Source organism: Bos indicus x Bos taurus, chromosome X (assembly GCF_003369695.1).
Source record: "Bos indicus x Bos taurus breed Angus x Brahman F1 hybrid chromosome X, Bos_hybrid_MaternalHap_v2.0, whole genome shotgun sequence".
In the NCBI taxonomy this organism is placed as follows: domain Eukaryota; kingdom Metazoa; phylum Chordata; class Mammalia; order Artiodactyla; family Bovidae; genus Bos; species Bos indicus x Bos taurus.
This window is the reverse complement of record NC_040105.1, coordinates 34,545,565-34,617,653: the sequence shown is the minus strand read 5'-3', so window position 1 is coordinate 34,617,653 and position 72,089 is coordinate 34,545,565.

The following is a 72,089-nucleotide window of genomic DNA, read 5'->3' as shown; positions in this document are numbered from 1 at the left end:
TGTATTAGGGCCCACTCTAATGACCTTATTTTACCCTAAGGGCCAAGCTCAAAATACAATCACATGCTGAGGTTCTGGGGGTTAAGGTTTCAACATATGAATTCTGAAGGAGGTAGGCAAAATTCAGCCCATAAAAGTTACGCTCATTGAAAATAATTCAAAATAGAGTTATATTCATCCCTGACCCACTTACCAGAGGTAAGGTAGTTAATATATTTCTGTTGACAAATATTTGTAGAAGATATTAACTAGCTGTTCACTAAGCCTGTTCTTTCTTTTTCCTGGGCAAAAAGCTAGACTATATTTCCCAGTCTTCCTTACAGTTAGATGTGGCTGTATAACTAACTACATGCTGATGAATGAAATGTGATCCTAAGTGCTGTGCTACACTTTTAGGTCAGACCCATAATAAAAATTCCCGTGTGTGCGCTTCAATGTCATTCCCCTTACTGTCAGATAAAAAGCATGCTGAAGATGACAGTGTCATATTTTAAAAGATCCCCAAATCATTCTTCAGAAGACCAACACTTATTTTGTATACAAAACACAAATTTTGAATTCCACATGAGCAACAGACTGACTTCAATTGCCTTTAAGCCAATGAAATTTGGGGACTTACCTGTTAGGACAGCCAACATCATCTTAACTAAAATTAGAGAAACATACTAACTTACACACATGCATTCATCTGTGCCCCATCATGGTACACACTCGTTTCTACAGCTACATAAGCTGCTTTTTAAAGAAAATATAACATAAGTCTCTTTCTATATAGTTACATAAGACTCAGTCTACTTTTAAAAAATTTAATAAAGTGCACAAAATAAGATTTATCATTTTAACCATTTAAAGTGCAAAATTCAGTAACATTTAGTACATCCACAATGTGTTTAATCATTACCAGTATATTGTTCCAGAAAATATTTATCACTTCAAAAGGAAATACTGTACCCACTAAGCAGTCACTCCCTATTATCCCTTCCCCACAGTGCCTGACAACCCCAATCTGCTTTCTGTCTCTATTGGTTTCCTTAAATTTACTGATAAATTTAATCACAAAATATGTGGTATACTGTGTCTGGATTTTTTCACTTACCAAAATGTTTTCAAGGTCCATCCATGTTACATCATCTGTCAGTATTTCATTCCTTTTAATAGCTAATTAACACTACATTGTGTGGATATATCATAATTTATCCATTCATCTATCAATGGTCATATGAACCATTTCCACCTTTTGGCTACTGCAAAAAATGTTGTTATGGACATTCTCTATAAGTTTTTGTTGAAGACTTGTTTTTAATTTTGGAACTATATACCTACAAGTATATAATTATAATTAAACATAATTATATGTTTAATTCATTGAGTAACAACCAAACCATTTTATACAGTACCTGAACCATTATATACAGAACTTGAACCATTTCTATATACTTATAATCAAAGTATGGGGGCTTCCCCAGGGGTTCAGCATTAAATATATAGAAGCTGAACCATTTTATATCCTTACAATCAATGTAGGGGAGCTTCCCTAGTGGTTCAATGGTAAACAATTCACCTACCAATGTAGGAGATGTCAGTTTGATCCCTGGGTTGGGAAGATCCTCTAAAGAAGGAAATGACAACTCGCTCCAGTGTTCTTGCCTGGGAAATGCCATGGACAGAGGACCCTGGCAGGCTACAGTCCATGGGGTGGTAAAGAGTTGCATACAACTTAGTGACTAAAGAACAATAACAATCAATATATAAAGGTTAAAATTTCTCTACATCCTCACCAACACTTGCTACTATCCTTTTAAAAAATGTTAGTCAACTTAGTAGATATGAAATAGTATCCCACTGTGATTTTGATTTGCATTTCCTTAATGACTAATCATGTTGAACATCTTTTAGTGTGTGTGTTGGTCATTTCATATCATCTGTGAAGAAATATTTTTTATCTTTTGTCTATTTTATAATTGCATTAGTTGTCTTTTTGTTGTTGAGTTGTATAAATTATTTTGTTCTCTGCTAGATTCCTATCAAATATATGATTTGCAAGTATTATCTTTTGTTTCCTGGGTTGTCTTTTCACTTTCTTAATAGTGTTCTGTGATATATAGCTTTTTAAAAAAAAATCGATGAAGTTCAATTTATTTATTCTTCTATTGCCTGTTTTGTTTCTCTGGTGTCTTATGTAAGAAATTATTGCCTAGTCGAAGGCCATGAAGATTTACCTTTATGTTTTCTTTTAAGGGCTTTATGGTTAGCTCTTCTACTTAAGGATTTGATCTATTTTGGTTTAATTTCTACATATAAGTTAATGGTCCAACTTCATGCTTTTGCATGTGGATATCCACCTGTCCCACCATTATTCACTGAAGAGACTATTCTTTCTGAAATGAATGGTCTTGCTGAAAATCAACTGATCATAGATTTACAGATTTCTGAAGGCTCAATTCAATTCCATTGATCTGAACATGTATCCTTAGGTCAGTACTATACTTCTTTGATTACTGTAGTTTTGTAGTAAGTTTGAAGATGGGAAACCTGAGTTTTTCTGTCCTCTTTGTTCTTTTTTTTCCTGTTTATAATCTCTAAAAGGGAGTGAGTGGAGGCTGCATGGCACTGGAGTGAGCAGCCGTGAGGAGATACCCCAAGTCCAAGGTCAGGAGCAGGGAGAACACACTGGTAATAGCAAACACTCTTCCAACAACACAAAAGAATACTCTACACATGGACATCACCAGATGGTCAACACCGAAATCAGACTGATTATATTCTTTGCAGCCAAAGATGGAGAAGCTCTATACAGTCTGCAAAAACAAGACCGGGTGCTGACTGTGGCTCAGATCATGAACTCTTTATTGCCAATATCAGATCTAAATTGAAGAAAGTAGGAAAAACCACTAGACCATTCAGGTATGACCTAAATAAAATCCCTTATGATTATACAGTAAAGTGAGAAATAGATTAAAGGGACTAGATCTGATAGACAGAGTGCCTGATGAATATGGACAGAGATTCGTGAAGCTGTACAGGAGACAAAGATCAAGACTATCCCCAAGAAAAAGAAATGCAAAAAAGCGAAATGGCTGTCTGAGGAGGCCTTACAAATAGCTGCGAAAAGAAGAGAACTCAAAAGCAAAGGAGAAAAGGAAAGATATACCCATTTGAATGCAGAGTTCCAACGAATAGCAAGGAGAAAGAAGACAGCCCTCCTCAGTGATCGGTACAAAGAAATAGAGGAAAACAATAGAATAGGAAAGACAAGAGATCTCTTCAAGAATATTAGAGATATCAAGGGAACATTTCAGGCAAAGATGGGCTCAATAAAGGACAGAAATGGTAGGGACCTAACAGAAGCAGAAGATATTAAGAAGAGGTGGCAAGAATACACAAAACTGTACAAAAAAGATCTTCATGACCCAGATAATCACGATGGTGTGATCATTCACCTAGAGCCAGACATCCTGGAATGTGAAGTCAAGTGGGCTTTAGGAAGCATCACTACGAACAAAGCTAGTGGAGGTGATGGAATTCCGGTTGAGCTATTTCAAATCCTAAAAGAGGATGCTGTGAAAATGCTGCACTCAATATGCCAGCAAATTTGGAAACCTCAGCAGTGACCACAGGACTGGAAAAGGTCAGTTTTCATTCCAGTCCCAAAGGCAATGCCAAAGAATGCTCAAAGTACCGCACAAGTGCACTCATCTCACACGCTAGTAAAGTAATGCTCAAAACTTTCCAAGCCAGCCTTCAGCAATACATAAACCGTGAACTTCCAGACGTTCAAGCTGGTTTTAGAAAAGGCAGAGGAACCAGAGATCAAATCGGCAACATCTGCTGGATCATCGCAAAAGCACGAGAGTTTCAGAAAAACGTCTATTTTCGCTTTATTGACTATGTCAAAGCCTTTGACTGTGTTCAGTTAGTTCAGTTCAGTCACTCAGCCCTGTCTGACTCTTTGCAACTCCATGGACTGCAGCACGCCAGGCCTACCTGCCCATCACCAACTCCCAGAGTTTACTCAAACTCGTGTTCATTGAGTCAGTGATGCCATCCAACCATCTCATCCTCTGTCGTCCCCTTCTCGTCCCGCCTTTAATCTTTCCCAGCATCAGGGTCTTTTCAAATGAGTCAGCTCTTCCCATCAGGTGGCCAAAGTATTGGAGTTTCAGCTTCAACATCAGTCCTTACAATGAATATTAAGGACTGATTTTCTTCAGGATGGACTGGATTGATCTCCTTGCAGTCCAAGGGACTCTTAAGAGTCCTCTCTTGACTTGTTAGGATCACCGCAAACTGTGGAAAATTCTTCAATAGATGGTAATACCAGACCACCTGACCTGCCTGCTGAGAAATCTGTATGCAGGTCAAGAAGCAACAGTTAGAACTGGACATGGAACAACAGACTGGTTCCAACAGGAAAAGAAGTACCTCAAGGCTGTATATTGTCACCCTGCTTATTTAACTTATATGCAAAGTACATCATGAGAAATGTTGGGCTGGATGAAGCACAAGCTGGAATCAAGATTGCCGGGAGAAATATCAATAACCTCAGATATGCAAATGACACCACCCTTAGGGCAGAAAGCAAAGAAGAACTAAAGAACCTCTTGATGAAAGTAAAGAAGAGAGTGAAAACACTGGCTTAAAACTCAACATTCAGAAACCTAAGATCATGGCCTCTGGTCCCATCACTTCATGGCAAATAGATGGGGAAACAGTGGAAACAGTGGCTGACTTTATTTTTCTGGGCTCCAAAATCACTGCAGATGGTGACTGCAGCCATGAAATTAAAAGACGCTTACTCCTGTGAAGAAAAGTTATGACCAACCTAGACAACATATTAAAAAGCAGAGACATTGCTTTGCCAACAAAGGTCTGTCTAGTCAAGGTTATGGTTTTTCCAGTGGTCATGTATGGATGTGAGAGTTGGACTGTAAAGAAAGCTGAGAGCCAAAGAATTGATGCTTTTGAACTGTGGTGTTGGAGAAGACTCTTGAGAGTCCCTTGGACTGCAAGGAGATCCAACCAGTCCATCCTAAAGGAAATCAGTCCTGAATATTCATTGGAAGGACTGATGTTGAAGCTGAAACTCCAATACTTTGGCCACCTGATGTGAAGAACTGAGTTATTTGAAAAGACCCTGGTGTTGGAAAAGATTGAAGGTGGGAGGAGAAAACGATGACAGAGGATGAGATGGTTGGGTGGCATAACTGACTCAATGGACACGAATTTGAGGAAACTCCAGGAGTTGGTGATGGACAGGTAGGCCTGGCGTGCTGCAGTCCATGGAGTCGCAAAGAGTCGGACATGACAGAGCAACTGAACTGAAGTGAACTGAATCTCTAAAATTTCATTTGAATTTCAGGATCAGCTTTTTTATTTAAAAAATGCATCTGGGATTTTGAAAGAGATTATATTGAATCTGTGCATCACTTTGGTAGCCAACAATGGATAAGGAGGGCCTATTTGGAGAGAGAAGAGCATAAGAAAACATATATAAGCAAGACTTACAGTCAGTTTGGTTCTGACATTGGGCAAATACAAGGTAACATGGAAGATAAGCTGCAAAAAATATTCTGTACAAGGGTTTTATGTACAAAGTGAAGAACTGGGTCTCAGTTTTGGAAGTAAGTAAGCAACTATTCAGAGCTTTTGATCAGAGGAATGAAACAATCAGAGCTAAAATTTCAGCACACTAACTCAACAGTGTTGTGAAGAAATGAAAGGGTAGGCTCATCATTATCACTTGGGGAGCAAGAGTGATAGTAAAATGGAGAAATTACAAAGTTCTTAACCATGATACTAATGAAGGGAATGGCAAAGAAGAGATCATGTGAGATATGGAGGTGGCATTTCTAGTATTTGGCAGCAGATTAGATGGTGGGTAAGGGTTATATGTAACAAAGTACTCTAAAACTTAGTGACATAAAACAATAATAAATGTATATTGTCTCTTAAAATTCCTGAGAATCAGAAATTTGGGAATTGATTTAGCTGGGGGATGGGATTCTGTCTTGGGGTATCTCAGAAGTTTTGGGTAGCTAGTACTCTTGCCTGGAAAACCCCATGGGCAGAGGAGCCTGATAGGCTGCAGTCCATGGAGTCACTAAGAGTCGGACACGACTGAGCAACTTCACTTTCACTTTTCACTTTCATACATTGGAGAAGGAAATGGCAACCCACTCCAGTGTTCTTGCCTGGAGAATCCCAGGGACAGGGGAGCCTGGTGGGCTGCCGTCTATGGGGTCGCACAGAGTCAGACACGACTGAAGTGACTTAGCAGTAGCAGCAGCAGCAGCAGCTAGTCAAGGCTGCAGTTATCTGAAGGCTCACCCAGGCCTGAACCATCCACTCCCAAGGTGGCTCACTCATATGGCTGACAAGGTAGTGCTGGCTGTTGGCAGGAAGCATCAACTGCTCCCCTCGAAGGCTTTTCTATAAGTCAGTTTGTATGTCTTCATATTGTGGTGACTAGTGTTCCCCAGAGTGAGCAACTGAAGAGCCTAAGGCAGAAGCTGTAATGTTTTTTATAATCTAGGTCAGAAGTCTCACACTGCTACTTTTACAACATCCTATTGGTCACATAGGTCAGTCATAATTCAAAATGAGAGGGGACTGTACAAGGGTACAGATACCAGGAGAAGAGAATGGTTGAGGAACATCTTGGTGACTGGCTACCAAAGTGCTCTTTTGTTTGATACTTTATCTCCCCAGATCCTAGTGCATGACCAATGTGAAAAACGAAAGGTGGCTGTGAGCTTTTAAGCTTGTATAATAGAGAGAATTGTAGTTCCATGCTTTACAGAAATAGAGATGAAGCTTGTTTGAAAGGGAAGATTATAAGTTTGATTTCTCTTTATACATTTTCCATGAGAAATATATAAAAAGATGTATTTATTTTTCTAATCCCTCTAATCTCAAATGTTAATTGGAAGAGACAAAGTTCAACACATACTCTTCTATATTCAATCCCCTCCAAGTGCATAAATTCCATTGTGAATAAGAAGTGACATAAACCACTGATTTATTTTAGATGAAATTTTTTGCTTTTTGGAAGATGCTGTAATATTGAAAAACTTGAAAACTTGAAAAACTTGAAAAACTTGAAAACCTTTTTTAGGAGAGCTTCTTAACAAGTGCAGTGCTCATGGAGATGTGATGAGGGATTCTCAAAGAGGCAAAACAGAGATGATTTCTGTGCTATGAAAGTTAACAAATTTGAAGAAAAATCATAATAGACTTTTACTTTTAAGAGATGTATTTTTCTTTGCTATAAACCGAAATCCCTAATCTCTGCTGTCATTTTATAATGATAACAGGTAATATGACTGCATGTATCTACCCTAATCACACAGAACCAGACATTTAATAACACAAAGCTTCAGGGCTGTCTCTTGACTTGCTTAACCCTCATGGGTGCTATTCTTATACTCTGGATGTAAAACTTCATTATTCCTTTAATTACCTATTAGAATTGCACATACTACCCAGAGACTTTTAAATGTAAATATGAGTGTGTGTATGAGGAGAATCTAATAGTTTGCTTGCATGTATGTATGTCTTATTCCATTGAAAAGCATCATGTCTTTGTGCTGTTGCAACAGGTATATAATCTGTTCATTCATACATAATTTTTGAGAGCTGCAAGATAATTTTCTCTAAACATCTGACCACACAACAACAACAGAAAAACAGTCTTAGAGCCTAAATTGCTACCACTCTCTTTTCTAGACTAAGTGACATAAATGATTTATTATACTGTAATGCCTATTTGTCTGTGAAGGGTGTTCATTTAATAGTTACTAACACCAACTGCAGCTTTTATAAGCTAACCAAAGAGTTGTCTCATTTCCTCTCATTGTTGTAATTTGAATAGAAAAACATATTTCTGGAAATAATTATTTTAGCACAGGACTGATTCCATGTACTTCTTCCAACAATTAGAACATCAGTATACACTACCTGCCCAATGTGTCACTGGCTATAATGGGGGAAATTTTAGGTGCCACTACTGAATCTTACAAGTGCAAGTGATCTGAATAGGCCCACAGCTAAGTGGTGAAGCATCTTCGATATGGTTAACGCAGGACCTGTTCTGAGAAAAAAAGTCATAAAAGCTGCTACAAACATTAAACAAAAGGTTTTTGGTTTTTTTGTTGTTGTTTTTTATTTTTTTTTTGTTTGCAGTGCTTACATTCCATTGCATTTAAATATCTAATTTAGCAAGTACTATGTAATTTTAAGGAGAATAAGGTGCACATTTAACAGTACTAATTTGGAGACCATACTCTGAGAAAGAATGACTGCTATAAACCTACAGTGGTATTAGTGATAAGAAACAGCCCAAGGTATGTATATCCCAGGAGATACTTGATGGTTTTCCAAAAGTAATTGAAAACTGAGAATATGGTGCTTTGGAAAATTCTCAATTCTGATGTACTTCTCAAACAGTCAAGTTACTCTGAGGATTTATCTGAGGCTCTTGTCCACTTTAAAGTCTTCTTTAAAAAGACAACCAGGTAGATTCAACTACTGATAAAATTAAAGAAATAAATAAAATTCACTTATTTTATGAATAAAATCTGTATATGAAAGCTTTTAAATTTAATTTGGTTCCACTTATTTTTTATTTTTTCCCTTGCTTTAGAAAACAGATCAAAAAAATATTGCTGTGATTTATGTCAATGAGTGTTCTGCCTATGTTTTTCTCTCAGAGTTTTATAGCATTCAGTCTTAAATTTTGGTCTTTCATTCGTTTTGAGTTTATTTTGTATATGGTGCTAGAGAATGTTCTAATTTCATTCTTTTACACTCAGTTGTCCAATCTTCCCAGCATCACTTACTGAACAGTCTGTCTTATCTTCGTTGTATATTCTTGCCTCCTTTGTCATAGATTAGGTGACCACAAGTGCGTGTGTTTACCTCTGGACTTTCTATCCTATTCCATTGATCTATGTATCTGTTTTGTGCCAATACCATACTGTTTTGATTGCTGTAGCACTGTAATATAGTCTGAAGTCAGTGAGCATGATTTCTCCAGCTCAATTATTCTTTCTCAAGATTGTTTTGGTTATTCAGCATCTTTTGTATTTCCATGCAAATTTTTAATATTATTTGCTCTAGTTCTATGAAAGATGCCACTGTATTTCATAGGGATTGCATTGGATCCATAGATCACTTTGGGTATTATAGTGGTCTTAACTCTATTAACTCTTCCAATCCAAGAACACATTATGTCTTTCCCTCTGTTTGTGTCCCCTTCAATTTCTTTCATCAGCATCTTACAGTTTTCAGAGTACATGTCTTTTGTCTCCTTAAGTAGGATTATTCCTAGGTATTTTATTCTATTCTAGGCAATGCTAAATGGAATTGTTTCATTAATTTTGCTAACTGATAGTTCAAAGCCTTTGACTGTGTGGATCACAATAAACTGTGGAAAATTCTGAAAGACATGGGAATACCAGACCACCTGACCTGCCTCTTGAGAAACCTGTATACAGGTCAGGAAGCAACAGTTAGAACTGGACATGGAACAACAGACTGGTTCCAAATAGGAAAAGGAGTATGTCAAGGTTGTATATTGTCATGCTACTTATTTAACTTATATATAAAGTACATCATGAGAAACGCTGGGCTGGAAGAAACACAAGCTGGAATCAAGACTGCTGGGAGAAATATCAATAACCTCAGATATGCAGATGACACTACCCTTATGGCAGAAGGCAAAGAAGAACTAAAGAGCCTCTTGATGAAAGTGAAAGAGGAGAGTGAAAAAGTTGGCTTAAAGCTCAACATTCAGAAAACGAAGATCATGGCATCCAGTCCCATCACTTCATGGCAAATAGATGGGGAAACAGGGGAAACAGTGGAAACAGTGTCAGACTTTATTTTCTGGGCTCCAAAATCACTGCAGATGGTGATTGCAGCCATGAAATTAAAAGATGCTTACTCCTTGGAAGGAAAGTAATGACCAACCTAGACGCATATTAAAAAGCAGAGACATTATTTTGTCAACAAAGGTCTGTCTAGTCAAGGCTATGGTTTTTCCAGTGGTCATATATGGATGTGAGAGTTCGACTGTGAAGAAAGCTGAGTGTCAAAGAATTGATGCTTTTGAACTGTGGTGTTGGAGAAGACTCTTGAGAGTCCCTTGGACTGCAAGGAGATCCAACCAGTCCATCCTAAAGGAGATCAGTCCTGGGTGTTCATTGGAGGGACCAATGTTGAAGCTGAAACTCCAATACTTTGGCCACCTTATGCGGAGAGCTGACTCATTTGAAAAGACCCTGATGCTGGGAAAGATTGAGGGCAGGAGGAGAAGGGGATGACAGAGGATGAGATGGTTGGATGGCATCACCGACACAATGGACATGGGTTTGGGTGGACTCTGGGAGTTGGTGATGGACAGGGAGGCCTGGCGTGCTGTGGTTCATGGGGTCACAAAGAGTCAGACATGACTGACTGAACTGAGTTCGCTGTTAGTATATAGAAATGCAACAGCTTTTGTACATTATTTTTGTATCCTGAAACTTTATCCAATTCATTGATGAGCTCCAATAGTCTTTAGCATTTTCTATTTATAGTACCATACCATCTGCAAACTACTTGTTTTCCAATTTGGATTTCTTTTATTTCTTTTTTGTTCTCTGATTGTTATGGCTGTGACTTCCAAAACTATGTTGAATAAAAGTGGCAAGATTGGACATCCTTGTCTTGTTCCTGATCTTAGAGGAAATGCTTTTAGCATGAGAGCTGTGGGTTTGTCAAATATCGTCTTAAAAGCTTTTGCACAGCAAAGGAAACCACTGACAAAATGAAAACACAACCTACTGAAAGGGAGAAGACGATATGATATCAAGCAAATGATATGACCAATAAGGGGTTAATATCCAGCATATGTAAACAGTCAATAAAACTCAACTTCAAAAAATAAACAACCCAATTAACAATGGGATGAAGAAATAAATAGACATTTTTCCAAAGAGGACATGCAGATGGCCAACAGTCACCTGAAAAGATATCAGGGAAATACAAATCCAAATGATAACGAGGTATCATCTCACACTTGTCAGAATGGCTATCATCACAAAGAACACAAATAAGGAATGCTGGTAAGGATGGGTAGAAAAGGGAACCCTAGTACACTACTGGTGGGAATGCAAATTGGTGCAGCCACTGTGGAAAATGGTATGGAGGTTTCTCAACAACAACAAAAAAACCTACAAAACACAACTAACATATGACCCAGCAATTCCACTTCAGGACAGACATCCAAAAGAAACAAAACCACTAATTCAAAAGGATACTTGCACCCAGTGTTCATCACAGCATTATTTACAATTACCAAGGCATGAAAGCAACCTAAATGTCTGTCAACAAATGAATGGATAAAGAAAAAGTGATACATAAACACACACACACACAGTGGAGTACTACTCAAGCATAACAAAGAATGAAACTTTGCCATCTGAAACAACAGAGATGGACTTCAAGGGCTTTATGTTAAATGAATTAAGTTAGACAGGGAAAGACAAATACTGTATGATATCACTTACATGTGGAATCTAAGAAACACAACAAACTAGTGAATAAAATAATAAAGAGGTAGACTCATAAATATAGAGAACAAACTAGTGGTCATAAGTAGGGAGAGAGAAGGAATGAGGGGTGATATAGGGGCGGGGGAGTGTCATTATGGGATCATACCTGAAAATTGTAAAGAAGTATAGGATTTAAAGAATCTTTCATTCAGTTAAAAAAAAATTTTTTTTATATGTGTGTGGTTCAGAGAGGGAAAGTGGCCCAGTAGGTACCTTTCCCTAGACACTTCAGAGGATGCTTTGCATGACTCGCTTTGTGACACTGGAGATGACCTGGAATCCTATCTCCCCTCTTTGTGGGGAGATGTGAAAGGAATTGCAGCATTGCTACTGTTGAATCAAAAGCTTCACAGCATGATTCTTGGTTTATCTACTGTGTAAACTGCCATAACCCAAATCTCCAGAGTCTGAATCATTTCTATCAACTCAGTGTCTGAGTTTTGACATAAATATGAAAGAAATTTCAAAATGGAATTGCAAAGTTTTACTCGAGAAGCATTTTTCGGGGATACTATGGAGGTACCTTGGGTTGTGTGAAACAACCTACACTGGGAGTAGACAAAAGGGAGTTGCTGCTGCTGCTAAGTCACTTCAGTCGTGTCTGACTCCATGCAACCCTATGGACTAGAGCCCGCCAGGCTCCTCTGTCCATGGAATTCTCCAGGCAAGAATACTGGAGTGAGTTGCCTTTCCTCCTCCAGGGGATCTTCCCGACCAAGGGATCGAACCCGAGTCTCTTATGTTTCCTGCATTTGTGGGCAGGTTCCTTACCACTAGCTCCACCTGGGAAGCCCCAAACACCTGGGAAGACATAAGGAAGCTCTGTCCTCTGAATGATAAAACTATCTTTGCCGATGGGAAATGCATGATGCTTTGAGAGCTTTTTCCTCTCCTGTTCCATTTCATCTTCTTCTCTGATCCAACCCTTCCTGTGATCAGTGACGCTGACTGTAGAATGGCTGACAGGGATAAATGGCACAATCTATGGTAATGGAGGCAGAACAAATTAACTGATCCCTTTGGGAACAGAATGGGTGCCATTTTAATTATTAGTGGACAGAGCGAGCCAATCACAGACACTGTCACAGAAATGAGTATGTAAAGTCCACTTTGTTAATGTCCTAAGTGGAAGTAGAAAGCGTTATAGTCGCTCAGTCAAGTCCGACTCTTTGCGACCCCATGGACTATAGCCCACCAGGCTCCTCTGTCCAAAGGATTCTCCAGTCAAGAGCACTGGAGTAGGTTGCCATTTCCTTCTCCAGCTGATTTTCCCAACCCAGCCATCGAACCCAGGTCTCCTGCACTGCAGGCAGATTCTTTACCATCTGAGTCACTAGTGAAGCCCTGTTAATGTCCTAACATGGGAGCAAATCAGAGAGAGTATTTCAGAAAAAAGCAATTAACTATAGGTAGAGTTATCATTTAACATCACTTCATCTTCTAGGAAACACATTAAATACTGTATTTCAGACTTCCACAACTACTGCTATTTCTTTGATGCATAATCTATGAATCTGTCGTTTTGAGAGAAAATACTCAGTTCTTTTCAATTATATAAGAATTCCTTTTATTCAAGCTGATAATATATAAAATAAGCATACTGCACTTAACCAAAAACATCCATAGAAATAATGCTGGTTAAAGCTATTCAGTTGTTAGTTTATGTTTTCTTCTCTTCTTTTTATATTTTATTCCCTCTTTATTGTAATAAAAAGTAATCTTCAATGATTCTTTAACTCATGATATGCTTGTATAGACAGGAAACACAACAGTCTTCTTGGCTTTTGAATTTATCAAGAGTATGCTCTTTGAAAAGAGAGAAGAAAGAAGAAAATTTTCAAAGTAGCAGAGTGACCTGCAGATGCATTGATATAATAATCCATAAATTAAATAGAACTTTCATTGTTTCCCATCTGTCCACAAGGTACTAATCAACCTAACCATTTAGATTGATATTTAGAAGAGATTGAATTGAAAATCCTTCACCTTCTTAAATTTTGATATTGATTTCTAGAAAAGCTGTCAGACTATTGGAAAACTAACCAATATTTTCTTCACTTCCTTAAATTATGCATGAATTCACTCTAGAAAACCCATTAGAGCCAGTAGATTAAAAAAAAAAAAAGGTCCAGCAATATTTCTATAACTAGCAATTACAGTATTCTGAATAATTGGTAACCCATATATTTAAAAAATGCAATCTGGTAAAAATTTCTGCAATATTCCTTTGTTTCATTTGTTCTGAAATGTAAGATTGGCAGAACACATAATTTTTGTACAGATTCTGCTTTGGCTCTGAAGACTGTCCACTGAGACCATCTCCAATTTTTCACTATTATAAATACGCTCTTTCTATCTAAAGATAGAAATTGTTCATTTCTATCTTTTCCTTATGGAACAAATTCTTGAAAGTCAAATAACTGAATCACAGGTTAAGATATATTTAAGACACTTGATTGATATCAACAAAATTCTTTTATTAGTCTCTTATGGCATATAAAATACCTTTCTCATTATATCTTCATCAGCATGAACATTAGTATTTTACAAATTCTTTGTTAATTTAATAGGAGAAAATTGGAATCTCACTGATCTTTAATATACTTATCTTTGATTAGCATATTGAATAGTTTTCTTATTTATTACCACTGTACTTCTTCTAGGTTACTTTCTTATTTTACTTTATTTATTTTTGCTGCACCACATAGCATGCGAGATCTTAGTTCCCCAACCAGGGATTGAACCATGCCTCCTGCAGCAAAAGTGTGGCATCCTAACCACCAGACCACCAGGGAAGTTCCATTACTTTGCTATTTCTAACAATTTTAAATTAAGGATCTTAGTGTTTCTTACAAATTTATATAATTAAATATATTTAAATTTCTTATAAGGATGTTAAACGTTTGCTATACTTGCTGCAAATATATCTTGCTTGTTCAATATGTTTTAGTATTCTTCATGATATTTTAACATTTATTATGCTCTTTGCATATTAAAAATGAATAATACAGGCTCTGAGTAATTCACTGTGACTTGAAGGATACATAGGAACTTTTCAGGTGAAAAAAGAGAAAAAAATATCTCAGAGGAAAAATCAAACAGAAACTGGATCTGTTTGAGTAAGGGGCAGAGGTGTGTGTTGCTGAAACATAGTGAGCTAAGGGGGTGGGGGTGAGTCAAGTGGCCAAATATCAATTTCCTGTAAGACATTTAACCAAATGTACAACTTTCCAAATTTACTACTCTAAAAAAGTTTTTTCTTCATGTAAAATTCACAGAATCTTTTCCCAAATGGGGTACTTTTAGCCTCTTTCTATGTTTTCTGAAGATTTTTAATTTACCAGTTTGTTTTCTCTCCAAGGACTTCCCTGGTGGCTCAGTGGTAAAGAATCCACTTGCCAATGCAGGAGACACAGATGTCAGTTCGATCCCAGAGTCAGGAAGACCCCCTGGAGAAGGAAATGACAACCTGCTCCATATTTTTGCCTGGAGAATCCCATGGACAGAGGAGCCTGGCAGGCTACTGTCCGTGGGGTTGCAAAGGGTTGGACGTGACTTACCCGCTAAACAAAAACAATAATTTCTCTCCCTAGCAACATTTTAAGTAGTATTTATGCTCTCAAAAGATAAGGTTCATAGTTATTTCAGTATATTTATGAATTTAATTAGCAGTCAGAAAAATATATTTCATAATAATATAAAATCAGAATGACACCTGACAACTTTTCGGTTGATACTACTTTCTAATTCCATTTTTTTTATTATGATGAAATAACACTTAATGTAAAATTAACTGTATTAACCATTTCTAAGTGTATAGTTCAGTGTTATTAAGTATATTCATGTTGTTGTACAGCCATCACTCACCTACCTCCAATAGTCTTGTAATGTTGCAAAACTGAAACCCTGCATCCATTAAGCAGTAACTTCCCATAAGCCCTCCTTCCAGTCCCTGGCAATCACCATTGTACTTTCTTTTTTTCTTTTCATCTCCCCTTTTTCCCTCAGCCTCTGAGAATCACCACTCTGGCCTCTATTATTATGAGTTCAGCATTTTTTAAAAAAGATTCCACATATAAGTGATATCATACAATATTTGTCTTCTTTCCCTTTCCTTATTTCACTTTGCATAATGCCCCCAGGTTTATCCATGTTGTCACAAATGGCAGTATTTCCTTCTTTTTATGGATGAATAATATTCTGTTGTATATATACAACATATTTTATTTATCCATTCATCTGTTGATAGACATTTAACTTCTCATATCTTAGCTATTGTGAATAATGCCACAAGGACTGTGGAAATGTAGCTCTCTCTTCAAAAGAGTAATTTTTATTTACTTTGTATATATACACAGAAGTAGGACTGCTGGATCATATAGTAGTTCTTTTTTAAATTTTTGAGGAACCACCATATGGTTCTCCATAGGGGCTGCACCAATTAATATTCCTACCACCAGTGCACAAGGTTTCCCTTTTCTCCATATGCTCACTAATACTTGTTATCTCTTGTCCTTTAAGTGGTAGTCATCCCAAAGGTATAAGGTGATATCTCATTGTGGTTTTGACTTGGCATTTCCCTGATGATTAATGAAGTTGAGCACCTTTTAATATACTTGTTGGACAACTGTATGTCTTTGGAAAAATGTCTATTCAGATCCTTTGCCCATGTTTCAATTGGGTTATTTGGGAGTTTGTTTTATTTTTGCTGTTGAGTTGTAAGTGTTCCTTATACATTTTGGATATTAACCCATTGTCAGATACACATTTGCAAATATTCTCTCCCGTTCTGTAGGCTGCCTTTTCATTTTGTTTATTGTATACTTTGCCGTGCAGAAATGTTTCAGTTATGACACAGTCCCTCTTGTTTATTTTTGCTTTTGTTGCCTGTACTTTTGGTGTCAGATCCCCAAAACTGTTCCATGATCAACATCAAGGACCTTGCCTCCAATATTTTCTTCTAGAGTTTTACAGTTTCAATTCCATCAGGATTATGTATATGCTTGGCTTTACCATATCTAAGCTTTTTTATGACCATTTAAGTTTATCTACATCACAAAGAGCTTTAGGAATCCCTCTGTAGATGTCACCAGTGATAAAACTATACTTATATTTGGATTAATCTTTTTTATTTTTTTGCCTGCCTCTTAACTAGTTTCTAACTTGGGTACAGGGAATAAGAATGCTATTCATCAACCACCTAGTATCTCAACATTTTGGATCTTTGCCTTGAAATTTTGACCTGATATTTAGAGAAGAAAAAAAAAAATCAGGCTTCTAACAAAGCCTGGGCAGGGAGGGAGGTGGACATCAGGTTTCAATGTATGTATGTCACATGAGGAATTGAACTTACTGGGTTGCAGCAGTTTATTTTGCAGTAGGTTTTAAACTGGATCAGGCAGGACAGGCCTCAGTGAGCATAAAAAATAGGGAACTCTGGCTGCCCTTGCCCTGACCCACACTGGCTTAGCTTTTAACCAAGCAAGGTCTGCTGACACAAGGATTAAATGATCAAAGGAGAAGGACATTTAGTCCTAAAGGCCTATATAAAAATAAACTGAGCTTTTCCAGGGTTTGAGCTTTCTAAGTATTGGTATATTGAGTAAAAGGGGAAAAAACAAAACTTTTGCTGTTCTCGCAGGCAAATATACATGTTGATTTTGTTGAGGTTTTTGAGGTGCTGATTTTTTTAAGGTGCAATGCATGTTAATTAGACACATATACACTGCAATATGATTACCACCATAATGTTAACTAACAGTTCCATTTGTCACATGATTTTCCTTTCTTTTTGTGGTGATCACATTTAAGATCTAGTCTCTTACAAACTTTCACATTTGAAAATGGGGGTTTTCACATTTACAATACAGCAATACAGTCTTATTAAATAAAAATCACAATACTGTGCATTAGATCCCCAGGACTTATTCATCCTTTAACTGAAAGTGTGTTAGACCAAAGTCTACCAATTTCTCCCATTCCACCCACCCCCTCCCCCCTGGCCCTGGTAACCATCATTCTACATTCTTTTTCTACAAGTTCATCTTTTTTAGATTCTACTTATAAGTGATATTATAATTCCACCTCTGGGTATACATCCAAAGAAAATGAAAACAAGATATCAAAAAGATTTCTATACTCCAATGATTATTGTGGTATTATTTACAATAGCCAAGATACAGAAATGACCTTAGGGTCTGTCAAATGATGAATGGATAAAGAAGATGTGAGATATATATACACATATGTGTGTGTCTGTGTGTGTGTATGTGTGTGTAACAGAATATTACTCAGGCATGAGTAAGAAGGAAATGTGTTATTAAATTTGCAATAGCAAAAAGAATCACAAGGCAGAGATGCCAAACTCCTTGCTCTGTTTTGTGTCAGGCATGAGTAAGTAATGCTAGTTTAGAGGCCTCAAGTTCAGTTCCTCTTAATGCCATTTTGAACCATATCGATAATACAGTCTTTTGGCTTTTCAGTATGCTCAAGATATCACCATGTCCTGTTGACTCGGACCTTTGATCAATTCATACATTTGGTCCAAAGTTTTAGTGCTCATAGACCCAGACTGTCTTTCCATTTAGAAAAGAAGGGCAGATTTGTTAATGAAAAACTAGAAAGAAATGTGCTCTGTGTGCTCAGTCATGTCTGACTCTTTCCAACACTTTGGACTATAGCCCACTAGGCTTCTCTGTCCATGAGCTTTCACAGGCAAGAATACTGGAGTGGGTTGCCATTTCCTCCTACAGGGGATCCTCCCAACCCAGGGATCGACCTGTGTCTCCTACATTGCAGGCAGATTCTTTAACACTGAGCCATGGTGAAGCCCAAAGAAATAGATACTTAAAATAAGGACAACACACTACTTTTTGCTGTTGAGGTAAAGAAATATTTGAATGAAATGTATATATTTGTAGTAGATTTTGTCTTAGGGCAAGGTCATGATTTTGCTTTGTGTTGAGAACAATCCTCTATAGACCTCTCATTTCTACATGTGTTATGACTGAGGTACTAACTGTTCTGTGTTCCAAACTATCTTTTCAGTAAGACTTCGAATAAATTCCCTTTTGATGTCATTTAGCTCAATTAAACTTTGTTCAAGCTCGCTCATGATTTTCAACAGAAAAATGCTTAAGGAAATGGAAAAACTGTGACTTGCATCAGGCTTTTTTGAAAATCTAAATCTCAAATAGGGATAATTAGCAGGTGTTAATATGCAACTTTTGGAGGTAAAAGTGATGGAATGTGGTTCTCTAGGTCAAGGTGTGAAGTGTAAGAAATGAAAGAAAGATACATGGGTTAATCCCTGACTACTTACAATTATTACCAAGATTATAATAAATGCAAAATCCTTTTGCAAAAATACGTCACACATAAAAGATTATCAATTCAGTTCAGTTCAGTCACTCAAATGTGTCCAACTCTTTGTGACACTATGGACTGAAGAATGTCAGATTTCCCTGTACATCACCAACTCCCGGAATTTGCTTAAATTCATGTATACTGAGTTGGTGATGCCATCCAACCATCTCATCCTCTGTCGTCCCCTTCTCCTCTTGCCCTCAATCTTTCCCAGCATCAGGGTCTTTTAAAATGAGTCAGCTCTTCACATCAGGTGGCCAAAGTATTGGAGTTTCAGCTTCAGCATCAGTCCTTCCAATGAATATTCAGGACTGATTTCCTTTAGGATGGACTGGTTGGATCTCCTTGCAGTCCAAGGGACTCTCAAGAGTCTTCTCCAACACCACAGTTCAAAAGCATCAATTCTTTGGTGCTCAGCTTTCTTTATAGTCCAACTGTCACATCCATACATGACTACTGAAAAAACCATAGCTTTGACTAGATGGACCTTTGTTGGCAAAGTAATGTCTCTGCTTTTTAACATGCTGTCTACGCTGGTCATAATTTTTCTTCCAAGGGCCAAATGTCTTTTAATTTCATGGCTGTAGTCACTATCTGCAGTGATTTTGGAGCCCAACAAAATAGTCTGTCACTGTTTCCACTGTTTCCCCATCTATTTCCCATTAAATGATGGTACCAGATGCCATGATTTTAGTTTTCTAAATGTTGAGCTTTAAGCCAACTTTTTCACTCTCCTCTTTCACTTTCATCAAGAGACTTTTTAGTTCCTCTTCACTTTCTGCCATAAGGGTGGTGTCATCTGCATATCTAAGGTCATTGATATTTCTCCCAGGAATCTTGATTCCAGCTTGTGCTTCATCCAACCCAGTATTTCTCATGATGTACTCTATATATAAGTTAAATAAGCAGGGTAACAATATACAGCCTTGACGTACTCCTTTCCCTATTATTATATACCTATTACATATATTTAATAATGAAAATGATGACTGATTTATCCAGCACTTGCATGTACACACATAAATATAATAATGTTCTATCAACAACAGCATTCTTCTCTTCATATTTGATACAGTGAAGTATATGATCATATGTGAAGTGTCAGAATCAAGGTTTTGTTTGAGGTCAGTATAATTTCAAAGCCTGCAGTTTTTCCATTACTTCAAACTGCTTCTCCAGCAGTATGCAAAGGAGTATTAAAGAAGGACTAATAATAAGTAAATAAGCTGATATATCTTTTAACTTAAACTATCGATAATTGCTTAAATTTCCTTTTCATTTTTATATTATTTTTCTCCATAACAAATGCAAAACTGGTTTCCTATATGTCAACTCTCTTTATCCATGCCTCTCTATCTTCAGCTTCTTCTCTTCCAAAGTGAAAATTGCACTGCTAAACAATAGCCTGTCTGGTTCAGAATCTCATCTAGTGTCAATTCTAGTCATTGACAGATGTCCATTGATAAGAATTTTATCTCTGAGAGTTTCTACCAAGTCACAGCTGATTCTTTACACAATTGGCTGCTTCATAGTTGGTGAAAATAGAGTACTGAGTAACAATAGCCAAAGCCCTGTTACATTTTGTTCTCCAATAAATTTATAATGAGAAATCAATGGAAGGGAAGAAAAAGTCTGGAATGGATTAATGATAACAGGGAGATTTAACATAACTCAAACTTCAGGGTCCTTCACTTGCACAGGTCCTTTCCAAAGCTGTCTGGTCATGTTAAATTTACAGAATTTTTCTTTAAAGAGTCACCTCATTCCAAATTATGTAAGCTTTATGTTCCACAAAATCTAGATTCTTTAATGTGAAATCTGTAAGTGATATGGATATTTCTAGCTCAAATTCAAGATCTACATCAAGAATAAACAGATAATGGAAAGAAGAAAAGGAGAGGAGCAATAAAAGGGCAAAATGACAGAGCTGATTTTTCTTTAATGGAAAGTTTGAGAATAATCATTGAGAAGAACCTATTGAGAAACAAAATGCAATGAACATCAAATTAGGGACTAAAGAAATTTTTTTTAAATCTCTCACTTAGGAGCATTTCTTGGCAATAACATTTCCACATCAATTCCCCACACAGTTGACCTCAAGTATATTTAAATTTCAACTTGTCACAGAGAATTTTGTATAAACTTTTAATCAGGAGTTATCTTTCTATAAGCCTTAGATACATACACAAAAGCTGAAACTCGGCTGCATAACAAGGACACATCACAGGTAAATAATGAAATAGAACAGGTCAAGTAATGACAGAAAACTAGCTTTCATCAGAGAGATCCAGAGCCTTCTGATCTCCCTGACTTATGAACAAAACCTTCAGTCATCTCAATTTTGAAATGCGTTGTTTGTTTCCATAATGCATGCACTCAAAAAATTCTTTTTTTCCTTTTTACTAAAATTGGAATACATGAAAATAAAAGAACAACAGAATGACTCTTTCTTGGCTAAACATACTCTTGTTTTGTTTTAATTTGCAGTAATGCTTTGTCTCTATGTTACTTTTCTATGATCTTTGCTTACTTCATTCACATTTTATCTCTACTGTTGCTGTATCTTTCCCTAGTTTTGCCAGCTCCTGAAGGCCTTCAGAAAAGCCACAAATAAAAATGCATGAAACCACAATTAACAATAGTTAACTCAATTATAAAGGCCTTTGATAGTTAAACAATGGATATTCCACTTTTCTCAAATGACAATTTGCATATAACCCCAAACTCTTGTATACTGTGCTAAAAAGTCATCTTTCAAAACAGAAGAAAGGCTGGCTTGGGGAGGGGTCTATAAATTAAAAAGATACTTAACAGAAAAGTAAAAGAGACACAAAGTACCCTGTATCTTGAAGAGATATAAAGGATTTGGAAGAGTAGGGAGAATTTATTAGCACAGAGAAGGAAGATTAATTTCACCCAGAAAATTGCAGAAAGTAATTTGAGCAAATAAACTTGGAGAAGAAATCTCTTATAACCAATTTTAAATCATTCTATGGAATGATTCATTTAAAAAATTTTGTTAGTTTCAAAGACACAAATTTAGGATGGTCTTATGTATTTTCTGTACTGGTTTTTTGCATGCACATGCACAAGTGTGTGTGTGTGTGTGTGTGGCAGAGGGAAGTGATAATCATGCCTAGACAGAAAAAAATTTTTTTTCCTACTTTACTAAGATCTATTTGACATATGACATAGTGCAAATTTAAAACGTACAACATGTTAATACTTATATACTGCAAAATCATTATCATGATAGAGTTAGCTAAAATCCTCAATCATGTCACATAATTACCATTTATTTTTGTGGTGAGAACAGTTATATCTACTCTCTTAGCAACTATCAAGTACCTAATACAATGTTGTTAACTATAATAACCATGCTGCAAATTAGATCCCCAGAACTTCTTCATCTTATACATGGAAGTTTTTATGCTTTGATTGACATTTCCCCATTTCCCCTACCCCCAAAGACCCTGGTAACCACCATTCTATTCTGTTTCTATGAGTTAGGCTTTTTCAGATTGCACCTTTAAGTGATAACATATAGTATTAAGCTTTCTCTGCCTGACTTATTTCCCTTTGCATAATGAACTCAAGGTTCATCCGTGTTGAAGGAATGGCAGAATTCCTTCCTTTTCATAGCTGAATAATACTCTGTTGTATGTGTGTGTGTGTCTGTGCGCGTGTGTATCACATCTTCTTTATTCATTTATTGACAGACCCTTAGGTTGTTTCCATATCTTGGCTATTATAAAAAATGCTTCAATGAAGATGGGAATAAAAAGATCTCTTCAAGTCAGTGATTTCATTTCCATTGGAGAGATATCAAGAAGTATGATTGTTGGATCATATGGTAGCTCTATTTTTAATTTTTTTTGAAATCACCATACTGTTTTCTATAGTGTCTGTACCAATTCACACTCCCTCCACCAGTGCACAAGTGCTTGCTTTTCTCTATATTCTTGCCAATACTTGTTATTTTGTGTCTTTTTGGTGATAGTTGTTTTAACTAGTATGAGATCATCTCACTGTGGTTTTGATTTGCATTTTCCTGATTATTAGTGATGCAGAGCATTTTTTATGTATCTGTTGGCTATTTACACATCTTTTTGGAAAATTGTCCATTCAGAAATAAAGAAAATAATTACATTTACAATAGAATCAAAAAATACATAGGAATCAATTTAATCAAAAAGGTGAAAGAGCTACACACAGAAAACTGTAACACATTGATGGAAGAAATTAAAGAGGATACAAATAAATGGAAAGATACCCCATGGTCATGGGTTGAAAAAAATAATATTGTTAAAATGTCCATAATCCAAATTTATCTACAGATTCAAAGCAATCTCTATCAAAATTACAATGAAACCATTCACAGAGACAGAAAAACTACCTTAGAATTTTTTATGGAGCCACGAAAGACCCCTAACAGCCAAAACAATTCTGAAAAGGAAAACAAAGCTGAAGGCATCATACTTCCTGATTTCAAGCTATGGGACAAATCTATAGTAACCAAAACAATATGGTACTGGCATAAAAATATATAAATAGACCAATGGAACAGAATCAAGAGCTCATAAATAAACCCTCACATATATGGGTAACTAATATTGATGCTTTTGAACTGTGGTGTTGGAGAAGACTCTTGAGAGTCCCTTGGACTGCAAGGAGATCTAAGGAGCCCATCCTAAAGGAGACCAGTCCTGGGTGTTCATTGGAAGGACTGATGCTGAGGCTGAAACTCCAATACTTTAGCCACCTCATGTGAAGAGTTGACTCATTGGAAAAGACCTTGATGCTGGGAGGGATTGGGGGCAGGAGGAGAAGGGGACGACAGAGGATGAGACGGCTGGATGGCATCACCGACTCGATGAACATGAGTTTAAATGAACTCAGGAAGTTGGTGATGGACAGGGAGGCCTGGCGTGCTGCGATTCATGGGGTCACAAACAGTCAGACACGACTGAGCGACTGAACTGAACTGAATATTTGACATGGGAGTCAAGAAAACTCAGTGAGGAAAGAATAGTGCCTTCAGTAAATGGTGTTGGGAAAACTGGAAAACCACATGTAGCAGAATGAAATTGGATTGAAAAGCATTAATTAAAAATAAGACCTCAAACCATAAAGCTCCTAGAGGGAAACAGCTCCCTGACATTAGTCTTGGCTAAGATTTTTTTAATATGATACCTAAAGTAAAGTAACAAAAGCAAAAATAAGTAAGTGGGATTACACCAAAAATAAAAGGCTTCTTTCTGCACAGCAAAGGAAATGATCATCAAAAGTGAAAGACAGCCTATGGAATGGAAGAAAATATTTGCAAACTCTATAGAAGGGTTAATATCCAAAATATATTTTTAAAAACTCATAAACTCGAACAGCAAAAAAAGAAAATCATATAATTTCATTTTAAAATAGAGTATAAAAAAGACTGTGGTAAAAGTAATCATAAAAAATTGATACACACCCCAATTCAACTATAACACATGAGAAAAATGAGGCACTCATCTATTCTATATGTACCTGCATTCTATTCTACACATCTCTTCACTATGTTGTTCAGCATCACACACTGAAGTAGTTTAGAAGCAATGTCATGACTTCAGGTCGTTTTGATGCCAAATGCTGTGTTTTTATCTTATTAACTCTAGCTCATTAAGAGTATACGTCTATGCTCCAAAAGAAAGAAAAGTAATATATCATAATGGGTAGATATTTGCCAATAACACCCACCCCACACATCTTTCTAACCATCCATTCACCTACTAATTCCTTTACTCAAAAAATGCTATTTTATGATTAATTATGTACTAGGCTCTAAGAAAATCAAGTTAAGTCAACAAGAGAGGATCTAGAACATTTTGAACATGTTTTACTTTTTTATTTAGAAGATACAATTTTGCTTATTATCCTTTATATCTCTCATATAGAAATATGAAGGCATATCTAATAACTTCATCTATCTCTCATATAAAAAACACAACTTAGATACTTATTGTGTATATTTAGGGATTTTAAAGTGCTAAGTATGATTACATCCTCTTCTTCAAACCCTTTTCACCTGCCCCAGTAGCATATGCTAAAGGCTTAACATTAATGGGACAGAGATATGAAGGAATTTTATTTGCTTTGTATGCATGAAATTGCATAGTTATCAGTCACAGGAGTTCAGTGAAATCATATGAATGTTAACATCCCTGTTTACATATTTCATTTCATATAGTACCTAATTAAATCATACAAATAAGCATATTGGGATTGTGCCAAAGTATACATGAAGCCACCTCAAATCCTCCTGGGCCCAGGAGATGATTACATGTTACCCCTTTTTATTTGGGGGAAGTGGAAAAGAAGGGTGGAATATAAGATTAGTCATGCTCAGCTGTTTGAGGTGGAAGTTATAAACATGATTTCCAGATCTGTACCATAAATAATGTGTGCCAAGTCGCTTCAGTCGTGTCTGACTCTTTAAGACCCTATGGACTGTAGCCCACCAGGCTCTTCTGTCTACAGAATTCTTAGGACAAGAATACGGAAGTGGGTTGCCATTCTTCCTCCAAGGGATCTTCCCAAACAAGGGATCAAATCTGCATCTTTTATGTTTCCGGCATTGGCAGGCAGGTTCTTTAACACTAGTACCACCTGGGAAGCTCACCATAAATGTTGTGAAATTAACACAACACTGTAAAGCAACTAAACCCCAGCTAAAAAAATAATAATCTCTTGCCTTTTCCCCTTTCACAGCAACCTTGGAGTTCACACGTAGAGTGAAGTGAAAGTCACTCAGTTGAGTCCAACTCTTTGTGACCCCATGGACTATACAGTCCATGGAATTCTCTAGGCCAGAATACTAGAGTGGGTAGTCTTTCTCTTCTCTAGGGGATCTTCCCAACGCAGGGATCGAACCCAGGTCTTTCACCCCCATTGCAGGCGGATTCTTTACCAACTGAGACACAAGGGAAGTCCAAGAATACTGGAGTGGGTAGCCTATCCCTTCTCCACTGGATCTTCCCGACCCAGGAATTGAACCAGGGTCTTCTGCATTGCAGGCAAATTCTTTACCAACTAAGCTGTCAGGGAAGCCCTTACATGTAGAGGAGAACTGTAGTAAAGAGTTTGATTCAATTTTTGATGTGTGATTGCTAAATGCTTTCAAGCTCCACCCTTCCCTTTTTTCCTTCTGACCCACACTGAGGCAAGCTGAGAAAAGTATCTGGGTTTTCCTTCTTTTGATTCAAAGGGTAAATTCAAACTGTGATTGGCTCAGCCTAAATGAGGAAATGACCCAGCCTAACCTTCTAAGTTTCTGAAAACCCTGTGTCAGTCACTACTCTCTGTTCAATCCTTTTGAACTTGCTTTAGTAGCTTTCCCAGCTTTCCCAATGAAGCCTCAGGATGTGAGTCAAAATCTTTCTTGGTGTGTGTGAGTGTGTGTGTGTGTGTGTGAGTGTGTGTGTGTGTGTGTGTGTGTGTGTGAGAGTGTGTGTGTTTTCAACAGTCTTGACATCTAAATTTTGAGTGAGGATTCAATTCATTTGTAAAGAATGACCAAAACAAAAGTGAAGTCCCTACATGGAAGAATCCTAAGTCTCAGAGTAACTTAATAGAGCTCTCCATCACTTATTTAATTGAACTTTCATGTGAGTGATGAATAATTTTATTAGGTCAATCCACTGATATTTAAGAGCTTCCCTTGTGGCTTAGCTGGTAAAGAATCCGCCTGCAATGCAGGAGACCTGGGTTCGATCCCTGGGTTGGGAAGATATCCCAGGAGAAGGGAAAGGCTACCCACTCCAGTATTCTGGCCTGGAGAATTCCATGGACTGTATAGTCCATGGGGTCACAAAGAGTTGGACACAACTGAGCGACTTTCACTTTCACTGATATTTAAGCCCAATCTAACGTGAATAATTAGTTTGAGCATTCTTTGGCATTGCCTTTCTTTGGGATTGGAATGAAAACTGACCTTTTCCAGTCCTGTGGACACTGCTGAGTTTTCCCAATTTGCTGGCATACTGAGTGCAGCACTTTCACAGCATCATCTTTCAAGATTTGAAATAGCTCAACTAGAATTTGATCACCTCCACTAGCTTTGTTCATAGTGATGCTTCCTAAGGTGCACTTGACTTCACATTCCAGGATGTCTGGCTCTAGGTGAATGATCACACCATCATGATTATCTGGGTCATGAAGATCTTTTTTGTGCAGTTCTTCTGTGTATTCTTGCCACCTCTTCTTAATATCTTCTGCTTCTGTTAGGTCCATACCATTTCTGTTCTTTATCGAGCCCTTTATCAGTCTTCAGCAATACGTGAACCGTGAACTTCCAGATGTTCAAGATGGTTTTAGAAAAGGCAGAGGAACCAGAGATCAAATTGCCAACCTCCGCTGGATCATTGAAAAAGCAAGAGACTTCCAGAAAAATATCTATTTCTGCTTTATTGACTATGCCAAAGCCTTTGACTGTGTGGATCACAATAAGCTGTGGAAAATTCTGAAAGAGATGGGAACACCAGACCACCTGACCTGCCTCTTGAGAAACCTATATGCAGGTCAGGAAGCAACAATTAGAACTGGACATGGAACAACAGAATGGTTCCAAATAGGAAAAGGAGCACGTCAAGGCTGTATATTGTCACCCCACTTATTTAACTTATATGCAGAGTACATCATGAGAAACGCTGGACTGGAAGAAACACAAGCTGGAATCAAGATTGCCAGGAGAAATATCAATAACCTCAGATATGCAGATGACACCATCCTTATGGCAGAAAGTGAAGAGGAACTCAAAAGCCTCTTGATGAAAGTCAAAGTGGAGAGTGAAAAAGTTGGCTTAAAGCTCAACATTCAGAAAATGAAGATCATGGCATCCGGTCCCATCACTTCATGGGAAATAGATGGGGAAACAGTGGAAACAGTGTCAGACTTTATTTTTCTGGGCTCCAAAATCACTGCAGATGGTGACTGCAGCCACGAAATTAAAAGATGCTTAGTCCTTGGAAGGAAAGTTATGACCAACCTAGATAGCATATTCAAAAGCAGAGACATTACTTTGCCAACAAAGGTCCATCTAGTCAAGGCTATGGTTTTTCCTGTGGTCATGTATGGATGTGAGAGTTGGACTGTGAAGAAAGCTGAGCACCAAAGAATTGATGCTTTTGAACTGTGGTGTTGGAGAAGACTCTTGAGAGTCCCTTGGACTGCAAGGATGTGCAATCAGTCCATCATAAAGGAGATCAGTCCTGGGTGTTCATTGGAAGGACTGATGCTAAAGCTGAAACTCCAATACTTTGGCCACCTCATGCAAAGAATTGACTCATTGGAAAAGACCCTGATGCTGGGAGGGATTGGGGCAGAAGGAGAAGGGGACGACAGAGGATGAGATGGCTGGATGGCATCACCGACTCGATGGACATGAGTTTGAGTGAACTCCGGGAGTTGGTGATGGACAGGGAGGCCTGGCGTGCTGGGATTCATTGGGTTGCCAAGAGTCGGACAGGACTGAGCGACTGAACTGAACTGAACATGAATAATGCAGAAACTAGAACCTTGATGTAGAGTGTTTCTATAACAAAGCTAAAAATTTGCCATTGGATGTTGAGAGAAGGCATGAGGTGGCAAGGAACCTAACATCAGAGACTAGAAAGATGGCATGCCATATATTTAGAAACAGTCAAGGGACGTCCCTGGTGATCCAGCGGCTAAGACTCCACAATCCCAATGCAGGGGGCCCAGGTTCGATCCCTGGTTGGGGCACTAGATCCCATATGCCACAACTAAGAAGAGCCCAAATGCCGCAACTAAAGATCCTGCATGCCACATCCAAGATCTGATGCAGCCAAATAAATAAATAATTATTAAATTTCATTACAAGGAGATTAACTTAAAAAAACAAATAGTAACATTTTCGCTTGGAAAAAATAAGAGGCAGACCAAAGACCGCTGAGCTTATAGTTTGAAGGAAAGAAGTTGAAAAGCAAACTTTAATAGAGCAGATTGTTAGTAGCTTCATTTGGTTTAAAAAACTGTGAGAGTGCTGAGTTCTGGAAATAATGTCTATTTTAATGGTTAATATAAATAAAGTAGTATAGAAAACTGCATAACTCACAGTCTTACAGTTCTGGGAAAAAAACAGGAGCTTCTAGATTCCACAGTATATGAGAGTAAAAATGGTTTTAATCAACAAAGATCTAATGTGATTTCTCAGTTGAACAGAGTGTCTCTGCCTTATAGCCAAAGGTCAGATTAACGGTACACCCTCCTCCACTCAAACATGATAGCTTCAAGGTATATTCCATTACACTGAAAGAACGATACAAAGGGTGAATGAGTACAGAAATAAGGCAGATATGAAAACTAGGAAATAATTGTTAAATAATGACTAGGAAATAATTGTTAAAGAGGTCACTGGCATAAGGAACTGACTGGAAAAACACAGATAAGAAACCTACCAGGTTTTTGAGGGAATTCTATTAGTTCAGTTCAGTTCAGTGGTGGCAGTCATCTAGTCAATAAATTCATGTTTTACCATCTCCCCCCTTTTCTGATGTATGACACCCTGGCTGCCATTCGCAAATTTAAATCCCTTTTGACTAAACAACAGGCTACCTTGTTGTTTTCTCTTCACCTTTCTACAATCTGCAGTGAATATCTGGTGTTAAATGAAATGACTGATCTGGGGTAACCTCCCCAAAATAACCACTGTTGGGATTCAGACCTCATTTCAAGGACAACAGAGCACACTGGGGATTTTTTTTCTTTTGCAGAAGAAGAATATCCACACTAAATTTACAATTGACTATATTTAGACCTCTCCAGTATAGGTAATTCCTAACTTTAAATATCATTAAATGTCAAAATCATCCATCACTTGATTTTTTTTAGCACAAGCAAGAAAAGATTTGGCTTCTCCTTAAACCTGAAACAGAAAAAAAAAGTACATGTCTGTCTCCACACACACACGTATTTTACAACACCACAAGCAGAAGGCACTAGAGGCAGCACAGAGTGAAGGTGACTCGCGTACTGTGTAGCCAGCTAATCAATTTGTTGGGAATTAATTAGGACCTCCCAAGCTTGGAGAAGGCAATGGCACCCCACTCCAGTACTCTTGCCTGGAGAATCCCATGGACGGAGGAGCCTGGTGGGCTGCAGTCCATGGGGTCACTTTCACTTTTCACTTTCATGCATTGGAGAAGGAAATGGCAAACCACTCCAGTGTTCTTGCCTGGAGAATCCCAGGGACGGTGGAGCCTGGTGGGCTGCTGTCTATGGGGTTGCACAGAGTCGGACAAGACTGAAGCGACTTAGCAGCAGTAGCAGCAGCAAGCTAGGAGATAAGGAGGAGATATCAAGAAGGTATTATGATCCATAATTCCTATCTAGTTTGGGCAAAACATTCCTGAAACTTTTCTGGTTAGGGAAAAAAAGTATTACAGAATAAAAGAAAAATAGAAGTGATCCAGTGTTTTTTGCCTTCATGATACTTCATGTTCCTTCATTTCAATCCAATGACTGTTGTCATGCTTGTTCAGTTCTTCTCTCTCCCTGATGAAGACTGGCTGTCTGGTATTGATGATAATTGTGTAGTATGTCTGACTAAGAGTCTCTAGGGATGTCTCCTTGGCAGAGATGACAAGAAACAGCAGGGAGACTTATTTGGGATGGAATGGAAAGAATACAAAAGTGAATTTGAGCACAAAACAGGAAAACAGAGATAGCAATAATAAAAAGGAGTCTTAGAATGGTAATGCTTGATACATTTTAAAGACCATTGTGTTTTTTCCATCCAAGGAAACTAAGAGCCAGAGATAATAGAGGGATTGCTGATGACTACAACTATTTCCAGATTTGGTATCTTTTTATTACTCTTGGTTATCTATAAAATCTGTGTCAGAGAACTAATCTCAGAGGTGACAATTCTACCACTGAGGAAAAGTTTCCCTCTTAAGAAGATTGTCTCTGCTCATTCACCTGTTCTTACTTTCTCCCTCCAACTCTCAGTTATCCAATTTTGAGCAATTCTGCTTACCAGAGCTATTGTTTTAAAGGGCTACTGTTGCTTAAGGCACCAGAATGTCACAGAAATATCTCACTGCTTAGCTCTATGGTACCTTCCTAGACAAGAGAAAAGGCCATTTGAAAGAAATAATGTAGTTTTGGTAATTTTTGTTTTTTCTGGTTCTCTAAAAAAAACTGATGTTGATCCACTTTAAGACATAAGCATCCTACTGCTGGAAAACCAGGTCTGTGAGAATTAGTGCTGGGATCCCACCTCTGAATCATTTCTACCACAGTCATTTCTCCACACTAGGGGACAAAAAACTGCACAGGGGTGAAAACTGGGATTCCCAGGTAAATCCCATAGTGCATGGCTTACCTGTCTATATCTGCCTTGTTGATGAATTAAACCTGTTGTTTCCTCCTCCTTTTCACTGAGATCCAATTTTTTTTAGGATGTGCTCAAAGAACAAGTTGAAAGTGAAAAGCGAAAGTGAAGTCATTCAGTTGTGTCCGACTCTTTGTGACCCCATGAACTGTAGCCTACCATGATCCTCTGTCTATGGGATTTTCCAGGCAAGAGTACTGGAGTGAGTTGCCATTTCCTTCTCCAGGGGATCTTCCCGACCCAGGGATCGAACCTGGGTCTCCCACATTGTAGGCAGATGCTTTACTGTCTGAGCCACCAGGGAAGTCTGTTGATCCTTCCTAATGATGAAAATCTAGAAATTTGCCTTTAGTTCACTGGCTATGGAATGCTCATAAAACTCCCAGGTGCTGTGGTGACTTTGTTTCTAACAAAGTTGCTGTTGTTGTTGTTGCTTTAATCTTGCTTGATTTTGATTCTGACACTAGCATTCACTGACCTTGATATTTGCCTTGTCTTTTACCTCTCTTGGGTGACAGAATTCTGTGAAAAGATTAATAAACTCTTTCTTAACAAGATTCTTTAGCAATAAAAAAAACCTCTTTAAACTATGCTGATGAAACCATTTTGCACTTCAAAATTTAGTCCCATTATTCTCTATCTAATTGGAAAAGTAGCAGGCTCTTCTAGTTGCACTACAGTTCCAGATATCAAGTTCTTGAAAAAATTGCTAAATTTCTGTGTTTAACTGAAACAACTGCTTCCTGGACTTATAATCAAGAATTATTCAACGTGTTCTAGGACCACACATTCACTAGTATAAAATATGCTCCTTCAAAACAATGGGGCCAAAATATCTACTAACTTTTTTACTCAAAACTTTACTTCAGTGAACAACTGTTTTAATTTAATAGAAAGAGGAATTATGAGAGTACAAAGCACCTTAGTTTTTCTCTTCTGAGAAATGGATTTTGTAAAGTATAAGTGACCGTACTGTGTATATGGAATAACACATATCTGACATAATTGCAATGCTTACACAGTGAAATAAAGAGTCAAAAGAGAGTCAAATAGAGAGTCAAGAATCATTCTTTTACATTTAATTTCTTTAGGATGACAAAAAATAATATTATTCGAAAGTCTCTTATGTTTGTAACTCATTTGATTCTGATGAATATTTAATTACTTCAGGTCTTTTTTGGAGGTTAAGCTTTTGGAGGTTTTAGCTTCAAATATGAAACTAAAATTTAAAACCCTATTTCATAACTTTCACTATCTCTATGATGACATCATGAAGAATGATACTTTTATCCTCTAAAACAATCTTGGTTCCTTTTAAAGATAGGTAAATTTTCCAAAATAAACTTTCATTACAGAAGTTTTATTTTTAAAAATCATTAGGACACTCTCTAACACCACATACAAAAATAAAGTCAAAATGGATTAAAGACCTAAATGTAAGATGGGATACCATAATATTCCTAGAGGAAAACACAGGCAGAACACTCTAACACAAATCACAGCAATATTATCCACCTCCTTAAGTCAAAGAAATAAAAGCAAAACTAAACAAACGGGACATAATTAAACTTACAAGCTTTTCCACAGCAAAGGAAACCATGAACAAAACAAAAACACAACCTACTGAATGGGAGAAAATATTTGCAAATGATAAGACCAATAAGGGATTAATGTCCAATATATATAAACAGCTCATACAACTCAACATCCTAAAACAATGAGATTCAAAAATCAGCAGAACTGAATAGACATTTTTCAAAGAGGACATGCAGATGGCTATCAGGCACATGAAAGATGCTCAACATCACTAATCATCAGGGAAATGCAAATCAAAACCATGAGTTTGACTGTTTGAATGGCTATCATCACAAAGAACACAAAGAATGTCCAAGAGGCTATGAAGAAAAGGGAACCCTAGTACACTGTTGGTGGGAATGTAAGTTAGTGTAGCCACTATGGAAAACAGTTTGGACATTTCTCAAAGAACTGAAGATAGAACTATTGTATGATCCAGCAATTCCACTCCAGGCTATAAGTCCAAAAGAAACAATAACACTAATTTGAAAAGATACATACTCCTCAATGTTCACAGCAGCACTATTTACAATAGCCAAGGTACGGAGCAACCTAAGTGTTGACTGGCAGATGAATGGATAAAGAAGATGTGGTGGTACATATATGCAATGGAATACTACTCAGCCATAAAAAATAACAAAATTCTGCCATTTACAGCAATATGAATGGACTTGAAGGGCATTATGCTAAGTTAAACAAGTCAAAGAACTAAAGATAAATACTGGGAAATATCACTTATACGTGGAATCTAAAAGTTACACTAAACTGGCGAATGTAACCAAAAAAGAAGCAAACTCACAGATACAGAGAAAAAACTAGTGGTTACCAGTAGGGAGAGGGAACAGAGTAGAAGCAATATAGGGATAGGAAATCAAGAGGTACAAACTGTCAGGTATAAAATAAGCTACAAGGATGTACCATACAACATGGGAAATATAGCCAACATTTGATAATAACTATAAATGGAGTATGAGCTTTAAAAATTGTGAAACACTATATTGTACACCTATAATTTATACAGTATTGTACAGCAACTGTAATTCAATTTTTAAAAAATAAAGTAACTTAGCCTAGAAATAAAAAATAATTTCTAAATCTGTTTAATTTTTTCTGTGGTATAGAATATGCAGCTGTAATAAAAAATAGACTTTCTTTAAAAAAAAAATAAAGATCATTAAACAAAACGTGACTATTGAAAGTATTGAGCCCAGGTGTGGTTCAGTTCAGTTCAGTTCAGTCGTTCAGTCATGTCCGACTCTTTGCGACCCCATAAATCGCAGCACACCACGCCTCCCTGTCCATCACCAACTCCCGGAGTTCACTCAAACTCATGTCCATCCAGTTGGTGATGCCATCCAGCTATCTCATCCTCTGTCGTTCCCTTCTCCTCATGCCCCCAATCCCTCCCAGCATCAGAGTCTTTTCCAATGAGTCAACTCTTCGCATGAGGTGGCCAAAGTACTGGAGTTTCAGCTTTAGCAACATTCCTTCCAAAGAACCCCAGGGCTGATCTCCTTCAGAATGGACTGGTTGGATCTCCTTGCAGTCCAAGGGACTCTCAAGACTCTTCTCCAACACCATAGTTCAAAAGCATCAATTCTTCAGTGGATAACCACACAAAAAAGAACTTTAGCATCAATACTGTAGTCAGAAACCCATGAAAGATGATAAAATGATTGATTTTAGACTTTTCTTCCTTTTTAATACATATTCAATGCTATAAGTTTGCTCAAAGCACTGCTTTTGCTATATCCCACAAATTATGGTAAGTTGTATTTTTATTTTGTTCAAAATATTTTAAAATTTCATATATTGTCTTTGCTCTGTGTGCTATTTACAAGTGTGTTGTTTACTCTTCACATATTTTGGAATTTTCCAAATATCTTTCTGTTATTTATTTCCAGTTTAATTTTACTGTGGTCTGAGAGCAGACATTACATGCTTTCTATTTTTTAACTTGTAGGATGTGTTTTATGGCCCAGAGAGTGGTCTATCTCAGTATTCACCAAGTCCATATGAGCTTGCTAAGACTGTATACTATTCACCTGGTGCTGCATGAAGCGGTCTATAGATGTCATTATACCTAGTAGACTGATGCTGTTTTCAAGTTTAGCCATGTCCTTATTGATTTTCTGCCTGCTGAATCAGTCCTATTTATTTATTTTAAAAATTGTTATTGGTTTATAACATAAGCTTCATGTATTCAATATTATATTTTGGCTCTGTATACACTACACTGTACTCACCACCAAAAGTTTAGTTTTCATCTGTCACCATACTGTGGATCTGTCCATTTCTGAGAGGTGTTGGAATCTCTAACTACAATAATGGATTCACCTAGTTCTCTTTGAAATTCTATTTGTTTTTGACTCAAAGAGCTTGATGCACTCTTCTTAGGCACATAAAAGCTAAGGACTGTTATGTCTCCTTGGAGAACTGACTCTTTTATTATTATGTAATGCTCTTCTTTATCCCTGATAACTCTCCTTGCCTTGGAGTCTACTCAGTCTGAAATGAACATAGATAGCTACTTCTGCTTTCTTTTATTAGCATTAGCATGGTTTATTTTTCTTCATCTATTTACTTTTAATTTATATGTGACAACTTTTGTGATTTTAAAAATATTTTTATTGTTGATAGTAACTAAATGTTTCTAAATTATTTTTCCTTTATTTTTTAATTGGAGGAAAATTTTTCAATGTTGTGTTAGTTTCTGCCATACAAGGCAAACCAGCCATAGTTATACATATGAGCCTCCCTCTCCTTGCCCCATCTCACCCCTCTAGATCACCACAGAATGCCAAGCTGGGTTCCTTGTGTCATATAGCAACTTCTCATCAGCTATCTATTTCACACATAAACCTGTTATACAAAGTAAAGTCACAAAGAGAAAAACAAATATCATATATTAATGCATATATGTGGCTCAGCTGGTAAAGAATCCGCCTGCAATGTGGGAGACCTGTGTTCGAGAAGGGAAAGGCTACCCACTCAAGTATTCTGGCCTGGAGAATTCCACAGGCTGTATAGTCCATGGGGTCGCAAAGAGTCAGACATGACTGAGAGACTTTCACTTTCATGGAATCTAGAAAAATGGTATTATTGAATCTATGTGCAGGGAAGGAATGGAGACACAGATATAGGGAACAGTCTTGTGGACACAGTGGAGGAGGGAAAGAGTGGGACAAATGGAGAAAGGAACATTGACATATATACACTACCAGTGACTCTGTATTTAAAGTGAGTTTCTTGTAGACAACATCCAGTTGGTCTTATTTTTTTTCTAACTTTTTATTTTGTATTGGGGTATAACCAGTTAATGGACGATGTTGTGATAGTTGCAAGTAAATAGAGAAGGTACTCAGCCATACATACATATGTATTCATCCTCCCATAAACTCCCCTCCTTACAGGCTGCCACGTAACATTGAGTAGAGTTCCCCATGCTATACAGTAGGTCCTTGTTGGTGATCCATTTTCAATGCAGCAGTGCGTACATGGCCATCTTCACTCCCTAACAATCCCTTCCCATCCTTCCCTGCCAGCAACCATAAGTTCGATCTCTAAGTCTGTGAATCTCTTTCAGTTTTGTAAGTAAGGTTCCATGTATAATGGATGTCATAGGGCTTCCCTGGTGGCTCAGTAGTAAAGAATCTGCCTGCAATGCAGGAGATACAGGCAGGAGGCACAGATTTGATCCCTGGGTTGGGAAGATCCCCTGGAGAAAGGAAATGGCAACCCACTCCAGTATTCTTAACTGGAAAATGTCAATCCATGGGGTCTCAAAAGAGTCAGATATGACTGGGTGACTAAACAACAACAGAAGCAGAAGTGATGCCATGTGATATTTCTCCTCTGTCTGACTTACTTCACTCAGTATGACATGTTGCCGCAAATGTCACTATTTCATTATTTTTAATGGCTGGGTAATATTCCATTGTATATATGTACCACATTTCTTTATCCATTCCTCAATGGATATTGCCTCACAGCATGTGTGCTTCAAAGGTGGCTCAATGGTGTAAAAAAAAAAAAAAATCCACCTGCCAATGCAGGAGACACATTTGATCCCTGGATCAGGAAGATCCCCTCAAAAAGAGAATGGCAACCCACTCCAGGATTCTTGCCTGGAAAATCCCATGGACAGATAAGCCTGGCCAGCTACAGTCCATGGGGTCACAAAGAGTTGGAAACAACTGAGTGACAAAGCCCACACACTGTCAATGGACATTTAGGTTGCTTCCGTGTCTTGGCTATTGTTTACAGTGCTGCAGTGAATACTGATGTGCATTTATCCCTTTGGATTATGTTTCTTCTGGATATATGCCCAGGAGTGGAATTGTTGGGTCATATGGTAGCTCTAATTTTAGTTTTTAAGAAACCTCCTCCATACTCCATAGTGACTATATCAATTTGCATTCCCATAGTTGGTCTTATTCTTGATCCTCTCTGTTAATTTCTGTCTTTTAACTGGCATATTTAGACCTCTAAAGTCTAATGTGATTATTGATATATCTGTATTAATATATACCATATTTGTTGCTGTTTTCTATTTGGTGACTTTGCTCTTTGTTCATATTCTTGTTTTAGACTCTTTTTATGCTTCTTGTGATTATAATGGAGCATTTTATGCTTCCATATGATTCCATTTTCTTTCCTTTCTTAGCATATCTGTTACACACATTTTCTTTAACTTTTTTTTTTTTTAGTGGTGCAGGCATTCACTTTGATTGCTCAGAGTTGAGGACATATCAGTTGTTGCATATTTTAATATCACTGTTCTGTGATTCTAACTATCCAAAGATATTTATCCAAATGATTAAATTTTATTTGCTGATTTTTTTCTAAATACTGCTTTGACTACTACTATTACTGTATCTATTACTTGCTCAAATTTATTCAAACTTTGGTATATTATTATAACTCTATAAGGAACATATTATTAACCCTGTTATGTATAGGAGGAATCTCAGGCTCAGCAGAGATAAATACTGCACTGGTCAAACATTTTTTTAGATTTCGCTATAAGATGTTACAGAACAACCCAAACAAACTTTCTGGCTAACCCAATATTTTGCCTAAGGTCATGTGGCTTCTTGGTGGCAAAATAAAGACACCAATTCAAGTTTATTTGACTCCTAAGTATGTATTAATATTACTGAAATCCATATTTTCCAGTGAGTGAGAGAGACAGAGAAAATGGGAGAAATAGAGAAGTTTTCATAAGTCAAATTAACAAACATTAAAATTAAGACATCTTATATATGAGAGTCATATAAATGGCACTTCCACAAATAGGAGATGGCATATGTTTTTACTTGATCTAGTAATTTTAGTAGAATGAGGATGGTAATGTAATGTAGTATAACCTATTTGGAAAGCAGTCTGACAATATGTGCCAAGTATCATAAAAATGTTATTATACTCCATTTAATAACTATATTTTAGGAACATCTCTATATAAAATATAACTAAATATAAAAATGTCTATGCATGAAATTAGGTGATCTAATTCTTTATACCAAAAAATTGAAAAACATATAAAGTCAAAAATAGAGAATCTTGGTAATAAAATCAGATACACCTTGGTTGATTAAATATTATAAAGTCATTTAAATTATATTTCTAAAGAATATTTAAAATATAGAAATGATTTCTGTTATAATGCTAAGTAAAAAAACAAGATCAGGATATAAAATTGTGTATGTACAGTATAAACATATTTATCTAAAACAAAAACCTCTGCAGAGATGGGAACAAAATACATTCAATGTTAGTAGTTTTATTTTGGTGGTACACTAGAATTGGGCATTTTAATTTATATGTCGTTATAAATTTCTGCTTCAAGAACATTATTTGATAAATCCTTGTCATGTTCATCAGCTTTGTGTACCATCATGCCTAGTTCTGCTATATCTATGTATAAGATACTTGTCATTTGTCCATAATTGAACTTTGAACACTTAGAAGAATTTAGGGGCAATGTTCCTCTCTCTGATAACATTTATCCAAACAGATAATATTACACTTAGGCAGTCTTGTCTGCATAGTATAAGCTACCCATGGCCTGTATTTGATGAAAATTTTTCCAAATCTTATGTCAATACCATGTGAACATAATTACACAATGTCCATGGGATTCTCTAGGCAAGAATACTGCGGTGGGTTGCCAGGCCCTCCTCCAGGGGATCCTTCTGATCCAGGAATCAAACTTGAGTCTCCTGTGTCTCCTGCATTGCAGGCAGATTCTTTACCACTGAGTCACCAGGGAAGCCCTGTTGCTTTCATATTTAAGTAGAAAGTCTGTGTGTGTGTGTCTGTGTTTCTGTCTCTGTGTGTGAGTGTGCAATCTATTGTGTCCAACTGTTTGCAACCCCATGGACTGTAGCCCACCAGACTCCCCTGTCTCATGAGATTTTCCAAGCAAGGATACTGGAGCAGGTTGCCACTTCCTTCTCCAGGGAAATACTACATAGTAATAGAGGTATGTCCTATGGGTATATTCACTCCAGTACTCTTGCCTGGAAAATCCCATGGATGGAGGAGCCTGGTAGGCTGCAGTCCATGGGGTCGCTAAGAGTCGGACACGACTGAGCGACTTCACTTTCACTTTTCACTTTTCACTTTCATGCATTGGAGAAGGAAATGGCAACCCACTTCAGTGTTCTTGCCTGGAGAATCCCAGGGATGGGGGAGCCTGGTGGGCTGCCGTCTATGCGGTCACACAGAGTTGGACACGACTGAAGTGACTTAGCAGCAGCAGCATACAACTTTTAAAAAATATTTTTATTAACATCTATCTCTTAATATAACCTGGAGCTTACACTCAGATAGTGATGAAACTAAGGATATATACCAATTTTATTAAATGCAAAATGTTCTCTGTAAATAGGATCAAAGGTTGAGAGTACTGAGAACAGAGTCCCATACTAAGTAATTACAAGTCATTCTGGTTCTTATTACCTAAGATAGCCTCTTTATAAAATGGAATTGTATCTATCTTATAGGACTGTTGGAAGAATTTAGTGAGCTAATACCTATGTGACATTTACACTTAGAACAGTTCCTGTTAATAATAAAAATGTTCATTGTTTGCTATTATTATTATTCCCTCCATTTTTGAAATTCATTTTGTGTTCAAACAATTCTGAAATGTTTCTCTGAACTGCTGTCAGTGCCTTCACAATTCTTCCACAGTCAAGCTATTTATCATTTTTATTCTGTTAGAAGTAACTGGAATAGCAATCTCAATCGTTTCCTTTTCCCTCAGTACCCACTAGTGATACAGACATGTGGTCATTAGTAACGAGTAACAAAGGACTTGCTAAAACAGCGGTTCTCAATCAGAGAGCCACAAGCCATACTGATAAACACTGAATGAAATCAGTAGATTAAATTCAAATTTCTGGAACCTCAGCTTGGCTAGGATTTTCCCTGCTGCTATCTTACTTTTTCTACCTTAAGAATTCAGTTTTCTCTCCCCTACAACAAGAAAATGAAGAAAAATAAAAAAGACTGGTCCTAAGAGTAAATTACATTTCCGATATCTGGGCTCTATCTTGTCAAAACAAACTATTTTCTTCATTATTCTTGAAGAAGAGTGAAAAGACCTTTTCCCATTTTCTTTCTTTCTTCAAGACAGTCATTTTGTTCCTTCCTAGCTTTTACCATTAGGAATCCCTAGCTAGAAGGAGTAGGGGTCCAGTGTCTTCTTTGGAGCACTCAGAACACACTTGGCCCCTCCCTAAACTTTTCCTTTCCTTTGGGTGCCAGGCTCCTTCTGATGCTTTGTCCCTGCTTTTGCTGTAAAAGTCAACTCAGCCCAGTTTGTTTTTTTCACAAACCACCACACTACTCTTTCCATAATCTTGTCCTTGTGAGGATGGCCCTCACAAAAAAATGTGGTGAGAAAAGCAAAGTTTGTTTGCCATAAAAACATGTAATGGTTAGAAAACAGTATAAATATTCATTAATACATTCTTGGGAGGTTTACCTCGGTTGCTCAAGGGGATCCAAACATCTGCTACTTTAAAGAGATGAAAACCATAAGTATGTTAATTGAATCTGGCTCAACAAAGTGGTCTTAAATGAGAGATTCCAGGACCTTCTTAGAGCTTTCTTGGGCACATGGGCAGCCCTGAATATGTCTGTGGCTCCCCAGATTCTCACGATTATGTTGGAGCTTTTTAAAGCCCACTATGAGCTACCCTGGTAGCTTAGCTGGTAAAGAATCTGCCTGAAATGCAGAAGAACCCAGTTCGATTCCTGGGTCAGGAAGATCCCCTGGAGAAGGGACAGGCTATCCACTCCAGTATTCTTGGGCTTCCCTGGTGGCTCAGACGGTAAAGAATTCATCTGCAATGCAGGAGACCTGGGTTCCATCCCTGGGTTGGGAATATCTCCTGGAGGAGGGCATGTCAACCCATATAGTATTCTTGCCTGGAGAATCCCCATGGACAGAGGAGCCTGGCTGGCTACAGTCCATGGAGTCACAAAGAGACGTGACTCAGTGGCTAGGCACAGCATAACATGGATATCTCATTCCCCAGAAGCTTTAAGTGTTTTGGTCAGCCTCTTGTTTGTCCCAAATGGTAGTGTCCACTTAGGCAGTAGTGATATTAATCCATTGCCACTGATTTCTTTTGTTTTTTGACACAGGTCCTTAGTTTGGGCTTTTACCACTGAATGTGTTCTGAGATGAGTCAAATTATAAGAAGCCTTGTAAATGGTTTTTTCCCAGGGAGCTGTCAGAGAGATAAAATAGTTGCAATTATCTGGGGAGGAGGCTTCGGGAGGAGCTGCAAAGCTTTTCTACTTATTCAAGTGTCTGCAAGGCTATTGGTTTTCACAGCTATTAAGGGGCTAGGTAAAGTTTCACCACAAAGCTCACCTTTCTTTCCCAGATTCCAATGGTCTCTCCTGAATAATCGCCCCTCTGATCATCAAAGGACTTTAATTGTCAAGGTTCTAAAAAAGTTGATTTTGACAATTTTGGCCAGGGTTCTTTTTGTTTTTATGGTTTTCTAGTCATCCTTACTCTATCATTCCAGGGTTCCCACCCCCTCCTCTTTGCTTTTTGCTCTCCTGCTGGTAACACACATTGGTCAACTATACAAGCAAAAGACAAACAGCAAGGGTTTCAGGTAATGCAGTCCACAAAATCAGTCTTCCAGAGCAAAGAAAAGGATGTAGCAATGAAAGGAGTATGTCTGGAGGAGAAACAGGAATATCCACCACATCATTTTTACAGAAACTGATGTATACATCAGAATAACAATTTCTGGCTTCACAATCAGAAGTGATTTTCACATGCACATGCAATTGAAATGACTAGGGCATCCTCTTTCTGTTCACAGGAAGCAACATTATAATCAGCAGTCTGCTTGTTTGGCAGGCAATCGAAAAATACAAGTAAATAACAATGTCAAGTTTAGTTTGCTTATAACTTCCATGTCTGAAGTAGGAATAGACATGATGATAGAACCACCTTCTCCCTATAAAATACTTGGTTAATGCTAATGACTTTTTAAAAATCATTCTCCTTTTCCTATACTTTATCAGCTGAGTAAACTCCATTCTAATCAACACCATTTTCAGATGTTTATTTACTCAGATAAAGTCTTACCAAAATAGAGACATATTCTCTCTTTTTTTATATTTTCAAATTATTTTTCATTCACTGGTTTTATGCTTAAATTCTTAGAAAATTATCTTATTTTCCATGTTTTAAGGTTATCAGAGTAATTCCATATTTGTTTTGGATACTGTCTACACTGGATTGGTTATATGAGTCCTTCTGCATTCAAGATCCAGAAGTTTACTATAAAGAAGATAAGAATCAAAAATGTGTTCTTTAAACCAGGCCGAAAAAAGATTTCTAGACCAAAAGAATCCTTATTAGTAATTTCCCATAGCACAACTGAGTGAGGTTATGTAAAGAATAACACAAATAAAAATGTAACAAAAGATTATTTTATCTATATTGTAGCTTTCTATGAATTTGTCACTTTAAAGACCTATAGACTATTAACATAGGAAAACTAATTGCTCAATCATAAAAGCAGAGTTAGGGTTTCCCAGATGGCTGAGTAGTAAGGAACCCACCTGCCAGTGCAGGAGATGCAGGTTCGATCCCTGGGTTGGGAAGATCCCCTGGAGAAGGAAATGGCAACCCACTCCAGTATTCTTGCCTGGAAAATTCCATGGACAGAGGAGCCTGGTGGGCTAGAGTCCATGGGGTCACAAAAAGTCAGCACAACTAAGTGACTGAATACACAAAAGTAAGGTTACAAATTAGTTTTTGTAAGTCAGCTTAGGCTAAATTTTGCAAAAGCAACTTTCAACAGAAAAATTGCAGTGGTTTACTACAACAAAGATTTATTTTTCACTCAGTTGACATATCTATTATGGGCCAGATGTGACTTTATTCCAGAAGCCCTGCCTAAGATACTTTCAGTCTTTCAGCAGATAAAAAAGGATATGAATAGTAAGGTACATTCTGGCCAAAAGCTCTTCTCAGGAATGACCAAGTTGACTTCTACTTAGAAATCATCTGGTTGAAACAAAGCATATGGCCAAGCCTAATTCCACAGCACATAAAAGTGCATTTTTCCAGTGGGAGAGGAGTCAAAGTGCAGGGAAACATGGTAAATATGTTTGACAATAGTGTGATATAACATACTCTCCTAGTCACTTATCTTGAAAATCAGTTATGAGTCTTTCCAAAAAGCACCTATGGTACCTACTATATCCTTATTAGAACTTATAAGTATTCATTATTAATACAGCATATTCATTGAATGTCCCATGGCAATTTTAGGGTAACTAAGGTCCCTGTGGATTAACTTAGTGAATAAGAGAGTTGACACAGATCTGAAGTGAACTGATGAAACAGCACTGCTATCCATGCCAAGTGAAAGCCTGCTATTCTGTCCTCTTCCTTTTAACAAAGGGGGTTGGAAACAGTTGCTAGAACACAAACTGCGGATCAAGCTTGTGTTCTGTTTGCTTAAGCAAAGAAAACACATCTCTAACAGTAAATAGATTTACCATAAAGTGAAAGTATTAATCACTCAGTCGTGTCTGACTCTTTGTGACTCCATGGACTGTAGCTCCTCTGTCTATGGGATTCGCCAGGCAAGAATACTGGAGTGGGTACTGTTATTCTTAAAAAAAAAAAAATGCTTACCTCATGCTTAGTCAATACAAGACAAGAAAATGAGGATGCAAAAGAAATAACTACTTCCACACAAAAAATTCACCCGGCTAACTTAAGTGAAAGTGGTTTATAAAAGAATATTGGTTAGCTCTAGTGGACGCTGAGAGAAGGTCTAGAGCTAGTGCTCTAAACTGAGAAACAGGACTGTCTTAATCAGGAACGTGCTGCTGCAGCTATGAGAGCAAACACCACCAGCAATAATGGCTAAGAACTTGACTTTCTAGCCGCTTTCCGGCACCGGTGCCATTTCTGCAACAGCAAGTCATCCCTTTTTTGAAAACTAGATGTCTCTTCTGCTGAGAAAGCGAGATAGAATAGAAGCTCCATACTGGTCCTGTTTCCTCTTGCTATTCACTTTGGAATCAAATTCACCCACAGCACTCCTGGTCACATGCGTGTTCCTAGCTGAAAGGAGGCTTGGAATATGACATTCTACTTTCTGTTTGTGAGATATGTAAATTTCACAATGAAGGAATTTCCCCAAAGGTCATAAAACTATTATTAAAGAAAATAATGAGCAACCATGAATATGTCATATACTTCTACACAAGGGAATAATGGACTACATGTACAAGGAAAGACTGAATGCTAAACCAGCAAGAGGGAAGCTAACTTGAGAAAAACATGAATGGAAGAAAAGAACCCTGGAAAGCGTCAGTAAAAGGAGACATTGCTCATCAGGTAAATTTAAAACAATATAATTGATTGGATATCTGTTAAAGGGACAATTTGATTTCATACCTGTTCAGACTTGGTAAGGAAACACTTTATTCAAAAGGACTAATGCAAAGACATTGCTGCAAATAGAATATTCTGATCAAGTCTGTAAACATCTTGAGACTTGGCAAAAGCAGTTTTTCTTCTATGCAGAGGAGTTAACATACTGGGAATGGGGACAATGGAAGAAAAGGTGGCTATCACAAAGATCAGGGAATGCTTTGTTCTGAATCCAGCCTATTCTCAGGAGATGCTGTTAAGGAAGGGTTGTGCCTAGGTTAGACTGAGGGTGGGCCAACATTCAGAGATCAACCAACACTTTGGTTAGCAAGCATTTTGTTCTGATTGGTGGGAGTAGAGGAATAAGTAGTTCTGCTAATAATTTATGACCGTGGTTCCCAACCTTTTTGCACCAGGGACCAGTTGCTTGGAAGACAATATTTCCATGGACCAGGGCAGGGGGATGGTTTTGGGATGATTCAAACTCCCATCACATTTATTGTGCACTTTATTTCTCTTATTATTACATCAGCTCCACCTCAGATCATCAGGCATAAGACCCCAGAGGCTGGAGACCTCTGATTTATGAGACAAAGAATGAGAATTTGAGAATTTAAAGATAGTGTGCCTGGCCTTGTCACAGATAAACATGGGTAGCATTCCTGAGTCTTACCTAAGTTGTATGGAGAAGGGTAGTTCTTTGTAGTAAACCCTGGTGGCTCAGACAGGAAAGAAGTTGTATGCAATGCGGGAGGCCCAGGTTTGATCACTGGGCTGGGAAGATCCTCTGGAGCAGGGAATGGCTACCCACTCCAGTATTCTTGCCCGGATAATCACATGGATAGGGAAACCTGGCATGCTGCAGTCCATGGGGTTGCAGAGTCTGACACGACTGAGCAACTAACACTTGTCTAGGACACAAAATGATAGGGTCCTTCACTGTTTTTCAGGAACACAAAAATCAGCTATAATTCAGCAGTGTCAAATCCCACGCCCTAGCCAACAGAGCATAGATACTACTCCACCCTGGTCTCTAGTCCTAGAGTTTTATTTACTCCAGAGTTAAACCAGAGAGGATACACATTTGAGGATACCACACACAACTGAGAATAGGAATGAAATGTCACAGTGAAAACATAGGAATCAAGTGAGACTTGTTAATAGAATGGTGAGAACCCACCACTCCCCATGAGCTGAGCTCCCTTCTGCATTTAGTCTGAGAAACTATAAAATAAGTCCTAACTAGCTCAAGAGCAAAGGCCTACAAATATTGCCATTCATAGAGTCCCTGATGAAATGACTGGAGTCCTAACCCATCAAGTCTTGAAGATCAATATTTTTAAAGGCCCATTCGTGCATTAAATGTATGTGATCAGCAAACTCGTATCTCACTCCAAAATATAAACGAACAAACAAGAATTTTGACACTTGGGAAAACCTCTAACATGAAAAACGTGTGTGGGTGTGGGGTGCGGGTGGGTGGCAGGGTGGAAACGGAGGGAGGAAAGGAAATAGGGAGGGGAGAAGAGATAGAGAAAAATCGTTAAAAACAATTCAGGGAATAGAAAATAATATTATTTTTAGAAAAATAGGGAAATATTAAATCCATTGAAGATGTAATAAATGCCATCAAATTAAAAAATTGAGAGACCAAAAATATGTAATCAAGTTATCAATAAAAAGGTTAGAAGATATTATCAAGGAAGTATTTCACAAAAGAGAAAGTTGCAAAATAGAATAAAGAAAAACATTAAAAATTAGAGGATGACTAAATCTGAATAATAAGAGTTGCAAAAAGAAAGATATGGAGGAAAAGAAAAAGATGCCAGGGAATTATTTAAACAAAAATAAATTGATCCACAAGAGTTTCCAGAAGTAAAGGACATGAGTTCCTTGAACTGAAAGGGCCCACTCAGTGACAAGAAACTTAAAAGCAAATAAAGACAAAATTATAAAACACCAGTAATAAAGAGAAAAATCTTAAACTATAATAGGGAGGTGTGATAATAGGGATCACGGATAAGAAAGGCATTGGATACCTCATTGGCAACATTGGCACCTAGAGAGAGGATAGTGAAGAAACACCTAATATTTTTAAGGACAACTATTTCCACTCTAATATACTGTCCCTAATTGTATTATCTATTAGGGTAGAAAAAAGATATTTTAGAATGTCAATGATCACTCTCTAATAGATAAGGAAAATTATGGGAGGATCTGTTCCACCAAAAGTTAGAAAGTAAATGATGTAAGAGGAAGGCATGGAATGTAGGAAATAGGGATATAACACAGGTGAGTGGTGAATGAAATTTTGAGCTGATGCTGAAGGGAAATTCCGGAAAGATAGCTGTAAGCAAGCCTAGAGAATAATTGGAGAAGGAGGATGGAATATTCAAGGAGAGACAAGTCCAAGAAAATGGTGAAACTGACAGGATATCTGATGCATTTGAATACTTTATTGGAGATTTAAAGCTCCATTGAAAAGACTTGAAGATGAGCTAATGGGGAGATATTTAAGTAAACATGTAATTATGTTATAATAAGGCAGATCTTATAATTAAGTTCTACACTAAATGCTTTGGAATTTAGTAGAAGATGTGACCATTCAATAATTTATTCAACAAATGTTAGTTAGGGTCTCATATTAATACATATCAGGCATTATTCTAGGTGCTGGAGACACAGCAGGGAACAGTACAGACAAACAGTCCAGTTGGGGAGGAGAAAGAAAATTAACAAAATGAATAAATAAATGTAAAATGCTAAGAAGTAAAATAAAGCATCATTTAAGATCAGAGAGTGTCTAAAGGGTGAAGCATGAGAAGAGAAAAAGGGCTTAAAGGAGCAGCCATTGATGGATAAAGAAGCCTGCTAGACTGGAAAGGGAATTCATTGTTTAAGAAGAGTCTGCCAACTGAACAACTATCCGTTATGCTGCTCCATGGACGATTCAAGCCACTTTTTCTAAGATCTGGGAAAGCCTAGTCAGTCTTATAAATGACTGAATACCAGTCTTTTCATCATCCCAGCTGATCAATAAGCATCGACTGTGGACATTCATTGGACTGTTTCTTAGAAACAAGCCTTTTGGGTAGTTCTCAGACCAGGGAATTAGCCTGAATAATTTTGGTTGAAGCATTGGTCATACAGGTCAAAATGGTCATATAGATTTAGTATACAGATTTTCCAAATGGACTTTGTTGTCAATAGTTATAAAGTAAAAACTTTAGCTCTGCCATTTTCTATCTGATTTTTGACAAGGGTAGTGGACTATGTTTCCCGGGTTGCAGAATGTGACGTGGAGTTTGGCAAACAGGACATTTAGGAAAGAGGTCCCCTGGGGATCAACAGCTAGGGAAGGAAGGGGAAAGAAGAGGGATGAGGTATAAGACAAAGTCAAGCTTCGGTGCAGTCTCGGAGACCCCAACCATTTCCACGGGGAGTTTGAGCACTGGGGAAATCCTTCAGAAATGTCCTAAGCTGAGCCAAAAGAGGTATTTTTGTACTCTTTTCTTTTTCTCATTTCTTTAAAAGGAGATTTATCAAGCACAGAAAATGCATCTGACTGTCTGGCGGAACAAGGGTTAACATGGATACAACTTACTGGCACATACAGAATTATTTTGAAGCATTCTGAATAACACAAAGGTAACAAAAATAAGGAAGTAACTTTTTACATAAAGGGAGATTTTTCCACCTGGGGATTTTACACCAGGATGAGAAATTTAGCCACAGCTAGCATTTAAAGGCTACTCTGAGTGCATTCATATATTTGAAACTATTTTAGGCCTCATTGTCTCCCTGACAATACTTTATATTGAGGTCATTGGAAAATTGGAAACCATCCTGTATAGCAGCTGTATTTTAACTTGTAGCTTATAAAATATCCATTTCTAGACAAAAACAAGGCATTGTAATCAAACTTAGTTAAAACTAAAAATGTTGCTTTGTTTTTAGAAGTGGACGTGCTGTTACTACCATTAATCATTCAGTCCATTAATATAAGAAATAATGGTTTTCATTTTTTCTTTCATGATTTGTAAAACCAAATAAGACTAATATTTAAAAGAAATGAAATCTAATCTGCAATTGTTGTTCTTGCAGACATATACAAATGGAAACTCCTCACTCCATACATCAATAATTGACAAAATTATTTAATAAATACATATAATGACAAGTATGAATTGATAAATCCCTTATATATTCTATAATGTTTTGAGTATTATGATGAAATTCACTTTAAATGTAACATACAGTCTCAGTCCCTTATATTCCTTATTACATAGCTATTCAAGACCAAAAACCCAAATATCCCAGACATCCCTTGGTATCTATGGGAGATGGTTTCAGGACCTCCACAGATACCAAAACCTGTGGATGTTCAAGTCCCTTATATAAAATGGTGTAGTATTTGCATACAACCTACACACATCCTTTCATATACTTTAAATCATCTGTAGATTACTTACAAAACCTAATATAAGGTAAGTGCTATGCAAATAGTTTAAATGTACATAGTATGTAAATAGTAGCCAAGTATGGCAAATTGATGTTTTGCCTTCTGGAACTTTTTCTTTTTTTTTTCTCAAATGTTTTCCATCTGCAGTTGGTTGAGTCTGCAGATACGGAACCGGTGGATGTAGAGGGCTGTCTATATAGTCAAAAACTGATACGTATACGTCAGGGTTTCATGTTGCAAACTGAAACTGATTTTGGCTTATTTAAGCAGAAAACGAATGTATGGCAAAGATATCTGTCAGCTTACAGAACTGACAGGATGTCTGGAGAACCAAGTTCAGAAAATGAAAGCACAGGGAAGCTTGTATAAGACTAAAATGATACAAGATTTTTTTCCACTGCTGCTGAACTCAGCCCCTTGTGCCAGATGCTTCCATGGTTGTACATCTAATTGTTCCTTTCCTTCACCTTTGTAACATTCTCTAACTAATTAAGTTGTGTTGTTTTGGTTGCCAGAGGCAGAAAAAAACAAGATTCTCCTTCATTTGGTCTTTTTAGTGGAATTTGGATCCTGGCCTTCACAAAGATTCCAGTTAGGGAGTGTTTCTCCAAAGTAAAGAGGATGATTAGGTGCTGGGAAGTCAAAAACTGACAAATGTTTGCTACCATGTAAACATTCTGAAGTTTGTTAAGAGTCCAGTGGGCAAAGATGGAGTAGCCAGGAAAGGACATCATGGAAAAGGAATGGATTAGGATGCCTTGGCCCTGTGTTTGACACTGGGGTCAATGGGGCAGGGCAAAACTGAAGAGTGAACCTTGCAAGTCCTGCAAGTATCAGAAGCCCTGCCTGCTGCAGTTCAAGGAGAACCAGTAATGAGATCTACAACTCCCTGGGATGGTTTTAACCCTCCTTCTTCTGCCACTCTGAGTGAGTATGTACCCTCAAGTCATAATGAGTCATTATTCTGCAGCCTGGTCAATGAAATCCAAGCATTCACAGCTTGATGGGACCATGGAGATCATCTGTGCAGAAAGAAGTTTCTTATTTTACAGAGGATAGATATGAGACCCAGGGAGGGAGAGTTACATACTCAAAATTCATCAGTCAGCAGCAGATTTCAGAATCAGAACCCAGCAACTTGGCTCCAAGGCAGGTGCTAAGTCTACTAAATTTGTTAGGTCTGTCACACCCTTGCTACATCAAGGGCCACTGTCCCAATGAGGTCCTTGCTCTGACTGTGACCTTGGCCTGCTAAACTGTCTGACCCTTTGAGTTATTCCAGGTCTTGGCCAATGTCAGATATATCTTTAAAAGCGAAAGAACTGATGATGCCTTCAGTTCAGTTCAATCGCTCAGTCATGTCCAACTCTTTGAGACCCCGTGAACCACAGCACACCAGCCTCCCTGTCCATCACCAACTGCCAGTCTACCCAAACCCATGTCCATTGAGTCGTTGATGCCATCCAACCATCTCATCCTCTGTCGTCCCCTTCTCCTCTTGCCCTCAATCTTTCCCAGTATCAGGGTTTATTCCAATGAGTCAGCTCTTCACATCAGGTGGCCAAAGTATTGGAGTTTCAGCTTTAACATCAGTCCTTCCAATGAATATTCAGGACTGGTTTCCTTTAGGGTGGACTGGTTGGATCTCCTTGCAGTCCAAGGGACTCTCAAGAGTCTTCTCCAATACCACAATTCAAAAGCATCAATTCTTTGGCGCTCAGCTTTCTATATAGTCCAACTCTCACATCCATACATGACCACTGGAAAAACCATAGCTTTGACTAGATGGACCTTTGTTGACAAAGTAATGTCTCTGTTTTTTAATATGCTGTCTAGGTTGGCCATAACTTTCCTTCTAAGGAGTAACTGTCTTTTAATTTCATGGCTTCAATCACTATCTGCAGTGATTTTGGAGCCCCCAAAAATAAAGTCAGCCACTGTTTCCCTATCTATAACCTGCAGTGGTTTCCCAAATGAACAAAGTTCAGACTCCTGAGCTTGATTTCTGAGGTGCTGACTGCACCTTGGGCCTGATCACACTCAGATACCCAAGCTTCAATCTGAGAGTCAAGTCCTTGTCAAGCTCCTTTCATTGTTTGTAATTGCGTATGCTTTACCCTCTCCCTTTACGCTTTACTCCTTCATCCCTTTCCTTGCTGTGAACTTCTTTACATTTCAAAAATCAATTCAATTTTCCCAAAGAAGATATTTCTGAGTATCCTAGAAAAACTTTGGCACAGCTTTTTCTGTGGTGCCATGGCATCCTCACACACAGCCACTGCAGTCCCAACTGAGTGTATTTGTTTAAATGTTTCTCTTTCTCTATTTAAAATCTCTAGGATACATATTGAGTAATTCTGAATAAGTAATTAAATCAATCCACCTTGTATAACTTCCAAGAACTTCTATAGGCCCAGGTACATGGACTTGAGAAGCACCTTCTGTGCTTTGACCTAAACTTCACCTACACTTATCAAAAATCATTTATACTTTGAATACTAACCCAATTTTAACATTGTTCAGTTCAGTCAGTTCAGTTCAGTCACTCAGTCGTGTCCGACTCTTTGCGACCTCATGAATCACAGCACGCCAGGCCTCCTTGTCCAACACCAACTCCCAGAGTTCACTCAGACTCACGTCCATCGAGTCAGTGATGCCATCCAGCCATCTCATCCTCTGTCGTCTCCTTCTCCTCCTGCCCCCAATCCCTCCCAGCATCAGAGTCTTTTCCAATGAGTCAACTTTTCGCATGAGGTGGCCAAAGTACTGGAGTTTCAGCTTTAGCATCATTCCTTCCAAAAAAATCCCAGGGCTGATCTCCTTCAGAATGGACTGGTTGGATCTTCTTGCAGTCCAAGGGACTCTCAAGAGTCTTCTCCAACACCACAGTTCAAAAGCATCAATTCTTCAGTGCTCAGCCTTCTTCACAGTCCAACTCTCACATCCATACATGACCACTGGAAAAACCATAGCCTTAACATCGTTAGACTGTTACAAATCAAAAGAGTAAATGTTTCCAAAAATATAGCTTTGTCATCTTCATTTTGAGAATGGACTCAGTTTTATACATTTTTTTAATGAGAAGATGGCTCCCCAAACTGAATTAATAATCTATTAAGACTGAATCATGTCACAAAAAGTGGGTTCAAAATAAAAGTTGAATTCCTTAAAATTAACTAGCATAAGGATTTGAGTACTTCTAATATATAAATTCTAGAGGCTTGGGGGAACTGTTTAAATTTTAATTTATCTGTGTTTTATGTACTAAACAGACTTTTTATATGATGGCTGCTCAAGGGAGTTGTTATTAAGAACTATACTCGTACACCTTCCCTTTCCCTTTCTCTATGTCCTAACACTAACTTAGGAGTAAGAAGTAAAGAAAAAGAAAAGGGAAAGGAAGAGCTAAGAACAACAGGAAATGATTCTGGCAAAGTGAGTGCCTGGGAAGATTCAGTGTCTCAGTTATTCTAATTTCAAAAACGTATGGATTTGGAAAATAAAGATTGTACAGAAGTACACAGGGTCTTGAAGAATACAACTAAACTCTTGTTTTCTATTTCAGGAATCAGTGGCATATATTGCCCCCATCAGAATATGGGAATATAAAATGACTGAGATCAGTTACAACACTAAATACCACAATGGCATGAAAACCACATTGTCGGGTTTATGAGAGCTCTTAAAGGACAGCTGTGCCTCCCTGCTGCCTTTCCATGGAATGCAAATCAATAGAAAATGGCATTTCAGCATTGCACTCCTGCGAATATTAAATATCAAATGCTTCCCAATGCTGGCAATGAGTGTGCTGCATTGATTTTTTTCCCCTGACTCCACTGGCATCCTGCTAATGATGCTTGCCTCTGTGGACTTCCACTGTATGTGCTAATATGCACCACGGGAAGGATGAATCATATGAGAACCCCTAACCCTGTGAGAGCTGTCTATGGATAAAGAACATGTGCTCTCAGAACTACAGCCCCTATTAAAACATATGACTTATGAAAGACTCACACCTACCACAAATTTGTTTCTTAATAAAGTGAGTTTGCATCTTTGGAGGTCTGTGTTATGTCATATCTACGTCTTTTATAGAGGCATAAACTATATAATAAAAGATATTGAAGGGAAAGTCCTCAATAAAGCTGTAAATGATCCTCTATTGATTCCCAAACTTGGCTGTATACTGGAATCACCTGCAGTTTATAAAACTCTGGCTACTGGATCCAAGTCCCAGGGATTGTGATTTAATGGCATGGGCTATGGCCTTAGTATCCTCGACTTAAAAAAAAACAGTCACAACCTGAAAGTCAAGAGTTGTTTTATTCAGTGTGAAAATCTTAGGACTTTAAGCCTGGGAGGCAGCACCTCTGAGCTCTGAGAAACTGCTCCGAGGAGGCTGGGGAAGGAGTCAGGACATACAGAAGTTTGTAACAAAGCGGGACAGGCAGTTTGAACATCAAAATTTATTGTTAATTAAGGAAAACCAGATATTTCAAGGAATTTAGCACTCTTCTATGTATGGGAAGATGCAAACGTCTGGGCTCACTGAAATCACTTCTTTCATATGCATCTCAGCTATCTGGAGCCAGAAACATGTTTTTTGACTTCTATCCCTTCCCACCCACCCCATCCCCCAGCTCCTCAGCAATCACCACAAGGGGTGGTAGCATCTCCGGGATACTAGGCATTGTTTTCCTTTTGGGGACCCTCATTCATATGTGGAAGCCCAAAATCGTTGATGGCTGTTACATCCTTGTGTACCAATAAGGCAGGAAATACTGCATTTCACAACATCCAGATTTTTAACTATTTCTCAAGTGATTCTAATGGGCAGTCAAGGTTGAACACCACTGATGTAAAGAATATGTGCTGTGTTCAAGTCTAGAGACAGAGAAGGCAATGGCACCCCACTCCAGTACTCTTGCCTGGAAAATCCCATGGACGGAGGAGCCTGGTAGGTTGCGGTCCATGGGGTCGCTGAGGGTCGGACATGACTGAGCGACTTCACTTTCACTTTTCACTTTCACGCATTGGAGAAGGAAATGGCAACCCACTCCAGTGCTCTTGCCGGGAGAATCCCAGGGTCGGCGGAGCCTGGTGGGCTGCCGTCTATGGGATCGCAGAGAGTCGGACAGGACTGAAGCAACTTAGCAGCAGTAGCAGCAAGTCTAGAGAAGGCATTTTTCCATTGCGTTAGTCACTGATTACAATTATATATTTGTTTGTAGTCTCGTTCTCTCACATTCACATGCTTGATATGCTTATCTAGCTTCTAGTACTGATAGTGTGTGTGTGTTTAGGAGAAGAGGGTATGTACCACCAGAATTTGCGAAGGAGCCAGTCATTTAGAGTATTTATTTTGCTTTGTTGATATAAAACTTGCTAATCTATCTCTGGAAACCTGAAATGAACATAGACTGTTTCAGAAAATTCTGGCAACAGATGATCATCTCTTTAGACTATTTATTGGTATAAAACTGAAATTTATTGTCAAGTTGAACAATGAGTAGACTCACTATTTAAAATAAATGGTTTGAAATAACATTAAGTTCCTGGGTCTCCTTCTTGGAATTCACAATCTGCATGCTCAGCAGACTACAGAGGAAGATGGTCTGGAAGGGCAGAGTGACCTCCCCACTACCTATTTCCAATACTCTCTGGCCTGTTTTTCCCAGAATAAAAAATACGTGCTTCTTTCCCAGGATTTAATGAAGCCATAAGAGGGTCACAACTGAATCAGACAATTGTTTCCAAACCAAACAGACTGCGGTGGGGTGTGGGTAGAGACGGAACACAGCAAGCTAGCACCACTAATGCACCTTGCAGAGAGACACGTCCTACTGCCTGGGCCATTGGGAGCTGTGCGTGAAGGGTGGAAGCGGAAGTTTCTCCAGGGACATTCCGTAGGCCTCCTCAAGCATATACATGATCTTTTTTTGTGATGCTCCTAACTTGCTCATTCCAACTCCTTTCCCTCATCTTCTCTTAATCAGCAATTGGCTTTCTGCACTTTCAGGGCCCCAACCTTCCAAGCTATCATCTCAACCTAAGGAAATCAATTTAGCCCCTTAAGACTTGCAAATGTGGCACTCTGGTTACAGTGAATGTGAATGGCATTTCATCTGCCCAGTTACTGCTGGTTCTGCCCAAAGGGTTAATGGTGAGGGGTCTCTTTTGGTCCCATGAATGGGGTTTGGAATAGTGAAAGGCTTCCATTCTATTTCTTTTTCTTTAAAATATGCTTGAAATTATTCATATCTCAACTTGCAGGAGACAATTTCCTTTCAAATATTCCCAACTGGGCCACAAAAGAAATCCCTCTTCCTTATCTACTTTGACTTTGACCTGATTTCTAACCAAAAGGCATCTTCTTATATTAAAAGAGTTTTTCCCCTTTCTCTGATCTGGGGATGTTATAATTTTCCTTGTGTTAACTATTAATGAAGGGCATCATGCCCAGATAGCTTCACTCTGATCTCTAAATTCAATATGAAAGAGAGTCGGAGAAACCTGGGTTCATCCCACCACATTATCATGGGTGGGTTCATCCCACCAACTACATTATCAACATAGTCCACCATTTTTTTTATCAGTGATGTTTACTTAAAGGTATGGAGTTCAGTCAGAAAATGACAGAGGATAATAAAGTAAACTTACTACTGCTCAAAACAAATATTATCTGTACGATGAATGTAAGTGCAAACGGACAAAGACTTGCTTGCAATTTTAACAGGAACAATAGGTTCCACAACTACTTCACTAACTATGCTTTTGTAGCTAATAGCAATGAGAAATCTCTCTTGGTACTCCTTTATAGGAAATAAAAAGCCAATAATTAATCTGTCATCACACACAGACATAATTAAAGGGATTATCACTTAGCATAAGGTATTGTGTAGAATATATATTCAAGAAATACTTGTTTAATGCATGAAAATCAGAATATTTTGCTACAGTAATTTTGACTTGGGTTTTGTTCACAATTTTGAAAGTACTGCTTCCAATAAATGGATTCAGCTACTGAGCATGTTGACAAGTTGAAGACATTTGTGACTCACCTTCATTTGATTACACTACAAAATGAATTGCTTGGAATCTTATATGTGTACAGAATCCAAGAAGTGAAAAAAATACCATATGGATTTGAACTATTCAAGATCAAAGATATGAATAATGTTTCCAAAAGTGAAAAAAAATTATGGGGAAAGCTCATTCACTTGAAAGAAGACAGCAGTCATTTTCTTAGCTATATTACATGCAATATATACCAACGCCTCTGGATAGAAAAAGAAATGGATTGCAAGACTGCTACTGATCTTCTGGGATTGGTAGATAATGAAAAAAAACTAGAAGAGAGTGAAGCCCACACCAGGTCACCCATACAGACATGACTAAGAAGCCTGAATCTGCAATCCAATATATAGGGAACAAGATTTCCCCTTCTCAAAATGACTCAGGGAACAGATAGTTCTGTAACAAGCATTTGTTGTTACAACCTCTTTATGTTGTTTGCAACACATCACCAGATGCAACCATTTTTGGAAAAGCATTTGAATTTACTTATCTTTGTTGAGAGTAAGGAAACTGACAAAGGAAATAGTTTGGTTTGTGACGGCTGCAACTCGTCATATCAACATAAACCGCACACTCCAAACACAGACATGACTTAGGCTGAAATATTAGAAAAATTATTAAGGATTCTGTCTTAGTCCTCTAAAGCTGCAATAACAAAGTATCATAGACTGAGTAGCTTATAGATAAGAGAAATATATTTCTTACACTTCTGAAGAGGAGGAAGCCCAAGATCAAGACGCCGGCAGATTCATTGTCTGGTGGGAGCACACTTCCTGGTTCACAGAAAGCAGTCTTCTCACTGTAGCCTTACATGTCCTAAAGTGCAAAGGAGATCTCTAGGTTCTCTTTTATAAGGCTATTGATTCTATTCCTGAGGGCTCCACTCTCATGACCTACTCACTTCTCAAAGATCCCATCTCCAAATATGATCACGTGGGATTTAGAGTTTAACATATGAACTGTGGATGGACAAAAACATTCAGTCTATAGAAGATGCCCTGACATACATTATTGACCTTTAAGAGTTGCTGGCTTCTCATTTCATGTTCTACTCTAGGAGTCAACTCCAGTAAATGGCATTGGATATCAAAGTTGGTCTCAATCATATCTTCCCAGCTTCACTTGAGAAATTGTGTCATTAAAAAGCAGACAACTTTTAGAAAATAAGCCATAATTTATATCACAAGAATTAAATCTTTAGGAACCATGAATCTAGATAAAGTGGCTCCTAGCACATTAATTTTTGAGTGTTGGGGTGATTAAGCTACAAGAAACACGTAAAGAAAAGAGTATATTTGGGACCTTGTCATGCCTGCTAGACTTCCCTGGTGGCTCAGACGGTAAAGCGTCTGCGTACAATGCTGGAGACCTGGGTTCAATCCGTGGGTCAGGAAGATCTCCTGGAGAAGGAAATGGTAACCCACTCCAGTATTCTTGCCTGGAAAATCCCATGGACCGAGAAGCCTGGTAGGCTACAGGCCATGGGGTCGCAAAGAGTCGGACACGACTGAGAGACTTCACTTTCACTTTCACTTTTGTGCCCAGGGAGATGTTACCTATGGGTGCTATAAATGTGTCAAACATAAATGGGCAGATGAAGCATATAGACAGAAAAGTCAGTGCAAACCTAGGAAATTTAGGACAATATATATGAGGAAGAACAGTAAGAAATGATGATAAAATGATTTAAAAAAAAAAAGAGTTGCTAAACAAGAAAAGTTAAAAAGGAAAAATACAGAGCTAGGAGAGAAGCAGGATAACAAACTAGTTTCTTCATCTGTTTTTGGAATTGTTGCTCTGTGTCAAACTCTATATTAAAGCATTCACCAAAGTTAACAGACAAGAAAGTTATGATCTCTGTCCACAAATATTTGAGTGAGTCTTTTATATGGGATCCTACTTAGGTCGTCTCTTAAATGCCAGGTTCAACAATGTATTAGGGTCAGAACACCAGTTTCGAGATACAGAGTGCCTCTATGTCACTGTGCAAACATTTCTTTAAAGGTGACTTAACAACAATAGTCCAATTATTGATACCCTTTCTGGAATCATTAGACTTCTTTTGTGTTGTAGTTGTAGCTATTTATTTTTTATATCCCTTAAGGACTCATCAGATAGGTAGAGGGAAAATTTTTTCCTGCAGTTTATTATAAGTGAGAATTCCACTATGACAGCCTTGCAAGAGGAATTTCCTCATTTGGGGGAAAAAACACACTGAACAGAAAAAAAAAAAGATATACCATATTCACTCAAGGTTATAGTATTTGGATCATTCTCTAAGATTTAATCCTGTTAAGGTCCCACTGTTGCTGACTTTAACAACTCTAGGAAGCTAAAAGGTTAGTCAGAGACAAGCAGTAAAAAACAAACACTGCATTTAACAATCTTTCCTTTCATTCTTTTAAATTTGTTGTACTTGTTTTTCTTCTCCCAAGCAACCAGAACAGTGCTCTGCTTGAAAATAAATTCCCATGATGAAGAGTAGCTCTTGGGGGAAAAAATCAGTACATCCAGAGAATCGGTGGTTTTATCTAGGCAGTTGGCCATTCACCCTTATGTTATCCAGACTTAACATTGCATGCAGTGATAACACCAGACGGTCCATTTTTCCATCTGTCTAGAGCCACTCAAATTCTTTCCAGAGAGAAACATTTGGGATTCCCAAGCTTGATATGCCCAAAGACAAACTGTGAAGTGCAAGTGGAAAATAAGAAAAAATGAAAATCACCCTTAAGAGTGCAAAGTCACCAAAAATTAATGAGAATTCACACTGTGATTAAATTACTAGTACTCATTTGGGTTACCAATGAATATTGACCAATAACCACTCTATTCACAATAAACTGTGGAAAATTCTGAAAGAGATGGGAATACCAGACCACCTGATCTGCCTCTTGAGAAATCTGTGTGCAGGTCAGGAAGCAACAGTTAGAACTGGACATGGAACAACAGACTGGTTCCAAATAGGAAAAGGAGTACGTCAAGGCTGTATATTGTCACCCTGCTTATTTAACTTATATGCAGAGTACATCATGAGAAACCCTGGACTGGAAGAAACACAAGCTGGAATCAAGATTGCTGGGAGAAATATCAATAACCTCAGATATGCAGATGACACCATCCTTATGGCAGAAAGTGAAGAGGAACTCAAAAGCCTCTTGATGAAAGTGAAAGTGGAGAGTGAAAAAGTTGGCTTAAAGCTCAACATTCAGAAAACGAAGATCATGGCATCCGGTCCCACCACTTCATGGGAAATAGATGGGGAAACAGTGGAAACAGTGTCAGACTTTATTTTTTGGGGCTCCAAAATCACTGCAAATGGTGACTGCAGCCATGAAATTAAAAGGCTCTTACTCCTTGGAAGGAAAGTTATGACCAACCTAGATAGCATATTCAAAAGTAGAGACATTACTTTGTCAACAAAGGTCCGTCTAGTCAAGGCTATGGCTTTTCCTGTGGTCATGTATGGATGTGAGAGTTGGACTGTGAAGAAGGCTGAACGCTGAAGAATTGATGCTTTTGAACTGTGGTGTTGGAGAAGACTCTTGAGAGTCCCTTGGACTGCAAGGAGATCCAACCAGTCCATTCTGAAGGAGATCAGCCCTGGGATTTCTTTGGAAGGAATGATGCTAAAGCTGAAACTCCAGTACTTTGGCCACCTCATGCGAAGAGTTGACTCACTGGAAAAGACTCTGATGCTGGGAGGGATTGGGAGCAAGAGGAGAAGGGGACGACAGAGGATGAGATGGCTGGATGGCATCACTGACTCGATGGACGTGAGTCTGGGTGAACTCCGGGAGTTGGTGTTGGACATGGAGGCCTGGCCTGCTGCGATTCATGGGGTCGCAAAGAGTCGGACACAACTGAGCCACTGAACTGAACTGAACCACTCTATTCACTGTGTGCGCCTCAGTTTAATAGAAAGTGTCCATCCTTCTCTTATCAGAAGTTCACTCAGTTCCACACACTGAGATTGTGCAAGCTGTATGCTTATCTGCATCTAGCTTCTGATCTTGACTAGATTTTTTTCACAGATGTTAACATATTAGCTTCATGCCCAGATCTGGCAAAATACATTACCTGTTTAACCCTTGTATCTGATGTGCCAAAGGTGACCCAAATTGCAGGCTCCTTATGTTTGAGTTTCCCAGACACAAACAAAGTGGTTCCTGCTCTGGTTTCCTCTTTTGTACTTGAGTTTCACTCTTTCTCTTTCTCCTTCCTTCCTTTTTATCTTCTTCCTTCCTCCCCACCCTTTTCTTTCATAAGGCTAGTTTGCCTTTTATCAGCTAAACCCTGATAGATTTTAATTCAGATCTTTCAAAATTCAGCTCTTCACTTCTCTTCACAACCTGCCTACCTCAGTCATTAGTGAAGGGATGCCAAGGCATAGGAAGGGAGGCTCAGGCCACTCTGGCCTCCTGAGGTCTTCTGCCAGTGTCTCATGGGGTGACAGCCTATAAACCCATCCCACTTCTGAACGAGCACTGATACAGAAGCACCTCACAGGACAGCCAAAGGAAAAGACGGCCCCTTTATAGTCCCACCCTCTGTTGATGAGCTGCACCAGGGCAGGATACAGGATAGACGATTTTTCTCCATCACATACTATACTTCATTTCCCTTTCTGCTGCTTCTTTTTTTCTGCCTGTGCTTAACTCCTTAAAGATACATTCTTTAGTTTTACCCCCAGGCTTCTACACTATTCTGATCCCCCAATTTTGGCTCATTTTGGGGGAGTACAGCACTTCTGGAATGAAAACCAAGTAGTGACACCCCATTTGGCACACAGCAAGTCTTGGCTACTTCCTCTTGTTATTCCTAACCTCAAGGGCAGCAACTTTCATAGGGAGCCCTGGTCAGCAAGCCATATGTAGAGAAACAATGCTGCTGGTTGTGAAAACTGACAATGACTGAAGCAAGATGAATGGGAAAACTATTTAAAAAAAAGTTAAAGATTAAACTTCCACTGATTTTTCCAAAGTATTCTAGAGTCTATGATTCTATAGAACTATATTCTACAGAACTTCAATCAATGAAGATGATTTCTGATCAAGAATTGTACCCATAAATTTGGAATGATTTATTCAAAGATTGTTAGATTTAAAAGGAGGATCTCATTTCAAGGAATTGACAAAAAACATGATTTTCAGGGTAAAAGATAAACGGAGAAAAGGACAAACATGTTATTGACTTTTTGTAGGCAGAAACGTTGAAGGTTAGTTATAAATTTATATCCAACCCTGGGGTGCTCCTCGATTTCTGTGAGTAACAATGTAAAATATCTTAAATGGCAAAAGGAAAATAATTTAAAATTATGTCATGATTTAGAGAAAGCCATAGTCAAGACTTGGACACGTGGCTTAGCATGAAATCTAGCATTGCCACAGAAAATATGGCTAGATTTGGCACCTGGTTGTGCATGGTGATGAAAAGAAATTAAATGTTAAGCTAATCTCAGAGCTTCAGAATTTAGAAAGCCTGGCTATAGGTGATTCCTCGAAGATAAAAGGTAAGGAATGTATAGATAGAAGATTCTGGGTCTACTCCCCTTGAAAAATTTCTTACTAAATGCATATTTTGTATTCTCTCTGTGATAATTACTAATGAATATTTTAAAGCCTACATTCGACTAATGATAGCTCTATTTGCATAGCTTATAGTGTACATTTCTTTATAAGAACCTCTGGATAAATGAGAGTATCAGACAGGCTTTTAGAAGTAGAGAAAAGCCTCCGTCAAATGGTAAAATTTAATATATAATAAAATAATGAAGGGACAATTTTCATAAGTTTGCACATGTTTAAAGAACCAGCAAGCAATTATAAAGTCTCTAAAGAATAATGTTAGTTGGAGGCATTATTACTTATGCCTGAGGCAGGCACAGAGAGGAAAGGGTGTTAGGAGAATCTGATAAGAACTAATCATGCAGACCAGGGGCTATCAGAATTGAGGCATGGCCTCAGAGGGACATAGCTACTGCCAAAATCCTGGTGACACAAGGAAGGATCTAGGGATGGGGAGGAAATAAATCAGCTGTGTTTCTATTAATATAGCTAACGGTGATCTATCAGAAAGATAAACTAAGTAAACAAACCCCTTTACAATAGCATCCAAAAGAATAAAATATTTATGAATAAATTTAACTGAGGAGGGGAAAGATCTGTACACTGAAACTGTAAGATAGTGATGAAAGAAAATTAAAGATGACACAAATAAATGGAAAGATGCTTCATGCTCAAGGATTGGAAGAATTAATAAAAAATGTCTATAATATCCAAAGCCATCTTCAAACTCAGTGCAATCCTTATAAAAATTCCAATGGTAGTTTTCACATAGAAGAAGAAATTCTAAAAGTCTTGACAGTATGTGTGTTAGTCACTCAATTGTGTCCGACTCTTTGTGACTCCATTGACTATATAGCCTGCCAGGCTCCTCTGTCTATGGAATTCTCCAGGCAAGGATACTGGAGTGGGTAGCTATTCCTTTCTCCAGGGCATCTTCCTGACCCCAGGATTAAACCCAGGTCTCCTGCATTGCAGGCAGATTCTTTACTATCTGAGCCACAGGGAATGGAACCACAAAAGATCCTGCATAGCTAAAGCAATCTTGAGAAAGATGAACAAAGCTGGAGGCATCGTAGTTGCTACCACACACACACACACACAGATATATCTGTGTGTGTGTGTGTGTGTGTGTATGGAGAGAGAGAGATAAAATATCATGTCCTCTTTATCCATTCATCATTTATATAAACTTGGGGTTTTTCCCCCATATTCTTGGAAAAATGCTTTTCGTGCGAAAAATGCTACAATGAACTTGGCAGTTCATGTACCTCTCTGAGATTTTAGTTTCAGTTCCTTTGGAGACATACCCAGAAGACAGATTGCTGGATTACATAGTACCATTTTTAATTTTTTGAGGAACCTCCCTAATGTTTTTCATAGTAGCTGCCTGATATACGTCTTCATCAATAGTGCACCGGGGTTCCCTTTTTCCATATCCTCACCAGTACTTGTTAACTCTTGTCTTTTTGAAGAGAGCCATTTCAACAAGTGTGGGTGGTATCTCATTCTGACTTAGATTTATATGTCCATGATATTAATGATGTTGAGCACCTTTCATGTATCTGTTGGCCATTTTTACATCGTCTATGGAAAAATGTCTATTCTGTTCCTTTGCTCATTTTTTGACTAGATTGCTTATTTGTTTTTGCCATCAGAAGGTACGAGTATATGTTTTGGACATTAACCAACCCCTTATCAGATATGCAATTTGCAAACATTTTTTTCCCGTTCCCTAGGTTGCCTTTTGATTCTGTTGTTTTTCTTTGCTGAGAAGAAGTTTTTTATTCGATGTAGTCCCACTTATTTATTTTTGCTTTGATCGCCTTTTACTTCTGTTACCTCCCCCCAATCAAAAAAATCACTGTTGAGACTAGTGTGAAGGAGCTTTTTCCCTATGTTTATTTTTAGGAGTTTTACAGTTTCAGGTCTTAAGTTCAAGTCTTCAAACCATTTTGAGTTGATTTTTGTGTGTAGTTTAAGGTGTATAGTATCTAGTATAGATGGAAAGATAAATACTATAAGATAAAAGCACCCAATTAATAGAGACTAGAATGGTGTTTACTACTTGCTGAGGGGTGGAGAAAGTGGACAGATATTGTTCAAATGGCACAAACTTCCAGTTATAAAGATGAGTAAGTTCTAGGGCTCTAATGTACATTTTGGTGATTATAGCTAGTAATACTATATATAGTTAATAATTATATGCTTGAAAGTTGCTAAGAGAGTAGATTTTAAATGTTCTCACCACAAAAAAAAGAAATACTAATTATGTGATATGATGGAGGAGTAAGCTAATGCTATGCTGTATAATCATTTTACAGTATATAAAGGCATCAAGTCAACACACTGTGCACCTTAAACCTATACAGTTACATGTCAATCATACCTCAATAAAGCTGGAAAAAATACATAAAAATAAATTACAATTTAAAAGTCAAAATAAGTAAATAAAGATTCAGTTCTTCAGTCACACTAACCACACACAAAAAAATGCAATCACGTGACAAGATGCTCAAAATTAAATACAATGAAAGAAAACTGCAATACAAGTCTCTCTTTTTAGATAGAAACATAAAATCCAGATTTGGTTAAGGATGTATAGACAGGAGAACATTTTTAATCTAGATTTGTATTGAGAGGTTTTCTGGCTGAAAAGATGAAGGTATGTCATAGAATCTGCCAAAATGTCCATATGGTGACAAGGGAAGATTACCCAGTTCAACCTTATGACTGGTTTTCAAGCAGCTTTGGACCACAAGACTTAAGCTATATATTGGTTAAATCCATGAGTCACTTGTCCAAGTTCCACACACACACACACACACACACACACACACATTTAAGGCAGCTTAAGAGTGGTTAATGGCAACCCACTCCAGTGTTCTTGCCTGGAGAATCCCAGGGATGGGGGAGCCTGGTGGGCTGCCGTCTATGGGGTCCCACAGAGTCTGACACAACTGAAGTGACTGAGCAGCAGCAGAGTGGTTAAACAGTTGAGACTCTGAGGCCATGCCCTCTGTGCCCAAATTTTGGCTGTATCTCTAAATATAGGACTTCAGCCAGTAAAGAATCACCTGCAATGCAAGAGGCCCTGGTTCAATTCCTGGGTCGGGAAGTTCCAATGGAGAAGGGATAGGTTACCCATGCCAGTATTACTGGGCTTCTCCGGTGGCTCAAATGGTAAAGAATCCACCTGCCATGCAGGAGACCTGGGTTCCATCCCTGGGTTGGGAAGATCCCCAGGAGGAGGGCATGGTAACCCACTCCAATATTCTTGCCTGGAGAATCCCCATGGACAGAGGAGCCTGGTGGGCTATAGTCCATGGGATCACAAAGACCTGTGCATGACTGAGCAACTAAGCACATACACACACACACACACACACACACACACACACACACACACATACACAAGTGCGATTGTACAACAGTAAATTAGTTTATACATTTCATACCTAAAACTGGCCTGGCACAAAGAAAACACTTAACCATTATTTTATTATTATTATCATTATTAGTTCTATAACAAAAATATGAAAACATACAAAGTAGCAACATCTATTAAGCAGGGATATCAGAGTGATAAAGTTATAGGTACATCCTTTAAATTTGTTTTTAATCTTCCAGCATATCTAAGTTCCCTAATAATATTGTTTATATAATCATGAAAAATCAACATGCTATTTTTTAAGGTGCTAACAATTCTGAGGAGTAACTCATTAAACGGTGAGCCCTGTTTGGAGCCAAACAGCGTTGGTGCTATGATAACACCTAAAACTGAATGATCATTTTAACAGTATTTAATATTTGAATAATTTCTACATTGTGGAATGTACAGAACCACACAAAGAAAACAGTAAAAACCACAAAATCCAAGACAGAGACCATTACATTTTTGTTGTAATATAGTTCTAGGAGGCTCCTATGAACCACATGCATCTGGGTTAAGTGCTGGTACCTCAGGACTTTCCCAGCCCCAAATCACCAGAAATTTCTCATCTAAGACTTTATCAGCAACACTTGCGGTGAACTCTTTAGGTCAAAGAGAGCAATTCTTTCCTCCTGCCCCTCTCTCAAATTCCATTTTTTTCAAATCAACTTTCCCTAATCCCTCTGTGTCTGTTTCCATTTCTCTTTCTTTCTTCCTTTTTCTTCCATTTCAAGATTAAAGGAATAATAACTGATTATTAAGTAACTGAATATTTCCTTCTGGGGGCACACTTTACATTTTAAAAGTGTTAATACATCACAGCATATACAGGGGTGTGTGTGTGCGCGTGTTAGTGACTCAGTCGTATCCAACTCATTGTGACCCTGTGGACTGTAGCCTGCCAGGCTCCTCTGTCCATGGAATTCTCCAGGCAAGAATACTGGAGTGGGTTGCATTCCCTTCTTCAGGGTACTTCCTGACCCAGGGATCGAACCCAGGTTACCTGCACTGAAGGCAGATTCTTCACCATCTGAGCCACCAGGGTGCATGCACCTATGTGCTAATTAATCTCAGGTAATTTTAGGGAAACTTTTGTTTTTTAGTTGGGAGACTAGAGAAAGACTTCAGAAGGTTGATGCTGTTCAAGTGCAGATTTTCCTGTTCCAACTCTTTGAAAAAAATCATCCTCCATTGTAGTGAATTAGAATCTTACCCTTGGAGCATTGCACTTTAAAATTCTTTTTAAAAATATTGAGAGAAGCAGTTAAATTGTTGCACATAAGGCCAGAGTATATACTATACATGCTATACCAGTATATAATATATACTATCTAAGTATATGTAATATATATAATAATCTGCCATACTTCTAATGAACCTTGGAGAGTGTGCTGCTCACTCTGAGGCGAGAATGGGCTTCTCTTTACTAACAACAAAATATGTGTAATAAGAATTCACATTTATGAAGAGGAAGAAGAGAAAATGCATTAGCACTCTGCTGTTTCAAAAGGGAGAAAGGCATTTTGATCAGATGATTGATCTCATCTGTCATGAAAAGCTTTCTTATAAAGAAAAAAAAAGAATCTCACTATATTTCTAATAGCAGAATGGCCGGTTTTTCTCATTTCCTACCTAATGAATTATTTACAGACTCCACCGAAGGCCATTTATACTCTATCTACACTTGGGCAATGCTCCAGATGAGGGCATGCTCATTTATGAGACCCTTCCCTGAATTCTATATTTTCTCTTCATTTATTCTGTGGAAGCAATGGTGTGCTCCACCTCAGAGAGGAATGGAGATCCAGTCCCCATACATCTGCTCCTCTGTGATCACAGAGCAACGGGTAGAGTGAATTTTTGCAAGGATGCCAATTATTCAATCTGTGAAAATAGACAAAACAGATAATTCAAGACCAAGAAAAAAGAGTTCTAGTAACTGGAAGGCATGGCTCAGTCTCTTGTGCAGTGTATCTGGGACTCCTGTTGCCATATCCCTCTCCGCCTCCATGATTCCTCCTTCCTGACTGCCTCCTCCAGGCACCAGCGCTCCCTGACCTAGTGAACCTCAGGAGAAATCGGAGGACATGGTGGCCTTAAAACTGAGGATACCGCTTTAATATTTTGGGAAATCTTCCAGATGACAAGTCGGTTATTATTTTTAGCCTTCCTTCCTCCTGAAGGCTTGTACTGAAAACTATTAGTTCATCCACATATGGAGTAGCGGGATTTTCCCCTCACAGAAAAGGGCTCTTCTTGCTCTCTGTGGTAGGTAGGAGGAAAGATGTATCTTGAAAGCACAGCAGGCTCCTCCAATCTTCCACCCTCAGTACAGAGATGGACTGGGGGCCTGAAAGTAACAGGAGAGCTGGCAGGCTGGGCCCCAGCCAGAGGTCCCAGCACAACAAGGGTAGATACCAGTGATACGGAGATCAGCTGCTCTCAAAATGCTCAAAATGCACTGTGCTTCGTATTTCATGTTGCTGGCAGAGTTAATTTCCCCATTAACACATCATTTAGAGTGATGGTTGTGATGATGTTTCTGATGTTTGGGATGACTTGCCTGATTTTACAACACTATCAGTTATAAATTCAATATTATATTTGAAATAAAAAGCATTTACATGTAGAGTCAAGATGTGATGGTGAAACACAGAGTAATAGACAACAGTATGAGTGCTTGGTGGATTAACACATTGCAACAAGGAATTCTAGGTGTGACAATAAAATTTGATACAAGTCAAAACCCTTGTCTTGAGTGGTAAAGTTGGCCACATTTTAATATAGCTTGGAAGGGCCACTATCTCCTGAGGAATTCGACTAAACATTTAGCATTTTGTTGTAAATAAAAGTTTATTATTCCAGTAACTTTACATCTCTAAATATCTTCTGAATTTTAATAATTCAAGTGTCAAGACTGTGGCTCTAAAGCTTTACTTTTTATTATCAATAAATTGAAAAGTCACAAAAATGCCTTACCACTTCATAGAATTTATAAGATATCTTTAGAGGTAAATTATTTTTCTAATTTTTAAATTATGTAGTAAAATTGATTTTTTGTTGTAAAGTTCTATGAGCTGTAACATGTTTAGATTTGTATAATAATCATCATAATCCTGCATGTATGTTAAATTTTGTAGAGTCTTTCTTTCATTAATGATTATATGAATTTTCCATCTTACAATACTTAACAATACTACAACAATTTACACTAATTGAATTTTAATAGTAAATTAACTTTTAATAGTAAATTAATCTTTTTATATATTGAAGATTCCACTTATATTATTATTGTATGTAGGATTTCCACATCTATGTTCATGAGTGAGATTGCATTTTACTCCTCAGGTTTCTATATCAGGGATCTGGTAACATGAAGGCTGAGCATAGAATTGATGCTTTCAAAATGTGGTGCTGGAGAAGACTCTTGAAAATCCTTTGGACAGCAAGGAGATTAAACCAGTCAATCCCAAAGAAAAATTAACCTTGAATATTCATTGGAAGGACTAAGGCTGAAGCTTCAATACTTTGGCCGCCTGATGCAGAGCCAACTTCAGTCCCTCTTGTATATCAACCATATTATTTAGATCTGGATGGTACATTTATACGGAGAAGGCAATGGCACCCCACTCCAGTACTCTTGCCTGGAAAATCCCATGGATGGAGGAGCCTGGTAGGCTGCAGTCCATGGGGTCACTAAGAGTCGGACACGACTGAGCGACTTCACTTTCACTTTTCACTTTCATGCACTGGAGAAGGAAATGGCAACCCACTCCAGTGTTCTTGCCTGGAGATCCCAGGGACGGGGGAGCCTGGTGGGCTGCCGTCTATGGGGTCGCACAGAGTCGGACACGACTGAAGCGACTTAGCAGCAGCAGCAGCAGCAGCAGGTACATTTATGAGTAAGACCTTCAAAAATTCCATTCCAACATATGTAACAAACACTAAGGTCTAGCAGGAACTTCAATTCTTTTATATTATTTTTTAAAAGACACTTATTTTTTGGAGCAGTTATAGGTTTACAATAAAATTGAGAGGAAGGTACATTGTGCAGAACATCCTCACCAGCATTTGCTGTTGTCAGGGTTCTGGATTTTGGCCATTTTAATAGGCATGTAGTGATATCTCACTGTTGTTTTAATATGTACTTCCCTGCTGACAAAGGATATGGAACATTTTTCCATGTGCTTATTTGCCACCTGTGTATCTTTGGTGAGGTATCTGTTAAGGTCTTTGGCCCATTTTTTAAAGAGGTTATTTCTTATTTTTGAATTTTAAGAGTTACTTGTAGTTTTTAGATAACAGTCTTAAATCAGATATATCTTTTGCGAATATTTTCTAATTCTCTTGATATTTATTGCCTTTCACAGAGCAAAAGTTGTTCATTTTAACGAGGTTCAGCTTATCAATTTATGCTACTTTTTTATTTAGACCTCATTTGTATTTCCATTTTTTCATTTTATTTTTTATAATTGATTTAATTCCAACATTACCCCTGCTCTTGGGTGCAAGACTCAGGCAAAGATTCTAACTTCTGATTCGGTGATTAGCTTAAATTGTGCTATTGTCACAGAAACATACACAGCACACATTATAACCACAGAGATAGCAAGAGAATATGAGGCGTATATTCATAGCAACGCTGTGCAGAACTGTCAGAAGAACGATAGTCTTCAGCCTAGTTTAAATCTTGGGTAATGAAGGTTTAGGAGCGTGAATGTTTCAGGGTGAATTCCCTGGTGCAATGTACTCTGAACAGTGGTTTGTAGGCAGTAAGAGAGGTAGATGACGATAATATACTTTTCAAGCTCCAAAACTGCAGGTGAAATCCACAGAGGTGGGATTTGGGAAAAACGAAAAAGCACTCTTTGTAAAAAGGTTCTTTCTATACCAAATAAACAGGGAATTTAAAGCATAAGCCTGTGTGGAACTGAGCTGAGTCCCCATAGGTTCCTACTGACAACTGGGAAAGGGTAAATTCCTTTAAAGTTTCTCAAATTTCGTATCTTCAAACAGGCCAGATTTTATACTTTCCTGTTACTAAAATAAACTTGTCTGTATTGACTGGCAATAATTAGTCTTTTGTAAGTTTTCACTTCCTCACAGTTCATGACTGAGCACATGCAAGTAATTTAAATATTAGTCTATAAAGATCTATCAACATATTATTTATTTTTAGCACCTGTTTATACAAAAGAATTTCAAACACTGATTAAGATTTAGTTACATATTCTTATGGAGTATTTTTCTAACTTTGAGATAATAAAAGCTTATATCTGTAAAGTTCAGAAGGATTTTTCTTGTCTGTTAACTTTATATTCAGTGAGGACTGGAAGCATATACACACAAATCAATTTTATCAAGCTAGCTAATGTGAATACCTTAGTATTTTTGAATGGGAATTCATTTTGAAAGTCTTGCTTACATTTAAGAAAAGAATAAAATATGCTGTCTACTAACCAGAAACATAGGTGAGGTAAGCCTACTTGACATCTGGAAGCTTTGCACAAAGGAAGTTATTTCTTGAAAGGAGATAGGTTCCTCAAAGCAGCTTCTGGCTTCAGCACTTACTGGGTGAGAGAAAACTGATCTAAGAACAGGTGGAGATCCAAGTACTGGAGATCTAAGAAGCACATAGCTAGGAAGGGGTGAAGAAACATTTCTCTTTTTAGCACTTCTAAATTAGCACATTTTTTTCCATAAGCAAATAAATGTAAATTAAGACTGATTAAAGCCCCACTTACTGAGCTTTTACTCTGTATTAGGCAAATTATCTATATCAATTCTAACTTTTACCACAAACCAGGAAAAATAAGCGCTACTATCAATACTTGGGGGCTTCCCTGGTGGCTCAGACGGTAAAGCATCTGTCTGCAATGCAGGAGACCCGGGTTCGATCCCTGGGTTGGGAAGGTCCACTGGAGAAGGAAATGGCAGCCCACTCCAGTATTCTTGCCTGGAGAATCCCATGGACGGCAGAGCCTGGTAGGCTACCGTCCCTGGGGTCGCAAAGAGTCGGACGTGACTGAGTGACTATAATCTTCTCCCATTTAACAGGAAAACAACCTGAGTCACAGATAGGTTGTCCAATGTTACATAACCAGTAACATAACATAAAACTAGAACTTGAAATCATTTCTTGCGGATTCCAAATCTGAATTATTTCCACTGCACTGTTAGTTTAATGTTTAATATTGTGATCAAAGAAAACGTGCATAGCTTCACTTGACAGATATTTCAAACTGTGTATGACAGCATACAAGTAACCCTGTTTATTACAGTTTTACAGAAACTTATTTCTGATGCTTCCTCTCTATCTATACATTTCAGTGTTGAAAATAACCATCTGAAATTAAGTGTAATTTAGATTTCATTTTCACATTAAATATTGAAAGACTTAGGTCCTACTCAATGTACCATTCTCTGAGCAAGGGAAACCTCTTGCTCTCTTCTGAATAGCCATTTAGAAATAACTGCCTCAAAATGCCAAAGTTGAGAAGAAATTACTTCTCACTGTAGTCATTTTATCAAAAGGTATAAATAACATATATTTGATCTTTATCTATTCCACAGAAGGAAGAGAAATGACATATAAAAGTATTCAGGAGGAACAGAACATAGAAAAGTGAGGCCAAAGATATCAAGACAAAATACAATGTCTCCCTCTTTGAACTTCAGTGCTTCCACATGGCT